We start from the raw sequence: 72,089 nt of genomic DNA, 5'->3' as shown, positions 1-72,089 counted from the left end.
AACCCAAGAGTGCAACTCAACACAATTTCCATTCAAGATGAGGAAAGGTTAGTGGCAAAACCAAGGCCAGAACCGGTGGTAAGCGAAGGTAAGAATGAGGTAGGCCAAAATGAACACAAATCGTAAGTACAGAATATAAACCTCGTGTGCCATACCTAATGTGACAAGGAAAGACCACTCAGATGAACAATTTGGTAAATTCCTTAAACTTTTAAAGAAACTACATATTAACCTATCATTTCTTGAAGCACTTTCGCAGATGCCGAACGCAGTCAAATTATTAAAGGAGCTTCAAGTAAATAAACCAAAGTTAGATGAAAGGTCACATGTGGAGCTGAATGCGTTTTGCTCAGCCATTCTCCAGAATAAGCTACCCAACAAACTAAAAGATCCAGGGAGTTTTACGATTCCTTGTTTAAGTGGTAGTTTAGAAGTTAATAATGCGCTGGCTGATCTAGGGGCTAGTATCAATGTTATGCCTTACAAATTGTTTAAGCAACTAGATCTAGGGAAACCCAAACAAACTAGGATGAGCATTCAATTAGCAGATAAAACTGTCAGATTTCCTAGGGGTATCATTGAAGACGTACTCGTTAAAATTGACAAATTTATATTCCAGTTGATTTTTTTGTTTTAGACATATAAGAGTACAGTAATGTTCCTTTAATTTTGGGATGCCCTTTTTAGCAACTGCTAGAACAATTATTGACGTTGGCACAGGTGAACTCACACTTCGTGTAGGAGACGAAACAAATAACCTTCAAGCTCGCAACCCGACCAACACATCAAAAATTTAAGTTGATTGCACAAATTGTTCTACTAAGACTGATCATACGGTGCAACCTATTTTGCAGGAAATAAGTTCGAAGGACACACATGAGCCATGTTCAATCCACAACAAAGAATCTACCCATGAAGAACGAAGGTTACGAATAGAGTAGTTAGATGAATGGCTGACATTTAAACTGAGAAAACACGAAAAACCAAAACTACGCCAGAACGAGCTTAATGCCTCACCAAATCAACTTAAGGTTGGAGATGAAGTTTCATTAGATGCCACAGATCCTCACATTGACACTGCCAAACCGAATGAAGAAATTCCTCTTATGGTACTTAGCATTTTACCATTTGGTACAGTCAAGGTAAGTCATCCCAAATTCGGCACCTTTAAGGTAAACAATATCCCCCTAAAACCTTATTCTGATGGGATTCATAGCAGGATTGAGGAGTATAAACTCCTCGAACCACCATGGCCATTCACCAGAGAGGTAAGTTGAGCTTAGACTATAAATAAGCGCTTCTCGGGAGGCAACCCGAGCACTAACGTTATTAACTTCTTTAAATTTTAAGTGTTTAAACACCTAACTTACCAACAGAGCTCTTGAATACAGGTTTACCACACTCACACGACCAAGCACACGGGCGTGCCTTAGGCCGTGTGAAAACAGGGTGAAATTTTCCCCAACACTGGATGCGATAAGTGGCCACGGCCGTGCGTTAGGACCGTTGCCGAATCTGCGAAAACAACACGGGCGTTTGACATGCCCTTCTCGTAGAACCGTGGTTGAACCTGAGAACATAGCACGGGCATTTGCCACGCCCGTGTCTAGAACCTATGGTCGAACCTGTTAGATTAACACAGGCATGGGCCTACATACACGAGCGTGGGAGAAGTGAACGAATATAGACATAGCCATTCGACACGGGCGTCAGCAAAATGTCAGATGCTCCCAAATTCAAAATTCGCGAATCACACGGGCAAAAATTGGGGAACATAGGTGTGTCCCCTGGCCGTGTGTCCCAAAATCTATTAATACCCTTCACTATTCATCATCTTCTTCACCCAAAATCCCTAACCCTAGTCACTACAAGTCCACACGACCTCCCTGCCACGCCCGTGCGCTGCCTCCAACTCCATTTTCGACACCCATTCTCATCTTTTTAGCGTTTGTTTACTCTTTTCTCTCTATTTTCTTCATCCCTTTTACTAATTTTATGATTCTTATGGTTTTATTTGGCAGATTTTTTTTTATATTCATAGTTCTCACTATAGTCATGCTTATACGTTTATTCTTTGCCATTTTAGTCAATACTTTCTGATACATTCATTCTTTTCGTGTGTTCCCATAAGATTCTAGTTCAGTCATTTTATGTTAAAAATAATCATGCTTTTATTATGTCAATTTCTATATAAACTTCTATCATTTAGATTAAACTACTGAGTATTTTTGGTTGGACTGGTTAGTTTAACTATATCCATGATTACTTCTTGAGTTAGTTAGTTATGTTATATTCTTTGTTCTTCTTACAGGTATACCATGTCAAGCTTACATGGCAAGAAAACTGTCATTCCCGCTTCAAAAAAGCGGAAAGGGGCATCTTCCTCGGGCCCTATCGCAGAAATTCACTACCCATACCTCCAATTTCCACTCGGTAATCAGGAGGAACTATTCCAAATCCTACGAACCCGACCTTTAGGTGTGGACCCTTGCGTTGACTGGATAGTGCTTGAGCAAGTCTAGTTGGCTGACGATGTACGAGCACTCCTGACAACCGATCCATGGGACATCTTCTTTCCGATCATTGAGCCGATGTACCTTGAGCTCACACTTGAACTTTGCTCTGCATTCCATGTTCAAGACTTCATGACCAACTTTAATGATCCTAGAATAGTCCAGTTCCATCTCGGCGGTTTAGTTCGCCAGTTGAGTGTGCCCTGTAAGAGTATGCCCAAAGATCAATCACGAGATGGTTGTAATAACATACTTGGTTTATCATGTTTATTAATATAAGGCGTTGCCATTATTATTTTAGTTTCTTTTCTGTGTGCATAAATAAACTGTTTTATAATAATGTCCTGAGAATAATATGATTATTCTTAAAAGATCCTTAGTCAAGTATTATTGTTGGCTAGGACAATAATAATGCATTAAGACTAACATGTAGTTGATTGATGATAAAGAGTTGTCATTGATATGGAGTGTCACAATCAATGCATGAATATATGTGTTAGAGAACAACATATTGGACTGACCCGCTATGAGTATGTTTCTTGGATTATTATGTAATTGTCACAACATTACTCATAGTGATTAATATGTATATAATCCTCATACTTGAGATCATCTTTATCCCAACATCGTGAGTTGTATATTTTGATATAGTCAAACAAACATCGTAACTGGTTGTTCTATAAAGATTGATGTTGGATATACCACAATCTATGTTGAGGGATATAGTTGATCAATATAGGATAAGTCCCTCTTACATAATGGGAGTAATATCTCAGGCCACTTGATTGAGTGAGGCTAGAAATGCATGGCCATGCTCAAATAAGTTGATATGAGATGTCATACTTATTTGTGTATCATAGTCTACTCTAGGTATCAAGAAACATGGGATGGACTATGCAAGTGTGACTATTCCATGACTTGTGTCCATTCCAAAGATATAGGACTTAAGGATTAATGCATGAAAGGTTAATCACAAAAGGTTATGTCGAATCATGACTTCTTGTAACTTAGGTATCATTGATGCATTGCTAGATGCCACTCATTGTTTGTAACATTAGATTCGTTCTAATATTATTGCTAACGTTACAAGAACCTATAGGTTCACACCCTATGGTTGAAATGAACGAGGTAAAACATAGTTGGTATATTGCTTGGTTGTCACATGAATTAAATTAATTAATTTAATTGGGCAATCAAATTATTGAACATACTATATGTACAAGGATGTTGTACACATAATCAGAACATAATTTTATTGATATATGAATTTAGTTCATATATAAGTTTAAATAAATATAGTTTACTGAAATCTTTATTATAATTAATGTAATTATAATTTTTCGGTTAAACATTATTATATTTATTTGAATGATAATTATTATGTTCGGATTAATTTTAATGAATTAAAATTCGTTATAAATATATACCAATTAAGAGGGAGTTATATATAGAAAGGGTAAAAACCCTAAAAAGGATATATATAAACTAGCTCGAAAATATGCAATGTGGTCTTGCAGCCGTTTAGCAAAATACTCTATGAAAATAGTTTTCTGGGATTTCTACCGTTCATTGTCAATCGGGTAGACTACGTAGAGGCCGACATCGGAAAAGGTTGCTGCTTGGTTCGATAGTGGTTCAGCATTCCTGTTGCCTAGGCATCGCTGTAACACCCCGAACCCGAGATCGTCGCCGGAGTCGAACACGAGGTGTTAACAGACTTCAAACCACTTATTAAAAATTTCTCAGACAAGCTGTCACTCTGCGTACTAGTCGCTTTAAAAATCATATCTTGAGTTCTGAAACTCGAAATCCAGTTCCGTGAATTTTCCCTGAAACTAGACTCATATTCCCATCTACATATTTTTTTATAGAATTTTTGGTCGGGCCAATTAGTACATTTTATTAGTCAAAGTCTCCCATGTTACAGGGATCGACTACACTGACCTTTGCGCATTACGACTTGGATATCTCCCTGTACAGTGCTTCAATACTGATTTCGTTTGTTTCTATAGAAACTAGACTCAAAGGATAATCTATGCACATATAGCATGACTTCTAATTATCTCTGGTTAATTTATAATGAATTTCCAAATTCGGATCAGGGAATCCAGAAATCACTCTGGCCCTGTTTCACAAGAGTTTAATTATCTCCTAACCTACAGCTCATATGGTCGTTTCGTATCTTCTATATGAAAATAGACTCATCGAGCTTCGATTACATAATTTATTCATTAATTAATTCCTCTCCTACTATTTTTAGTGATTTTTCAATCTCACGTCACTGCTGCTGCCAGCATCTGTTACTAAAGCAACTATGCCTATTTCGTGATTTCTCCTTGATCTAACTAGTAATTCGTCATACATATCACAAATTATGATCATGACTAGCCATGCCAAAGGCTAATCATTGTCAAACATCTCTCTACTACACTATTGCCATATCATGAATTTTAACACCAAAAATAATCAACCATGACATATGGCATAAAAATCGAATTTCCAAGACTTACGACCTAACATTATAGAACCAAATCCAACCGAACATTTATGCTATTTTCGCATGGCTAAAAGTTTACATACCAAATTTCAACAAAACATATTAGCCTATACATGCCGAAATGTTCTCCTAGACCCACTAAAAAGAAGATACCAAAAGTTGCTAGCCGGTGTGATGACTTCGATGACGGCCCGATCACGCAAAAAGAGACGAGTCCAAGAAACCTAGAATAGGTGACAAGGAAACACCGAGTGAGTATATAACTCAGTAAGTCATAAGCAATGCTCTACCATCCATTAATAACATTATCACAAGAGGAAACAAAATGGAACGAGGCTAGTTACTCCATCCATACCGAACCATGCCATAGTTCCTCAGACCTATCGGTTCAATCTCATACCAAATCATGCATTCACATTCCATATACTAATCGATAGGATATTTGAGGCATTTTCATACATCATTTTATTTTCGTTACAATCATACAACTAAACGACCTTTCACCTATTCCACGATAAATCTTATGTACGTGACTTCAAGTATAATTGTCACATAGGTTCAAACTTACCAAGCTCAACTCTAAATATAAACATAGCGCCTATTAGCCATGAACTCAAGGTACTTACCCGATCCGCTGTCCGTGATCAACTCAATAATGTCGCACACTTAGTGCCCATAGTGATTCAAAAAATATAGATTAAGTCCGCACACTCAGTGCTATATAATCAACTCGCACACTTAGTGCTATATAATCAAACTCGCACACTTAGTGCTGTACAATTTAAACCCGCACACTTAGTGCCAATCTCATGATCATAAATGTTTATACCCGCACACTTAGTGCCGAGATCAACAACTCAATATATCTCACCTCTTTTCTTTTCATTCAACACTTTCATCACCACATGCATACATGTATATAAATTTATCATTCCATTCGGCATAATTACATAGACATTATGTCTATTTAGATCAATACAAAATATATGCTTAATGACTTACCTTGTGTTGGGTAAGACGGTTCCAACTCGGTTACTCGATGATCTTTTCTTTGCCCTTGCTTGCCTCTCCACCTTTAGCTTCTTGAGCTAAATCGATAAATTAACTAGTTTAACCATCTTGCTAAACATTCATACTTCAATTACACATGCATATGTATGTTTGTATATTCGGCAATGACAATGGTAATATAGCAAACCTTAATTTAACTTATAATTGTTCATAACACATTTAAAGCATCCACTCCATTCCATCATTTTAAAGCACATACATTACTCAATATTATCCAAGTTCACATTCGGCATTTTCACAAATACACATGCCGATTTCGTTCACTCATCTCTAATGTTAATTAAGAAATGCCGAATGTCACCAACTAAATGGCATACACACACTCACATGCATAAAAGTCATCCACACCTCCTATAGCTCATTCGGCATTCACAAAATCATACCATTAGAATTCATGTACAATACCGAACCTTTAGACATTCAAACATCTACTCTATTCTTTTCAAATCATCTAAACGGCAACACTCACATTCTAGCATTTAAATACAAAACATTTATTCAAGTAACTAAGCAAGTCCAAGTTCGGCTATTACACATATAAATACTATCAAATTAAATTTTTAACTAGATCAAACATCTCTCATCAACATTTATTCATCAAAACATAAAGAAAATAATCAAATCTCTTCATTAACAACCATGGCCGAATGCTCCATTCACCACCCAAATCCAAATTTTTAACATGGGCAAAGTAAGGAACTTAGTAACTAACTCAAAATAAGCTTTCAAAATCTAACATGAATTACTAACCTTGTTTTAAGCTTAAGATGGCCGAATGCTATATCCCTTTTCTTCTTTAAAGTTCGGCTACTAAGGAAGAAGATGAAACCAACATTTTGTCTTTCTTTTGTTTTTCTATTATCCTTTCTTATTTTACTTAATTACTAACCCTTTATTTATTCTTTCTAACATAACACACTAAGCCAACATGTTCCCAACATGTTTCCACCCATAGCATGGCCAACCACTAGCTCAAATTTTGGGTAATTTGACATGCAAACCCATCATTTTCATAACATGCATTAATAGGCCACTTCACATTTGCCTAGCACATTTCTAAATTTTCTCACATAAGTCCTATTTAGTAAAATTCACTTACAATTAATAAAATTCAAACATGAAATTTTCACACATGCATATATACATATAATAAGTATCAAATATGATGGCTAATTATTAGTATGACTCGGTTTTGTGGTCCCGAAACCACTTCCCGACTAGGGTCAATTTTGGGTTGTCACACATCCCACCTCGCAAACCACCTAGCGATGAAGATGTTTAAAAACTTTTATTTATTATTTTATGTTTTTATTTTTATTCTATTTTAAGACTACTTTTTATTTTTTCCTTTAAGCTTATTTCTATTATATTTTATAATTTTCATTTTTAGAATTATCAATTTCAGCTATTCCATTACAAGTAATTATGATTCCTTATATTTTCTAAAAATTTCCTGATTCTGTCACAGTTATAAGGAGCTCCTCAACTTATCATCACATAGGAACTAAAAACTCCACCGGGAAAGGTTCTCTACGACTGCGATGTCCTGCTCGACCACGACCATAGCTACCACCAGATATAATATTTTTTTGGCGCAGGACTTATGGACTAATGAACCTCTACCACCACCGGAGTATCCTCCTCCACTCTCACGCCGATTACTCTCCAAAACTCTAGTTCGAGGAATTCATTCATCATTTAGGAAGTTTCACTTCTCTCCCTATCTTATGATTATATATCTGTCTTTTTCAAATATCTATCTTTGTACATTGAGGGCAATGTACATATTAAGTGTGGGGGGTCTTTTATATCACTATTAGGAACCCCTGAATATTGTCTTATTCTCACGTGAATTACTATATCACTATTAGAATGAATTTTAAATAATTTATGATTTTTGTTGATATGTCTTGAATTAAAACATAGGCATTTATACATTGATTGTTTAAACTTTAAGACATTAGAGAATCAAGCATGATAAGTTGTTTTTTGACGAATTAAAAACTTTTAGGTTGTTTCCCTAAGTTTAGGTATTATCTTGAGTTGGAATTCACAAGTTTAAACATCAAAAAGCCATAATTTTTGTGAGATCTTGAGCCTTTAGAGCATCTATTATTTCTTTCATGCTCACTTTCATTATGAGTGCATCAGTTGAATTTTTATTCTAGAACTTGCTTGATTATGCATGTCAAGACCACACCATTTGATTTGATATGTTAAAATGATAAAGGCATTTAGGTTTAATCCACTCACTCCATAAAAGCCTACCTTCACAATTAACCCTTAGTGAACCCCCTTGAGCCTAACAACTCATTCATTAATTTACCCTCGATATTAACCCATAACTTATTATTGGTAGAATCCCCTAAATTAATTTGATCCCTATTTTTGTCAAGATTTGAGTTGGGATAGTTTCTTAGCTATGTTTTATTCTATTTTGTAATTTCACTTGTTCTTAAATATATATATATATACATGTATACATATTAGTAGTAGTGATCTTCTGAGCTAATGAAGTTAAATTCCATTTTTTGAGAAAAAGCTCTGTTGTACTCAATTGATGACTAGTCATTTTTCTACTTAGGCAATTTTTCAATTTAGTCTCGATTCTAACCCATTCTTTCAGCTTGTGACCACACCCTTTAACCAAAGCCACATTACAACCCTCTAAAGACCTTTTGATTGATGTTTCATCTCAATTTATAGTGGTGGAGATTTGATTTTCATGCAAGCCTATGGTAATGACTTTTCATTATTGACTATTGAGTGCTTCATTTATTGTCCTTAAACACCTCGAGTGATTTGAGTGAATCTTTAGTGAGGATGTGACACTCTATGATATTTTGAATCAAAGGTAATTACTTAGATGAGGGCAACACCTACGTTTTAATGATAAAATGCTCAACTTGGAATGTTTGAAACTTTGATGTTCTTTTAGTCAAATTTAGAATGTTTGATTACTTATGGATTAGTTTGAGATATTATTGATAAGAATTATAAAGTTAAGAAGAATTTATTTTGATTGTGAGCTGAGGGTTTTGCTTGAAGACAAGCAAATGCTTAATCGTGGTGGTATTTGATAAACCGTAATTTATACATATTTTTACCCCATGCTTAACACATTTTATGGATGATTTTTCCTTAGATTTGGTGAATTCGAAGCTCCTAATGCCTTAATTTCATGTTTCATACTTAGGAGAGCATGGAAGAGTGAAAGGAACGAGAAACGGACCTAAAATGGAGCAAATGGGCTAACGTACAAAATAAACACGGCCTGGACTTCCTCACACGGATAGACCACACGGTCGTGTCAACTTGGCAGAATCGAAGCACGACACACACGAGTAGACCACACGCCCCTGCCTATTTACCAGGATTGACCACGGCCTAAAGTAATCGCACCCGGGCATGTCCTTGTCGAGCCCAATCAGAGTCCTATTCGAAAAAGGCCACTTTTGAGGGCTCTTAGGCATTCCAAAGCCTATAAATACACCCTATAAGAGGAGAAGAGGGGGACGCAGAGGAGGAAGCAAGGAATTGCTCAAGGAAAGCCGATCGATCCATCTCAGAAGCCGGATTCACCATCAAGATTGAAGATCTCCCTTCAAATTACCTCAGGTGTTTTGGGTTTTCTGATGTTTTGTTATTTTTATTCTTTTGAGATGTTTTCTTTCATTAGTATGAACTAAAACCTCTAAATACCTAAGGGGAATGAAACCTAAGACGGATCTTGTTATTATTTTTTGAATTGTATGATAAATATTTAACTTGTTCTTAATTATGTGTTCTTAATTCTTGTTTTGATATTCCAGGATATTGATTCAAGTTAAGCTCTTATTCAGAGGAGGAATAGACCCTGTCTAAGAGTAAATTTGACATAATTAAGCGGAGTTGATTGCGCGCCTAGAGATAGGTTGACAAGATTTTGCCAGATTAGGGTGAAACCTAGTAAGGGGATCCATAGATAGAGTTAATGCAACCCTATGGCGTTAATTAGAAAGAGATTTCAATTATTCAATATTAAAGATTTAGCATACAATTATTTAATGCTTATTAACATACAAACTTACCTCGAATTAGTTTGGAGAAATTCTACCGATCAATCCACTACTTTATCTTTGCCTTGATCTAAATCCGAACGTGGCTTGTCTTGACCTATATAATCAAATTTAACTACTTTAAGCCTCATTCTATTCAATTCAATCCCAAAATTCATGTTATGGCAAAAATACTATTTTGTCCCTAAACATTTAACTTCTTTACAATTTAGTCCCTAACTTATAAAAATGCAAATTCATGCAATTCAATCCACACCCATGCTTGCCGAATTCTATAAAGACCCATAGTATTATTTTGCACATTTCACCACATAATTTTCACATTTTACAAATAAATCCCTATTTGACATTTTCAACAAAAATCACTTTACAAAACTTGTTTATATAACAACAACCATTCATTTTCTATCATCAAACATCAAAATGCATACACATTCATCAATGGTAAAACCCTAATACCTTCACAATTTTGCAATTTAGCCTATGGGCTAGTTAGAAGACTCCAAAAACATAGAAATCATTAAAAACGAGTTGAAAATGCACTTCCATGCAATGAGATTATGGCCGAACCTTCAAAAGCATAACAATGGAGTTTTTGCTTCTTTATTTTCAATTGAAGATAGGTTACAAAGATGATACATTTTTGTTTTCATTATTTTACTATGTTTAATTTATTAAATTACAACTTTAAACTCAATTAATAACCTTTAAAACACTTAATAATGTGTCCATATATGTCCACTCACATTATGAACGATTTAATTACAACATAAACCCTTCAACCTTTTATTAACAAAGCTATTTAATCCATTTTATCAAATTAAGAATGCAAACAATAAAATTTCTTAACGAAATTTTCATATGACTCTATTAACATGCTATAGACATTAAAATAATAATAAAATAGAAATTTCAACTTCATATTTGTGGTCCCAAAACCACTATTTAGATTTCACTAAAAATGGGCTATTACAGAATCCACAAAGTTTGATTGTCTCCACAAATTATATCTCTCGAGATAAAACAAAGAACAAACTGAAAGTAAATCTAAAAACCTAAGAAAATAGAAAAGCTAAACTAAATTTAAAAGAGAATTTCTAAGCTATGTAATTGGTGTCCATAATGTGTGACAAATGAGCCTATTTATCGATTTCAAGTGGTAGTCGTCCTCAACCCTAGGTTAGCTAACGTTCCTAAGCTTTAAGTTTGATTGAACAAACCAAAATTCCCCTTGGCTCATTTTAATTCTTATCCAGATTTGATGTCACGACACATCAGGACCTGTGTCGTGACAAAGGAGTCAATATACTCCTCTTGAAGATGTCTTTAAGGGTATGTCCTGACACCCTTTAGCTGTAACGCCTCAAATTTTGGGCTTAGAAGAAATGGGCCTTGGGTTTGGGGAGCTTTTGGAAGTCGGCATGTGAATAATTGCTGTCCAAGAAGTGACATAAATGAAAGCTTGCTTCAGTGGTTAAGGGTATTGAGAAGTGTTGGAGAAGTCCTGGGTTCAAACCTGGGTTTTAGCAAAATATTTGGTTTTAAGTGAATTAAACCCTGAATGTTAGGTAGTAAGCCTTTTAATTAATTAAGTTTAGAAGGTGACACAAAGAAGCATGTGGTCAAGTGGCAAGGAGGCAATAGGAGTGTGCATGTGGTTAGAGGTTCGAGTGTTGCCATAGTTTTGAGATGGATATTTATTTTGCTATATGGACGGCTAGTATTGGAGTTGGTTTTGGACTCTGAGTTGAAATGGTCATGGAGGAGTGGTTAGAGTGATTTGTGGAGTGATAAGGGGAGAGATTCAAGGAGAAGAATGGGGATGGTTTTCTGGAGAAAAGTTAGGAGTTTGATGAGTTGAGGGAAATGTGCCGAAATGGGGATTAGGGGTGTGGAAATTCGGCTAAGCTAGTTTTTCCACTCTCCTTTGTTCAGTTTTGGTCACTTTTGTTTTGGGGGAATCCTTCATTTTCTGCCGATTTTGTTATGAACTGAAGTACCGAAAGTAGTCTCTTATTTTGGTTTCAATTTTGGTTGCTGGCATTGTCTAGTTGACCATTTGGGTAAAGTCATGTGTATTGCCGAATACCTCTCTTAACCTCTGTCGATTGCTCTCCTTCTTTCACCTTTCTTACCTTTCATTTTCTTGACCGATTTTAGTCTCTTTTCTCCCCATCTTTTTCTCCATTTTCTATTCTCCTTTCCTCTCAATATTTCGATTTCTTCTTGTTCTGAGTTGGCCGAACATTCCTTGTCCCATCTCTCCCTCCTTATTCAAGTTTTACAAGAGTTCTTGACAAGATATGATTGTGGGGTTTTATGTATTCCTGAGGAGTGGTGAAGTGCAAAAGTACTCAAGTCATCAAACCCCTTTCTTCCATTATTCTATTAAGGTAAGAGCATTACCTTTTTTATTATTTGAGCATAGGCCAAATGCCCCTATATCTCTGTGAGATTTATGTCGTGATCCTAGGCAATCTCACCTAGTAAGACCTTTTAATATCGCAGATTATTGGCAAGTAAAGTGGGATCAGTTTTAGTCTACTACAATTTAGTAAAATAGGCCATGGTTTGTTCAATTGAGGTAGATATTATTATTGGTTTGGGGATTAAGAGCCTATGAACCCTAATAAGTGAATGATTGATTGAATGTTTGGGATGAATCTAGGTTGGAGTACTCGCGGATTGTTCGCACGTTTTTGTAAGCAGGTGCGTAATCATATGGCTTGTTTTGATAACCGGCTGAAAAGCTAAAAATGTGTGTTGTTTACTCTTCTATGACTATAGATCGGCAAAATGCTGAAAAGCTAGAAATATGCCGTACGACACCACACGAGCGTGCAATCGCGTGTGTGGTGAACCGAGCTCACGGAACGTGGGCGTACGACGAGAAAGGCCACCATGAACGAATTCGTGGGCTTAGGCCATAGTGGGCAACTTGAGCCACAAAATGGGCTGAATAGGCCCAATGGGCCCATAGGCCCACGTGGGTAAATTTCACTATTAAGCGGGAAGTAGTTGGACTTGTCATGTCGCGCACATGACTGATAAACCGTAATTTATACATATTTTTATCCCATGCTTAGTACAATTTATGGATGATTTTTCCTTGAAATTGGTGAATTCGATGCTCCTAATCCCTTAATTTCATGTTTTATACTTAGGTGAGCATAGGAGAGTGAAAGGAACGAGAAACGGGTAAAAAATGGAGAAAACAGGCCAACATACAAAATCAACACAACCTGGACTTCCTCAGACGGGCAAACCACACGGCCGTGTCCCTTTGGCAAGGTCAAAGCATAATTTACACGGGTAGATCACACGTCCGTGCCCATTTAACAGCCTTAACCACGGCCTCAAGCAATCGCCCATGGTCGTGTCCCTACCAAGCCAAGTTTAGTTCAATTCGAAAAAGGCCAATTTTGAGGGCTCTTAGGCATTCCAAAGCCTATTTAAACACCTGATGAGGCACTTAGACAGGGGGACATACAGGAGGAAGCAAGGAATTGCTCAAGGAAAGCTTATCGATCCATCTTAGAAGCCAGATTCACCATCAAGACTGAAGATCTCCCTTCAAATTCCCTCAGGAGTTTTTGGGTTTTCTTATGTTTTGTTATTTGTATTCTTTTGAGATGTTTTCTTTCATTAATATGAACTAAAACCCTAAGGGGAATGAACCCTAAGACGGATCCTGTTATTATTATTTGAATTGCATGATAAATATTTGACTTGTTCTTAATTATGTGTTCTTAATTCTTTTTTTGATATTCCAGGATATTGATTCAAGTTAAGCTCTTATTCAGAGGAGGAATAGACCCTGTTTAAGAGTAAATTTGTCACAATTAAGTGGAGTTGGTTGCGTGCCTAGAGATAGGGTGACAGGATTTTGCCGAATTCGGGTGAAACCTAATAAGGGGATCTATTGATCGAGTTAATCCAACCCTAGGGCGTTAATTAGAAAGAGATTTCAATTATTCAATCTAGGGTTATATGTTGTTAGTCTCAAGAGAGATAATAATATAACTTAGGAATCTCTACGGAACAAGTTGAATGAATAAATCGTCCGATTCAGAGTCAAATAATAGGTGAAGTCTAGGTGGATTTTTCCTTAGGTATTGTCTTAATTAATCGAGTTTTCCAAAAAGTATTTTCCCCAAATTTCTCTTCTGTGATTTCTTAGTTTAATTAATCAGTTAGATAAACAAAACCCTTTTATTTTTCAGGCTAGATAATAAAATGAAAGTTGACACTAGTACTTTTAGTTCCTTTGGGTTCGATAATCCGGTCTTGCTAAAGCTATACTACTGTTCGATAGGTACACTTGCCTTTATCGTGATAATAGTTAGTTTCAAAAATGATTCATTATAAATATTTAAAACCTGTCATGAACATCACGTATCAAGTTTTTGGCGCCGTTGCCAGGGAACTATGATATTAAGAACACTCGATTTTTATTACTCTAGCCATTTACTTTTACTGCAATTTAAATTTTATTCCAATTTTTTCTTACAATTCTTCTTTTTCCCTTTTTTCTGGCAGGTTCTTATAGTTTATGACTTGAAGAAACCTGTCAGGACCATTACTTTTTGACAGTGAGATTGATCACACAATTCATAGAAACCAAAGAGAAATAAGGCAAAGCTTAAGATACACAGAGAACGAGTAAGAGGACGATATTCAAACCACAACTGAGGAGATAGCTGAAAACCAAGAAAATCCACTACCTCCTACGATTGATGTAAATTAGAATCCTACTCCACGCACTATGTATGATTATGCTAAACCTTCTTTAACAGGAACTGAGTCAAGTATAGTTAGGCCTGCTATTACTGCAATTAATTTTGATCTGAAACCTAACACAATTCAAATGACACAATAGTTTGTTCAGTTTGATGGTTTGCAGGATGGTTTGCAGGACAAGGATCCCAATGCTCACTTGGCAAATTTCCTAGAATTTTGCGATACCTTTAAAATTAATAGTGTTTCTTTTGACGCAATCTGCCTTCGGTTGTCTCCCTTTTTGTTGAGGAATAAGGCTAAAAAATGGTTGAACTCGTTACCATGAGGGTCAATCACTACTTGGGAACAAATGACCGAAAAGTTTTTACTAAAATATTTTTCGCCGGCTAAAATGGCTAAACTATGTAAGATATCTCTTCTTTTGTAAAGATGGATTTAGAAACACTCTACGATGCATAGGAGAGATATAAGGACCTTTTGCGAAGATGCCCTTACTATGGGTTACCACTCTAGCTACAGGTTCAAACTTTTCATAATGGCCTGAATCCGTCTGCTCGAGAGATGATTGATGCAGCCGCTGGAGGAACCATCAATAATAAGACACCTGAAGATGCCTATGAATTTATAGAGGAGATGTCACTGAATAACTATCGGTGGCAAGTCATGAGGACAAAGCCAACGAACACAGCCGGCATTTATAACGTCGATTCGGTCACCATGCTCTCTAATCAGGTAGACCTCTTAAATAAGAAAATTGATGGTTTTCTTAGTTCTTCACAGGTTCACCCAGTAATGTAGTGCGAAGCAAATGGAGGTGGATCGAGCAATTCAGAATACCCACCTTATGGCCACAACATGGAGAACGACCAGTTAAATTACAAAGGTAATAATCCTCGATCTCAAAACAATCCTTATAGCAATACTTACAATGCAGGTTGGAGGAATCACCTAAATTTTTCGTGGGGAGGCCAAGGAAATTAGAAACCACCACCCCCTCTAGGCTTTCAGCAACCACCATACCAGCAAGAGAAAAAGCTGAACCTTGAGGAGATGCTAACCAAATTCAACTCGGTGTTAGAGACTCGTTTTCAGAATACTAAGACGGCACTCAAAAATCAACAAGCATCAATCCAGGGGCTCGAAACTCAGATCGAACAGCTCACTAAGTTGGTTTCCGAATGACCACAGGGTAGCATGCCAAGCAACACTGAATCTAACCCAAGGGATCAACTCAATGCAATTTCTATTCAAGATGAGGAAGGGTTAGTGGAAAAACCAAGGTTAGAACTGGTGGTAAGCGAAGGTAAGAATGAGGTAGGCCAAAACAAACAAAAATCGGTAAGTCCAGAATATAAACCTCGTGTGCCATACCCCAATGCGACAAGGAAAGACTGCTTAGACGAACAATTTGGTAAATTCCTTAAACTTTTAAAGAAACTACATATTAACTTACCGTTTATTGAAGCACTTTCGCAGATGCCAAACGCAGTCAAATTTTTAAAGGAGTTTCTAGCAAATAAACGAAAGTTAGATGAAAGATCGCATGTAGAGCTGAATATGGTTTGCTCAGCCATTCTGCAGAATAAGCTGGCCAACAAATTGAAAGATCCAAGGAGTTTTACAATTCCTTATTTAATTGGTAGCTTAGATGTTAATAATGTGATGGCCGATCTAGGGGCTGGTATCAATGTTATGCCTTACAAATTGTTTAAAGAACTAGGTCGAGGGAAACCCAAACAAACTAGGATGAGCATTCAATTAGTAGATAAAACTGACAGATTTCCTAGGGGTATTATTGAAGACGTACTTGTTAAAATTGACAAATTTATATTCCTACTTGATTTTGTTGTTTTAGACATAGAAGAAGATATTAATCTCCCTTTAATTTTGGGAAGGACCTTTTTAGGAACTACTAGAACAATTATTGACGTTGGCACAGGTGAACTCACACTTCGTGTAGGAGACGAAACAATCACCCTTCAAGCTCGCAACCCGAACAACACATCGAGAATTGAAGGTGATTGTACAAATTGTTCTACTAAGACTGATTGTACAGTGCAACCTATTTTGTAGGAAATAAGTTTGAAGGACACACATAGGCCATGTTCAATCCACAACAGAGGATCTACACATGAAGAACGAAGGTTACAAATTGAGGAGTTAGATGAATGGCTAACATTTAAACTAAGAAAACACGATAAACCAAAACTACGCCAGAACGAGCTCAATGCCTCACCAAATCAACTTAAGGTTGGAGATAAAGTTTCATTAGATGCCGCAGATCCTCACATTGACACTGCCAAACCGAATGAAGAAATTCCTCTTACGGTACTTAGCATTTTTCCATTTGGTAGAATCGAGGTAAGTCATCCCAAATTCGGCACGTTTAAGGTAAACAATACCCGCCTAAAACCTTATTTTGATAGGATTAATAGCAGGAATGAGGAGTATAAACTCCTCAAACCACCATGACCATTCACCAGAGAGGTAAGTCGAGTTTAGACTATAAATAAGCACTTCTCAGGAGGCAACCTGTGCACTAACAATATTAATTTCTTTAAATTATAGTTTTAACATCTAACATACTAACTAACTCCTGGAACGCAGGCTTTCTAAAGCACACACGGCTAGGCACATAGACGTGCCTTAAGCCGTGTGAAAACCAGGCAAAATTTCCCCCAACGCAGGAAGCGATAAGTCACCATGGCAGTGCGTTAGGACCGTGGGTGAATCTGCCAAAACAACACGGGCGTGCAATACGATTGTGTCATAGAACCGTTGTTGAACCTGAGAAAATAGCACAGGCATTCGCTACGCCCGTGTCTAGAACCCATGGTCGAACCTATCAGATTAACACGGGCGTGGGCCTACATACACGCGCATGGGAGAAGCAGACAAAGACAGACACATCCATGCACCATGGTCGTGTGCACCCACATGCCAAGGAAAACGGGCATGGACCAAAAGTCAGACGCGCCCAAATTCAAAATTCACGGATCACACGGGAAAAAATTAGGGAACACAAGCGTGTCCCCTGGCCGTATGTCCCAAAATCTATAAATACCCTTCACTATTCATCATCTTCTTCACCCAAAATCCCTAACCCTAGCCGCTGCAAGTCCACACGGCCTCCCTGCCATGCCCGTGCGTCGCCTCGAACTCTATTTTCAACGCCCATTCTCATCTTTTTAGCGTTTGTTTACTCTTTTCTCTTTTATTTTACTTAGTTCTAATGCTAATTATCATGTTAATCTTCATTTATCCCACACTATTTCCATTTTTCTATCATTCAAGTTCCATTGTTAGATTAGCTACCATTTATTTCATGTGACATCTTTCTTTATTACTTCATGATTTCTCAGGCCCCATTTACGTATTCTAAGTCAATATTCACTTGCTTATTATTCTTTTCCATTATGATCCATGCATTGTGATACATTCATGCTTTTTACATTTCCATCAAGCTCTTTGCCATTTTGATTTTCATACTAATACCACGACATTATGCCATAAAATTTATTGTTTTGGTTAGGTCTGTTAGTGTTAGTAGTTGTGCCTAAAATTATTTATGACCTTTTCCTTGTTGAATTTGTTTACATTTTACCTTATCCAATCATCAAAATGGAATGATGGTTATGCTTGCTGGTATACCATGTCAAGCTCACATAGGAAGAGAACCGCCGCCCCTACTTCGAAAATACGGAAGGGGGCATCATCTTCTTCAGGCTACACTTCAGAAATCTGACACCTCTTCCTCCAATTTTCACTAGGTAATCAAGAGGAATTGTTTCAGATTCTACGGGCCCGACCTTTAGGTGTGGGCTACTGCATTGACTGGATCGTGCTTGAAAAAGTCCAGTTGGCTGACGATGTAAGAGCACTCCTGACAACCAATCCATGGGACCTCTTCTTTGTGATTATCGAACCGACGTACCTTGAGCTCTCACTTGAACTTTGCTCGACATTTCATGTTCAAGATGTCATGACCAACTTCGATGATCCTGGAATAGTCTGTCTCGGTGGCTTAGCTCGCTAGTTGTGCATTCTCGAGTTTGGTATTGCTTTGGGTCTATATACAAAGGAGTTTAGGGATGAGAACGACCTCGACACTCTCCACCACCACATCCACTACTCTCCCTCGAAGTGCTAGGATGCCTTGGTCCCCAGTTTGGCCACCTACGATCCTAGCCACTCCAAGGCATCGGCACTTTCTCCATCCTTAAGGTACTTACATGCCATCTTGGCCCACACATTGACAGGCCGGCGAGAGAGCACTGGCATCATCAACACTCACGATGCCTACTTTCTATGGAGCATGGTGAATGGGCACTTCTTCGACCTCGCCTACTTTATTGGCCTCGCTATTCGCCACCAGACAGAGTGGCATCAGAGGAGGGTCATCTCCATTGGCACTTATGTGACTCGACTAGCACGACACTTCGGGCTCTTCAACACAGCGTCCTAATCATCCTCCCTCACTCTCATTGGCCAGATGTCTCCATAAGGCATCTCGAACATGTTACATATGAGGATGATCGAGAAGCACCGAGGAACCCACCCTCTTCAGTATCGCCTTGCCAAATCAGCCGAGGAGGGAGACCTTGAGGACATTACTGATGATGTCCCTCTACGTCACGAGAACCCACAATCTCAGCCACCACCTCCTTCTCGTCCAGTTCATGCGGCGGCTTCATATGCTGACATCTCTGAGCGCCTTACCTGATTCGAGCAACAGTGTTTTTAGCACTTCGATAACATTAATTCTACTCTACAGCAGATTTGTCAGCACTTCCACATCTCATCGCCAAACCCACCTCGCGAACTATCTAGCGATGAAGATGTTTAAAAACTTTTATTTATTATTTTATTTTTTTAATTTTATTCTATTTTAAGACTACTTTTTATTTTTCTTTAACCTTATTTTTATTAGATTTTATCATTTTTATTTTACAATTATCAATTTCAGCTACTCCATTACGAGTAATTATGCTTCCTTATATTTCCTAAAAAAGTTCCCGACTCTATCACAATTATAAAGAGCTCCTCAAGCTCATCATCACATAGGAACTAAAAACTCCACCGGGAAAGGTTCTTCACAACTGCCATGTCCTGCTTGACCATGACCATAGCTACCACCAGATATAATATTCTTTTGGCGCAGGACTTATGGATTAATGAACCTCTAACACCACCGGAGTATCCTCCTCCACTCTCACGCTGATTATTCTCCAAAACTCCAATTCAAGGAATTCATTCATCATTCAAGAAGTTTCAATTCTCTCCTTATCTTATGATTATAGATCTATCTTTTTCAAAATATCTACCTTCGTAAATTGAGGCCAATGTACATATTAAGTGTGGGGGCGTCTTTTATATCAGAAAAATCCCTGAATTTTATTTTATTCTCATACGATCTTCTCATATCATTATTAGAATGAATTCCAATTAGTCTATAATGTTTATTGATATATCATGAATTAAAACATAGGCATTTATGCATTGATTATTTAAACTTTAAGACATTAGGGAATCAAGCATCATAAGTCAATTTTTGAATAATTAAAAACTTTTAGGTTGTTTCCCCAATTTTAGGTATTACCTTGAGTTGGAATTCACAAGTTTAAACATCAAAAAGCCATAAATTTTGTGAGATTTTTAGCCTTCAGAGCATCTATTATTTCTTTCATGCTCATTTTCATTATGAGTGTGTCAGTATTGAATTGTTATTCTTGAACTTCTTGATTATGCATGTCAAGACCATACCATTTGATTTGATATGTCAAAATGATAAAGGCACTTAGGTTTAACCCACTTACTCCATAAAAGCCTACCTTCACAATTAACCCTTAGTGAAACACCCTTGAGCTTAACAACCCATTCATTGACTTACCCTCAATATTAATGTAACGCCCCCACGCCCGAGACCGTCGTCGGAGTCGAGTATGAGGTGTTACTAAGCTTAATTTAACATATTTAGAACTTTGGATTATTTATTTCTACATTCGCAGCTTTTAAGCTACTTGCATCACAGTCACAAGAAAAATCATATCTCGAGTTACAAAACTCGAAATCAAGATCTGTAAATTTTCCCTGAATCTAGACTCATATACCTATCTACTAATTTTTTTCTAGAATTTTTAGTTGGGCCATTTAGTACATTTTATTAGTTAAAGTTACCCCTATTTCAGGACTTGACTGGTCTGACCTCTGTTTACTACGAACCGCATTTCTCTCTGTAAAACATTCATATGAATATGAGATTTATTTCTCCTGAAACTAGACTCAATAAGGATTCTGAGAATATAAAATAAACTACCTAATTATATCTTTACAATTTATGGTGAATTTCTAAAGTTTGAACAGGGGATTCAGAAACTACTATGACCCTGTTTCACTAAAATTCTAATATCTTATAACATATAATTCCTTTTCTTGTTTCATTTATTTGATGTGAAACTAGACATAATAAGATTCAATTTTATATGTAGTCCATCACCAAATTCAATTTCTATGATTTTTAGTAAATTTTCAAACTCACGTCAGTGTTGCTGCAGTATCCTATTTATGGCAAATTTCATCCCTTTTGATGAGTTTTTATACACTAAGTATCTTATTAATTTTCCTTATCATCAAACATAATCTAAACTAACCATTTTCATAATTTATCATTATCAAACATTTCCTCAACCATTCCATTACCATACCATAAGATCATTTACACAAAATAGATATATTGCTATACATGCCATACTTAAATTTACAAGCCTTTACCAAAAGTCTTCCGGATAGTGTGACTGAGCCTTCGACCTATCCCGACTCCTGAGCTGGCTTGGCCAAAACTAAAATCAGTAAGAAGGAGGGAGTAAGCATAAATGCTTAGTAAGTTCATATGCAAATAATAAGTAACATAACAAACAGTCATACCAATCAACATTAGCATGCATCACTAAAACACATGTCACATTTCTAATCATTTTTTATCATCTTATTACCTTATCGTGGTTGTATCAATACTCAACCCGAGGGTTAAATACATACCTGTTCAAAATATCCATTTCACATCACTTACCAATATGTCTCTTTACATCTCAAATATTCTCCCTTTTTGAGTAGAGCTTTACCCGTCGAACACATCGGAATATAATTCGGATACATGGATAACTTGCACATAAGTGCCATATATGCAATCAAGCAATCATGTAACCCGCCCATAAGCGAACTCGGTCTCAACTCAACGAGCTGGGGCGTTCGCATCCATAAGTGAACTCGGACTCAACTCAACGAGCTCGGATGCCTAGTTACATCTCACGAACTCGGACTCAACTCAACGAGTTCGGACATTCGCATCCATAAGTGAACTCGGACTCAACTCAAGGAGTTCGGATGCTCAACCATCCTAGTGACATGTCACTTGTATCCTAATATATTCCTAAGGTTCAAACGGGCTTTTTCCTCTAACACTTATCCTTGCCGTCTTCCGTAGAATGCCGAAATCAATACTTGGTAACAATTATATTTAACAAGTAGTTCACATAATTTACATATTATTTGAAATTAACCACAAAGCATACATTTCATAATAAAATTCAGCATAACATATAATTAACATCAATAACTTAAAAATAACCATTATGCTACATTATTTACACATGAACTTACCTTGGCACCAAAATACAAGGATTTTGCAATCTAGTCCACAATCTTTTCTTTTCCTCGATTGAGGTCGATTCCACGTCTTTCTTGATCTAAAATAACACATTTAGCTTATTTAATACTCACATTATCAAATTAATCCTTAACTCAAATTTTGGCAAAATTACAATTTTACCCCTAAACTTTTGCATATTTACATTTTTGCCCCTAGGCTCGGGATTAAACTTTATTACTTATTCTTATGTTTTACAACATGCTGATCACTTTTCTCTTCTATGGCAACATCAAATTCTCACTCTAACATGTACTTGTGACTATTAGGTATTTTTACCGATTAAGCCCTTTTACTCGTTTTTCTTAAAATCGAGTAGTACAAGTTGTCTAACATAATTTAAAACTTCATATTCTATCATAAAACATCAAAATACACAAATTTCACCTATGGGTATTTTTCCAAATATAAACACTAGGTTAAATTATTGCTAACATAAGCTTTATTGAGTTACCGGGATCTCAAAAACGTAAAAATCATTAAAAACGAGGCTTGGAATCACTTGCTATGGAGCTTGGAAGCTTGAAACAAACCCTAGCTATGGAGAACCCTTGAAATTTCGGCCTAATGAAGAAGATGGACAAAAATTGGCTTTTAATTTTATTTTTAATTCATTTTAATAACTAAATGACCAAAATACCCTTACTACTAAACTTTCCAAAAATTCCTTCCATGTCCTAATTTTGTCCATGAACTTAAAATTGTTAAAATTTCTATTTAAGACCTCCTAATTAATATTTCAAAGTAATTTCATACTAAAAACTTCTAGAATGCAAATTTTGCAACTTATTCAATTTAGTCCCTAACTTTAAATTAAACTCGTTATGCCCAAAATTTCTTCACGAAATCTTCACACAATTATGCATTCATATCATAAACCTCAAAATAATTATAAAATAATTATTTCTATCTCGGATTTGTGGTCACGAAACCACTATTCTAATTAGGCCCTAATTCGGGATATTACAATTAACCCATAACTCATTATTGTTGAAATCCCCTAAATTAATTTGATCCCTATTTTTGTCGAGATCTGAGTTGGAATAGTTGCTTAGCTATGTTTTATTCCATTTTGTAATTTGACTTGTTCTTAAAAATATATATATATACATATGCATATATAATAGTAGTAGTGATCTTCTGAGCTAAAGAAGTTAAATTCCATATTCTGAGGAAAAGCTCTGTTGTACGCAATTGATGACTAGTCATTTTTCTAGTTAGATAATTTTTCAATTCAATCTCGATTCTAATCCTTTCTTTCAATTTCTGACCACACCCTCTAACCAAAGCCACGTTATAACCCTCTAAAGTCCTTTTGATTGATGTTTCATTTTAATTTATAGTGGTGGAGATTTGATTTTCATGCAAGCCTATGGTAAAGACTTTTCATTTTGACAATTGAGTGCTTCATTTATTGTCCTTAAACACCTCGAGTGATTTAAGTGAATCTTTAGTGAGGATGTGAAACTTTGTGATATTTTGAATCAGAGGTAATTACTTGGATGAGGGGAGACACCTATGTTTTCATGATAAAATGCTCAACTTGGAATGTTTGAAACTTTGATGTACTTTCAGTTGAATTTTCAATGTATGATTACCTATGGATTATTTTGAGATATTATCAATAGAAATTATAAGTTGAAAAGAATTTATTTTGATTATGAGGTGAGGATTTTGCTTGAGGGCAAGCAAATGCTTATGTGTGGAGGTATTTGATAAACCGTAATTTATACATATTTTTATCCCATACATAGCACATTTTATGGATGATTTTTCCTTAAAATTGGTGAATTTGATGCTTCTTATGCCTTAATTTCATGTCTTATACTTAGGTGAGCATAGGAGAGTGAAAGGAACGAGAAACGGGCCAAAAATGGAGAAAACGAGCCAACGTACGAAATCAACACGGCCTGGACTTCCTCACACAGGCAAACTACACGGCCGTGTCCCTTTGGCAAGGTCAAAGCATGATTTACACGAGTAGATCACATGCCCATACCCATTTAACAACCTTGACCACGGCCTTAAGCAATCGCATACGGGCGTGTCCCTGCCGAGCCCAAGTTTAGTTCAATTTAGAAAAGGCCAATTTTGAGGGCTCTTAAGCATTCCAAGGCCTATTTAAATGCATGAGGAGGCACTTAGACAGGGGGACGCACAGGAGGAAGCAAGGAATTGCTCAAGGAAAGCCGATCGATCCATCTCAGAAGCCAGATTCACCATCAAGACTGAAGATTTCCCTTCAAATTCCCTCAGGAGTTTTTGGGTTTTCTTATGTTTTGTTATTTTTATTCTTTTGAGATGTTTTATTTCATTAGTATGAACTAAAACCCCTAAATACCTAAGGGGAATGAAACTTAAGATAGATCATGTTATAATTATCTGAATTGTATGATAAATATTTGACTTGTACTTAATTCTTATTTTGATATTCTAGGATATTGATTCAATTTAAGCTCTTATTCAGAGGAGGAATAGAACCTGTTTAAGAGTAAATTTGTCATAATTAAGCGGAGTTGGTGCGTGCCTAGGGATAGAGTCACAAGATTTTGCCAGATTAGGGTGAAACCTAGTAAAGGGATCCATAGATCGATTTAATGCAACCCTAGGGCATTAATTAGAAAGAGATTTCAATTATTCAATCTAGGGTTAGACGTTGTTAGTCTCGAGAGAGATAATAATATAACTTAGGGATCTCTACAGAACAAGTTGAATGAATAAATTGTCCGATTCAGAGTCAAATAGCAAGTGAAGTCTAGGTGGATTTTTCCTTAGGTATTGTCTTAATCAATTCAGTTTTCCAAAAAGTATTCTCCCCAAATTTCGCTTCTATGATTTCTTAGTTTGATTAATCAGTTAGATAAACAAAACCCTTTTATTTTTTAGGCTAGATAATAAAAAGAAAGTTGATACTAGTACTTTAAGTTCTTTTGGGTTCGATAATCCGGTCTTGCTAAAGCTATACTATTGTTTAATGTACACTTGCCTTCATCGTGATAATAATTAGTTTCAAGAATGATTCATTATAAATATTTAAAACCTGTCATGAATATCACGTATCAATGACTTAGGTTGTTTTGGGCCTCGATGGGCCAAAATGGGCCGTGTGGGACCAATGGGCTCGTGGGCCCATACAGATAAAATCTACGATAAGTAACAATTAATGAACCAGGCTATGGTGTACACATAGCCGTATCTAAATTTGGGCTAAATGGGCCACACGAGCATGTGGGCCCACTTGGGCCGAGTTTTGGGCCTTAGGCCAACTTGCACCGATATGATCATTTAGGTTGTCTGCGTCGCTCGAGGCTACTGTAGACCTTCGTAAAGGTCGTTAAATGACCGTAATGCCTCTGTAGAGTAAAATAACCGTAATGCTCCTGTAGGGTAAAATGACCGTGATGCCCTTGTAGGGTAAAATGACTGTAATGCCCCTATAGAGTAAAACGACCGTAATGCCCCTATAGGGTAAAATGACCGTAATGCCACTGTAGGGTAAAATGATCGTAATGCCCCTGTAGGGTAAAATGACCATAATGCCCCTGTAGGGTAAAATGACCGTAATACCCCTGTATGGTAAAATGTCGATTATGCCCTTATTTTTCGTATGACTGATGTGCTTATGATTTACATATATGATTGTACTAAGTATGACTTTGCATACACATAATATTTATGACATGACATACTGCATGGGGTTGGGATTTTGATATGGAGGAAGTTTTGTACTGGTGACTATGTCACATTCACTGTTACTGGTGGCTATGCCACAATTATTAATACTGGTGGCTTTGCCACATTTACTGTTTCTGGTAGCTATGTTGCATTATTATTACTGGCAGCTTTGCTGCGATATTGGTGTGCTCGCTAGGTGGGTCGATTTATATCCCCACATGGTGTGTTGGTTGGTACGGGTAGTGTGCTGGTTGGATTTGGGTGGGATGCATAATTGCATTACAATGTACTGTATTGTTACTGCATTGGGCTTAGGCCCACACTATTACCGTATAAGGCTAGGGCCCAGATTGTACAGATACTGAATAGGGCTTAGGCCTAGATTGTACTAATACTGAATAGGGCTTAGGCCCAGATTGTACTAATACTGAATAGGGCTTAGGCCCAGACTATGTTATTCACTATTTGTTCACTGTTTGTTTGTTATTAGGACTACACACTAAGTTTTTCGTAAACTCACCCATTTGTTTTAACTGTTCAGGTAATCCTTTGGCGGATCGGAGATGGCCACACTACTTTTTCTTATTCTTTTATTTGCTATTAGATTTCATTTTGGGTTTTAATTTATGTAATAAGGCTGGTTGTGGGTTTTAAGTTTTAATTGGGATTTTGATTTCTTATATAAAACTGCTAGTCTATGAAAACACGAGTTTTCAAAATAGTCACGATTTTTTAAAGAACACGAGCTTTCAACAACAAAGTTTTCAAAACGCTTCCGTGATTTAAATTGAGGTAATATACCAAAGGAAAACAAATTGGTAAACATTTTGATGAGAACTTTTGTTAAATAATAATAAAACGATTTAGATTCAGTAACAGATTTTTACCGAAAAATCAATTTTTGAAAAACACTTCAATGTGACATGTCAGATTTGACCATAACGTCTAGGCCAGGTTTGGGGTGTTACATCAGCTGTGTTGCAACATCGAAGGTAGTTTTGGGATTTCTTTATTTTTCTCCTTATGTTGCGACATAGTGACCAGTATCAATTTACCATGCCTTCTAATGGTCTCCTACCCACTTGCAAAGTTCATTAGCTCACCCTTGGGCCTCACTTACCCCCTAAGTTCAATAAAAGACTCAACTTACACATTTTATTATCTTTAAGAAAACATACTAAAGTATAGTTAAAACCTGATGAAAATGTTTGCTTTCAAGCTTCTAAAGTGAAAAAATTAGTCTAATCGGCTACATTGAATTACGGTAGATCATTAAGGCATTACATTGTATCGACATGGTTTATGATGATGGATAACATAACTAAGTATTTATTCAGTTGAACTACTTTTAGGTTTGTCAGTTCTTTATCTAAGTGAACTACGTAGATTTGCTTTATTAGTATTTAAGTTAGCTAAACATCAATCGTAAGTTGCATGTGAGATGTTGTTGTATAAATTCAATATTTCATTGCCATGCTTCTACATGTTCAACATATTCCAAGGGTCATCTTATGCATTTTTTTTGTGTTAGCTTGAGGACAAGCAAAGACTTAAGTGTAATGGAGTTTTATCCATTGTATTTACATACATCAAATTAAGCTTTTTAACCGCTTAAAGAGTTCATTCTCGAGCACAAATATTTTTCTCACTTTATAGATTTCATATTTAATTTCAGTTTTTAGTACATTTTTAATTCTTTTCTAAATAAAATGTCAATTATATGCCAGCTGGGACTTAATGTTTGTGTTAAGATTGTTTCAAGCATCTAGTTAATGCAAGAATTTAGACAAAGAGCTAAAATAAAGCCAAAGTTGCAACATCAAGGTATTGGTGTTGCAACACCAATCCTTTTGTGATCAACTACAGAGCTAAACTTCACAAAATGGCATGATAAATGGGACTACTTCCAAGGTCATGAAACTAAGGTGGGGGTGTGTAACACCAACCTCTAAGGTTGCAACATTTGCCTAGTAATGTCACAATACCAGCCACATCCCTTAGAAGTGAAGAATTCAAGTGTCCAGAGACCATGTCGGAACACCAAAGGTTTGATGTCATGACATCAAAGACCAAAAGGACCCATTGGAGTGGACTATTATCAATCTCACGACAACAGCATGTTAGTGTCACAACATCGACATATGATGAGGCAAATTTGTTCAAGGGTATTTTGCAGTTAAACAAGCTTTAAATCACACTATAATTAAAGGCATATTTGTATTTTCTAGGTTAAAATAAAAAAAAGACTGTAAATATAACTTTATATATTATTTTGGGAGGACAAAAAATTAGGTTAGGCATTACACAATTTTTACTCTTCTTTTCGTAGTTTAGGTTTTCGTTTTCCTTTTCATTTTTCAATTCTTCTAGAATAGATTTTAATTTTTTTAAATTTTTCATTTCTTCTTCTCTTATGAAAGGCTTTACAAATAAAGATCATACAAACTTTGGAACTACCATGGATTTATGATCTACCACAATTTGTTGTGGCAAATTAGGGCCTTTTTGACACTTGATAAGCTTGTTTTCAAGTAAATTAGTGTCATTTAAGTTAGACTTCCATTTCAGTAATTTGTTAGTTAAAGTTAAAAAAATGACCAATTTTATGTGTTTTATGACCTTTTAGGCGAATCCAGGCCTAAAATAAGACTAACAAGTTAATTAAGTGTGCAGGACATCAATTTCAGCCAAGGACTCAGTGGCCTATTTTCAATGTCGCAACATCCAACTCCAACTAGGATGTAACGACAACTAACTTCGAAGTAAAATAGGAGCATCAGTGTGTCAATTTCACGACACTAGTATTTCAATGTTACGACATCTAACTTTGAAGCCAAAGAAGTTCAGTTTGGTGTTCAATGCCACGACACCAATTCGACGGGGACTAATTTACAGCTGAAGGTGTTTTAGTTTGCACAATCTTAATTAAACGTGATTAGTATAATTGACCTAATTCAGTCATATAACATTTATAACAACCCAAATTTCAGTGAAATCGAAACAGTGGTTTCGGGACCACAAATTCGAGCCAAAAATAAAATCTATTTTTATTTTATTATATGGTCCATAATATGATAGAAATGTCATGTGAAAATTTTGATAAAAAAATTTTATCGATTAAGTGTTTAATTACGAGAAGGACCAAATCGCATAAAATGCAGAAGTTGAATTCTAGTAGCTATAAGGATTAAATATCTATGGAATTCAAAACTAGAGGTCCTATACGGTAATTAGACCATTAAACAAAATTATATTGATTTTTGGTGACTGATCCATGGAAATTTAGAAAAAGGGCAAGGACTCAATTAGAAAGTGAAATAATTTAATTAATTAAAAGATGATAAAAAGAAATATCATCTTATTTTTCTCATCTTCTTCCCCAAAAATACATGGAAACCCTAGGAGAGAGAGAAGAAACTTTCATGGCCGAATTGGGTAAGTTTCCTTGGCTCGTTTTTAGTAATTTTGATATTTTTGAAACTGGGATAGCTTAATCTATCTATTTGGGGATCAATTTGAGAAGTTATCAAAGTATGGAAAATGGGTCATGGATGTATTTGCTAAAAATTAGAAATTTATGGTAGAAAATGAAAGGTTGTTGATAGATAAACAACTTTTACAAAGTGATTTTTGATGAAAACATGATTTAGGGACTAAAATGTAAAGTTGTGAAATTGAAGAAAAATGTTGAACTTTTATGAACACATGTGCTGAAAATTTTGCAATGGGATTTCGGTTAGGCTTGGTATAGGGAGTAATTTGTACAAATTTTATTTTCCGATCCTAGGGACGAAATGGGAATTTATGGAAAAGTTAGGGGCAAAATGGTAATTTTACATTAAGTCTAAATGAGTATGAAATATAAGAAATTGATGTAAAATTTACTCATTTAGATCTGGATAGACCAAATTCAGAGCTAGAACAAGAAAAGAGGAAAATGTCAAATTAGTAGATTTTACGCACACGAACATTGTCGAGGTAAGTTCGTGTAACTAAATTGTATTTATTTACATGCTTGCATTGATTGTGTTTATGTAAATTGTATAGATGCGATAGATATGTGAAATGATCACATACTCGTTAAATCCTGATAAGTGAAAGTGCCCGATCAATTATAGTGCCCGACAAATGATAAATGATAAAAATGTTAATTTTATGTTTGAGTTGAATGTGAACATTTGAATTGCATAAATGCATAAATATATGATATTGACCACATGCTTGATAATGCTTGAAAGATGCTAAATTCCATTTGAATAAATGGAAAATTCGATGTATATGTGATTTTCCGAAATGAATGAGGTCCTGCATTTGTTGCGGGTGGGATTTAGCTCGGACGAGTAATTCTATTGATCTCATGATAGAAAGGATTTAGCCTGGATGAGTAATCCTGATATAAGTCCTCTCGAGCATATGTCATAAAAAGGATTAGCCTGGACTAGTAATCCTGTTGTATACATGTGTGGCTGGAGAGTGTACTCTCTGATATAATACCTAATGGGTACCATTGGATATGATTTGACAGATCCTGATTCGTACACCTCGAGTGCATTTACCTGCGTATCCATTGATATTCCGAATAAACTCAATGGGTGACTGGAAACACAAAAATTTACACACTTTTCATACCCTTTTTAACTTAAATTCATACGAATTCGGTTAAATTCTTGTCAAAAAATAATTAATTTTTATAAAATAATTAAAGTGCACTTAAAATATGAACATCTTGAAATTTATTTAATTTTATAATTATTTTTGATGAATTTTGTGGCCTAAGACGGTCCAATTATGTGTATTAATTCATAATATAATTAATTTTAATTTACACCCAATTTAATTTGGGCTAAATAAATTATTATTAATTAATTATGGAAAAAGTGGTCCAGTTGAACCGAACCAATTGAACTAGACTGGCCAAGGATTTGGTAGCCCAAAACAGTCCATATGCTGACCCAAATCAGCTTATTAGCTGATTAATTCAGCTTACAAGGAAGCCCTTGAAGACTTGTCAAAGTTGCATTCAAGCCCCTCCACAATTAGTGGCTTTATGGATTTGCCCCAAGCCATATTTAGCAAAGTTGAAGCCATCAACTTTGCCACATAGATGGCCGGCCAAGGGGTGGCTCTTTGGCTGCTATTTTTAGCAAATTTTAGCTGCCACATTCAGCTATAAAAACCCTCTTTGGCTGATTATTCAAAGCATACCTCAATTCATTCACATCTCTTCTCTCCTCTCTCTCTTTCTCCTCTCATTTTTCCCTTTCAAGTCCCTTGCTCTTGTGTCAATTTATCCCTTTGGGAAAGGGTCATTCTTCAGCCATTTTGGAGCAACATTGAAGTGTTCATAGTAGTCTTGATCGGTGAGGACAACAAAGAGCGAAGACGGAGCAATCTAGTCAAGCCACGAAAAACTGCGGATTTGATTCTTGTTCCCTATCTCTTTAATTTTTGTTGTTATGATGAACATATCTATGGATATTTATGTTGTTAAAATGGTTAATTTAATCAATTTATCTTGATTTTAATTCATGTTGGTTTGATTGCATTTAATCTAATTAAATTATTAAAATTGTGTTTATGCTGTTATAGGCCTCAGTAAAATGCTTGATTAAGTAAAATCATGCCTAAGTTATTCTTGCATTACAATTGTGAGGTAGCTAATGAATTAATTATTTAAACAGATTGAAATTGTAATTAATGGATGAAATACTTAATCAGTGCATGTTTATTCTTCTAATGTAGCTGAAGGTTAAATTAGCAATGTATCTGGCGATACACTTGCCTTGCATAACTTGCATGATTATTGTGATTAAACTGTTTCAAGGTAGGAATACCTTGTTACCTCACATAGTCTTTTATGTGCTTATTAGATTTAATTAATCAGTTGAATTAACATAAGGATATGGAAGAGATTAGTTCAATTTAATGAGTATGTATGTGCCATAACATGCTTGCTTATTAAAATTATTTAATCATTTGAATTAACATAGGGATATGTTAAGAGATGAATGGATTTGTGTAGGTGAATATGTTCATAAGTTAGCAAATTACCGAGTTGCCGTGAATTTATTCGTAACAACATAAACACGAATTTAATAATTCTAAGTTAAAGAAATGTAATTAATCGAACACAATTATGTCATCTTAATTAAATCATATTCTGAAATCGTGCATTAGAAATTTTATTTTTACTTAGTTTAAAATCTTATTTTTCTTAATTACCCTTTTTAAAACAAAATATTTTTCTTCACCAAAGTTTTGTAAATTTCATTCATAAATAATACTTTTCACAGTCCCTGTGGATACGATAACTTGACATTTACTTGTCACTTTATTACTTGTTGCGATTGTGTACACTTGTACATTTCCATCGTTCCAAGTTTTTGGCGCCCTTGCCGGGGACAGTTTTAAAAAGTCATTATTTGTGAATTTGTTAGTTTTACATTTTGGTTTATTTTTCCTGTTTAATTTTTAATTTAATTAATTTTTCTGTGATTATTTCAGGTGTTTATGAGTATTGACCGAATTATTGACATACTCCCTGTAGACACTAAGATTGAACGAACTTTCCGATAGCAAAGAAGACAAGCAAATCAGAGAAGGACCAAAGATATGAACTTCGAAAATCCAATCCAAGGAAATGGAGCAAACCCTGCTCAAAATCCTATCCTTATTGCTGATGATATTGATAGAGCTTTACGACAATATGTCATGCTAGTATTTAATGACCTTAATCCAGGTATTAGGAGACCCAAAATTGAGGAACAATAGTTCGAGCTGAAGTTAGTCATGTTCCAAATGTTCAGACAGTGGGCCAATTTAGTGGAATGCCTACTGAAGATCCTCACCTACACTTAAGACTATTTATGGAGGTGAGCGATTCTTTCAAATTAGCCGAAATACCCGAAGATGCATTACGATTGAAGTTGTTCCCATATTCACTGAGGGACAAAGCTCGAGCCTGGTTGAACTCATTACTACCGAACTCAATTTCCACAGGGCAAGAGTTAGCAGAAAGATTCCTTATGAAGTATTTCCCGCCTAGCAAGAATGCTAAGTTGAGGAACGAGATCACTACCTTCCAACAAATGGATGATGAGTCTTTGTATGAGGCATGGGAAAAATAGAAAGAGTTATTATGAAAGTGCCCTCATCATGGAATCCCACGTTGCATCCAACTTGAGACATTTTATAACAGTCTCAATGCTCAGACAAGGATGGTAGTGGACGCTTCTACTAATGGTGCTCTCCTTTCTAAGTCTTATAACGAGGCTTATGAAATCATTGAGAGGATTACCAAAAAAAATTACTAATGGCCAACCAATCGAGTAGCGTCAGGAAGACGAGTTGTTGGAATACATAAAGTAGACACTCTTACTTCACTCGCATCTCAGGTATCATCAATATCCTCAATGTTAAAAAACCTTACTACTAATGGGTCTAACAGTTTTGCAGCACAACCACCAACCCAATTTGAAAGTATAGCCTGTGCTTACTATGGGGAACAACATTTGTTCGAAGAATGTCCATCAAACCCAGAATCCATGTACTACATAGGTAACCAAAACAAAAATTGAGGAAGGCAAGGACTGCAATCCAATTTTTATAACCCAACGTGGCGAAATCGCACTAACTTTTCCTGGAGTAACTGTAATATCCCGAATTAGGGCCTAATCGAAATAGTGGTTTCGTGACCACAAATCCGAGATAGAAATAATTATTTTATAATTATTTTGATGTTTATGATATGATTGCATGATTGCGTGAAAATTTCGTGATGAAATCCTATGCCTAAAGTGCTTAAATTGAAATTAGGAACTAAATCGAATAATTTGCAAAACTTGCATTCTAGGAGTTTTTAGTATGAAATTGTTTTGGAATATTAATGAGGTGATCTTAAATAGAAATTTGATCAATTTCTAAGTCTATGGACAAAAATTGGACATGGGTGGAATTTTTGGAAAGTTTAGTAGTAAGGGCATTTTGGTCATTTAGTTATTAAAATGAATTAAAAACAAAATTAAAAGCCAATTTTTGTCCATCTTCTTCATTAGGCCGAAATTTCAAGGGTTCTCCATAGTTAGGGTTTGTTTCAAGCTTCCAAGCTCCATAGTAAATGATTCCAAGTCCCGTTTTTAATGTTCTTTACGTTTTTGGAATCCTGGTAGCTCGATTAAGCTTATGCTAGCAATAATTCAACCTAGGGTTCATATTTGGAAAAATACCCATAGGTGAAATTTGTGTATTTTGGTGTTTTATGATAGAACATGAGGTTTTAAATTATGTTAGACAACTTGTACTACTCGGTTTTAAGCGAAAATGAGTAAAATGGCTTAATCGGTAAAAATACCTAATAGTCATAAGTACATGTTAAAGTGTGAATTTCATGTTGCCATAGAAGGGAAAAATGATCAGCATGTCATAAAACATAACAATAAGGGATGAAGTTTAATTCCCGAGCCTAGGGGCAAAAGTGTAATTATGCAAAAGTTTAGGGGCAAAAATGTAATTTTGCCAAAGTTCGTATTAAATGCTATTTTGATGAATGTATGTATTAAATAAGATAAATTTGGCATTATAGATCAAGAGAAACGAGATTCAAGTTGCGATCGAGGGAAAAACAAAGTTTACGAAGAATAGGCTCGATTGCTAATAATTTTGTACCGAGGTAAGTACATGTGTAAATGTAGTAACATAATTGTCTTTTTAAGCAATTTAATGTTGTTTATATGATATGATGCTTATTATTATCATGAAATGTTATGTTTTGTGGTTATTGTTGAATAATATGTAATTATGTGAATTACTTGATAAGTATGAACTATCATCGAAGTATCGATTTCGATATTCCGTGGAAGACGACAAAGATGTGTAATCAAGGAAAAAGCCCGTTTGAACCTTGGGAATAGATTAGAATACAAGTGACATGTCACTAGGATGGTTGAGTTCAGAACTCGTTGAGTTGAGTCCGAGTTCGTGAGATGTAACTAGGCATCCGAGCTCGTTGAGTTGAGTCCGAGTTCACTTATGGATGCGGACGCCCGAGCTCGTTGAGTTGAGTCTGAGTTCACTTATGGTCGGGTTACATGGTAGCTTGGCTACATAAGTTCCGCAGGCTATTGAGTTTGTCTAGCTGCGGGTATGGCTCTTATGTTCATGAGATTCGCGTATTCGAATTATATTCCGATGTGTTCAACGGGTGAATCTTACGTGAATAAGAAGAAGGCCTAAAATGAAGGTGACATGTTGGTAAGTGTGGTAAATGAGAAAATTTGACAGGTATGTGCTTAAAACCTCGGGTTGAAAACTTGGTATGATGAAATCGTAGAAAGATATTAAATGTAACTGAAACATGAATGTCTTGGTGTTGTTTATGAAAATGATGTTTTATGTGAGATTGTGTGATTATGTTACTTGCTATTTGCATGTGAACTTACTAAGCATTTGTGCTTACTCCCTCCTTTTCTTTCATTGTAGTTTTGACAAGCCGGCTTGAGAATCGGGATAGGTCGAAGACTCGTTCACACTATCCGGAGGCGTAAATTGGTAAAATGGCTTGTGTATTTTGAATGTGGCATGTATGGCAAAACACTCACTTTGTGTAATTGATCTTATGATATGGCTATGGTTTGGTAAGAAAAGGGTTTGTAAATGATTAGCCATTGGAATGGCCAATCTAAGTCATATTTGATATTATGTATGTTTAAAATGCTATTTAGTCCATGAAAATCCTTAGTAAAGTGAAATTTGCCATAAAATAGAATCTAACAGAAGCAGTGATGTAAATTTGAAAAATCAATAAAAATAGTAGAAATGGAATTAAATGATGAGTAAGTTATGAAATTGAATCTTAATTAGTCTATTTTCATATGGATTTAACAAAACAGGTATATAAATTATATTTTATGAGATATTTGAATTTTTGTGAAACAGGGCTAGAGTGATTTCTGAATCCCCTGTTCTGACTTTAAAAATTCATCATAAATTGTAAAAAACTAATTATAAGTCATTATTTATATTTAAAGATTCCTTATTGAGTCTAGTTTTAATATAAACAAACTTCATAGTCATTGAAATTCTGTACAGAGAGATATCTGATTGGTAATATACAGAGGTCAGAGTAGTCGAACCCTGAAACAGGGGCGTCTTTAACTAATAAACTGTACTAATTGGCTTGACCAAAAATTCTAGAAAACAATTATTAAATATATATATGAGTCTAGTTTCAGGAAAAATTTTCGGAATTGGATTTCGAGTTTCAGAACTCGAGATATGAGTTTTTAAGCGACTATGACGCAGATTGCTAGCTTGACTGGAAATTTTAAAAATAAATTGTTTGAGCTGTTTAAGTAATGAATTAAGTCTGTTAACACCTCGTGTTCGACTCTGGCAACGGTCTCGGGTACGGGACGTTGCATTTGGTGGTATCAGAGTAGGTTTATTTGGTTCTCGGTGTGACAACCCTAATTTGACCATAGTCGGGAAGTGGTCTTGGGACCACAAAACCGAGTCATAAAATATTTAGCCGTTATATTTTATGTTTATTATATGTGAATTTGAATATGTGAAAGTTTTAAACTTCGATTTAGTCGATTGCATGTGAATTTAGTTAATAGGACTTATGTGTGACACTTTTGAAATGTGATAGGTTAATCTATAAGGATCTATTAAAGCATGTATTGAAAACAATGGTTTTGCATGTCAAATACTCCTTTTTATAAATAGTGGCCGGCCATGATGATGACATATATTAAAATATGTATTAAATCTTAATTAAATGGTTATTATTTTATGTAAAAGAAAGGAAATAAATAAAAGAAATAATAAGGGTGAAAAAAAAAACAAAGTTAGAATTTGGTTCTTCTTGGCCGAATGTAAAGAGGAAGAAGGGAGGAAAGCGTTCGGTCATCTTAGGTTAATATTAAAGTAAGAAGTTTATATTAGTTCTCGAAATTTTGGTTAATCTTGGGTGAGATATCAAGTTATTTTTGTAACCCATGTTGAAATTTTGATTTTTTTGGAATGAATAGGGCTTTCGGCTATGGTAGTTAATAATAGTGAATTTTGTTGTTTCATGTTAAAGTTAGATGAATGATGATAGATGAGTGTTTGAACTATAAAAAAAGATCATAGGTGAGCATTAGATACTAAGGGAAAAGAATCGGCTATCTTGTTATGAACTAGGGCCGAATGTGAATTTGGTTGTGTTTGAATATTATATGCTTAGAATTGATGTAGTATAAGTTACCAATGTTCTTGCCGAATGTGTGTTTGATAACAGAGGAGTTTGTTATTGAATGTTTAAATAAATTGGATAATTAAAAATGGTAAGACAATTGAAGAAGCCATATTTTGTGTGCTTAAATTTCTTAGTGAATATTCGGCTATGTCCCTAGTGAATGGATGAATTGATAAAAATTGTTTATAGAGAATTGCTTTGCTATGCTTATGTTAATAATATGAGAAAGGAATTAATATTGTCCGCAGGCTATAAGCGAGAATTACATTCGGACTTCAAGTCCGCAGGCTATATGCGAGAATTATATCCGGACTTTAGGTCCGCAGGCTACGTGCTGGACATATATCTGAATTTAAAGTCTTGAAGGCTTTATGCTAGTGACTGGATTCGGGTTCTAACCTAGCAGGCTTAATGTTGATAATTCGAGTAAGGTTATGAATTGAATGTACTATACAATATGAAAAACAAGTACGCATTTCGTACACTTAAGCGAACCCACTTTTAGATTGAAGTTTCGGAATGGAATGTGCATATGTATGTATAGATATACGTATGGATGAATATTGCATCTATGAATATGAAAATAACTACTTCGGACGATGTCTTTATTTATATGAAGGTATACGATTAAATTATTTCTATAATTCATGTTTATGATCGAGGTTCAGGTTGTGATCTCTTTGTATGTTAGTGTATATATATATATACGTAATTTCGGGCAAAAAGGTATACAGCTGATTCGAGTTTAATATTTTGAATGTTGACTTATATGTCAAATTTTACCTGTTTAAAATTACTTAAGACTTACTAAGCATCATTTTGCTTACTCCGTTACCTTGTTTCCTTGTGTTATAGATTTTGTTCGTCAGCTATCGGACTCGGAAGTGTCAAAGTCGAAGTCATCCACACTATCTAAGCCACTTTTTGGTACTCTTCAGTTGAACTTGATAATGACATGTATAGGGCTGACCCTTGTTGTTAATTAAGTATCTTTTGGTAATGTATATTCGTATAGCCATGCGAAAATGGCTTGTATATTTTGAGTATAACATTATGATCATTTTGTATATATGGCCTTATGATATGGTTATTAAGTGGTGTGGAAATGTTTGGTAATGATTAGCCATTGGAATGGCCAATCATGGTCCTATTTGTGCTACGTATGTCATGGCTAATTGTGATTATACTTGGAAATAATGTATGTCAAATTACTAGTTGATTCATGGAAAACTATGAAATAGGTAAAATTTACCTTAAAATAGATGCTGATAGCAGCAGTGATGTGAATTTGAAAAATCACAAAAAATAGTAGAAATGGAATTAAATAATGAATAAATTATGTAATTGAATCCTGATGAGTCTATTTTCATATGAAAGAAACCAAACGACCATATGAGCCGTATTTTATGAGATGTTTAAGTTTTCATGAAATAGGGACAGAGCGATTCTGGATCCCCTGTTCTGAATTTGGAAATTCACCATAAATTAACTAGAGATAATTAGAAGTCATGCTTTATATGTACAGACTCCTTTTTGAGTTTAGTTTCATTAGAAACAAACGACATAAGTATTGAAGCCCTGTACAGGGAGATAATCTAAGTCGTAATGCATGAAGGTCAGAGTAGTCAAACCCTAAAACTGGGGAGACTTTAGCTAATAAACTGTACTAATTGGCCCGACCAAAAAATTCTAGAAAAACATTAGTAAATATATGTTTGAGTCTAGTTTCAGGAAAAATTTACGGAATTGGATTTCGAGTTTCAGAACTCGAGATATGATTGTTAGAGTGACTATGATGCAGTTAGCCATCTCGTCTGGAAATTTTAAAAATGAATTGTATGAGCTATTTAAGTAAGGAATTAAGTCCGTTAGCACCTCGTGTTCGACTCTGGAAACGGTCTCGGGTACGGGGTGTTACATTTAATTGGTATCAGAGCTACGGTTTAGTCGATTCTAGGACTACCGTAATACGTAGGGAATAGCTATACATGCCATTATGTGTTTATCTGATAGTGTGGTGATTTCTGACAGTTAAAAATGTGTTTATTTATAGTAATGGATCCTGATCCCAACCGAGCGGTAGCTGATGATGTTGAGAGTGTAGCGCCTGCTCTCGCACATGGGACGGCGCCGGTGGACTCTCAACCTATTGCTAGTAATTAGAGTGATGAAGCTAGGCAGGCTTTTTATAGCGTGATGAATGATTGGTTCCATCAGTATATTCGAACTAATACGGCTGTCCCACAACCCCCACCCCCAACTAATACAAACCCTACACCTGTAATATCTCCTGGAGTTGACCCGTCGAGGTTGAACAAGCCCTCGGTTGATAGGATTCGGAAGCATGGGGCTACTGAGTTCAAGGCTACTGACAGTGATGATGCTGAGCAGGCTGAGTTTTGGCTTGATAATACCGTTCGTGTGTTCGATGAATTATCGTGCACACCTGATGAATGTTTAAAATGTGCTATATCTCTGTTACGTGATTCTGCCTACTATTGGTGGAATACTTTGGTTTCTGTCGTACTGAGAGAACGGGTTAATTGGGAATTCTTTCAAACCGAGTTCCGCAAGAAATATATCAGTCAAAGATTCATCGATCAGAAACGGAAAGAATTTCTTGAGCTTAAGCAGGGTTCTATGTCAGTTACTGATTATGAGCGAAAGTTTGTCAGACTTAGTAGATACGCTTAGGAATGTGTTTCGTCCGAGGCTATCATGTGTAAACGCTTCGAGGACGGGTTGAACGAAGATATAAAACTGTATGTTGGCATTCTTGAAATTAGAGAATTTGTAGTACTTGTCGAACGAGCTTGCAAAGCCGAAGAGCTCAATAAGGAGAAAAGAAAAGCTGAAGTGGAAGCAAGAGAATTTCGTAAGAGGTCTTCGGGAAAGCCCTTTCAACGATCATCGAAGAAATTTAAAAGTGATCCAGGCCGATCTGAAGACACTTTAGGCTTTTCCAGATGAGATCGTGATCGACCCCCTGTGAGTACGCGAGTCACTTCGGTTGCTAGTGTTGGAAATGATCGTCGGGACAGGACGAAGTGCCAGTATTGTAGTAAATGGCATTCGGGGAGTTGTAGATTCCATGACCGCTCCTGTTATAAGTGCGGATCAGCTGACCACTTTATCAAGGATCGCCCGAGACTGCCTGAACAGAATGTAAATCAGAGTGGGAAATCGGGTGCTACTACTGCTCGAGGTAGACCATCTAAAAATGCAGGGAATGCTAGTGGCGGTCAGAGAGGATCTAGAGATGTTACCACCAGATCTGAGGCTCGTGCTCCTGCTAGAGCTTATGCTATACGTGCACGCGAGGATGCTTCTTCGCCTGATGTTATTACCGGTACATTCACTCTCTTTGATACTGATGTGATTGCTTTGATTGACCCTGGTTCTACTCATTCTTATATATGTGAGACTTTAGCATCCAGTAAGACTTTACCTGTTGAGTCTACTGAGTTCGTTATTATAGTGTTGAATACCTTGGGTCATTATGTGCTTGTTGATAAGGTGAGTAAGAAATGTCCCCTAGTGATTCGAGGTTCCTATTTTCCGGCCGATTTGATGCTTTTACCGTTTGAGGAATTTGATGTTATCCTCGGGATGGATTGGTTGACCCTACATGATGCAATTGTAAATTGCAAAAGTAAGACCATCGATTTGAGATGTGCAAATAATGAGATAATCCGAGTTGAGTCTACTAATTGGAACGGATTACCAACAATAATATCCTCGATGTTAGCTCAAAAATATGTGAGAAAGGGGTGTGAAGCGTATCTTGCATACGTACTTGATAATAAAGAATCTGAAAAGAAACTTGAATCGGTACCAGTGGTTTGTGAATATCCGGATGTTTTTCTCGAAGAATTACCGGAGTTACCACCTGTTCGGGAGGTAGAGCTTGGCATCGAACTTGTACCTGGGACTACACAGATTTCGATAGCACCGTATCGTATGGCACCGACGGAATTAAAGGATTGAAAGCTCAGTTGCAAGAGTTGATGGATAGAGGTTTCGCTCGACCGAGTTTCTCACCTTGAGGCGCACCAGTATTGTTTGTGAAAAAGAAGGACGGAACCATGAGGTTGTGCGTCGACTATCGTCAGCTGAATAAAGTGACAATAAAGAATAAATATCCGTTACCGCGTATTGATGATTTGTTTGATCAACTAAAGGGAGCCTCAGTGTTTTCAAAGATAGATTTGAGATCCGGTTATTATCAGTTGCGGGTTCGAAATTCAGATATACCCAAAATCGCTTTTAGAACGAGATACGGTCACTATGAGTTCTTAGTGATGCCGTTTAGACTCACTAATGCCCCTGCGGTATTTATGGATTTGATGAATCGGATCTTCAGACAGTATTTGGATCGGTTTGTAGTTGTGTTTATTGATGACATTTTGGTCTATTCGAGAGAAGAAACCGAACATACTGAGCACCTGAGATTAGTGTTGCAGATTTTACGGGATAAGCAGTTATATGCTAAGTTCAGTAAATGTGAGTTCTGGTTGAGAGAAGTTAGCTTTTTAGGTCATGTGGTATCTTCATCGGGTATTCGAGTTGATCCGAGCAAAAATTCAACCATACTTAACTGGAAGCCTCCGAGAAATATTACTGAGATTCGGAGCTTTTTGGGACTTGCTGGTTACTACAGACAATTTGTAAAGGGTTTCTCGATGATAGCCACACCAATGACGAAACTACTTTAGAAAGATGTTAAGTTTGAATGGACAGAAAAATGTCAGAAAAGTTTCAATCAACTAAAAACTTATTTGACTGAAGCTCCAGTACTAGTGCAGCCCGAATCAGGCAAAGAGTTTGTCATTTACAGTGATGCATCCTTACTTGGGTTGGGTTGTGTATTGATGCAAGAAGGTCGAGTTGTAGCTTATGCGTCGAGGCAATTGAAGCCACATGAGAAAAATTATCCAACCCATGATCTCGAATTAGCTGCCATTGTATTCGCTTTGAAAATATGGCGACATTACTTATTTGGTGAGAAGTGCCATGTATTTTCGGATCACAAAAGTCTCAAATATTTGATGACTCAAAGAGCTTTGAATCTGTGACAAAGACGTTGGCTTGAGTTGTTAAAAGATTATGAGCTTGTCATTGACTATCACCCGGGAAAGGCTAATGTGGTTGCGGATGCTTCGTAAATCACTGTTTGCTTTACAAGCGATGAATGTACACTTGTCCGTTCTATCCGATAATGTGTTAGTAGCAGAATTAAAGGCCAAACCATTGTTGATTCATCAAATTCATGAAGCTCAGAAAGTCGATGATGAATTGGTTGCAAAACGGGCTGAATGTGTTTCGAATATGGAATCAGAGTTTCAAATTGATGATGACGATTGTTTGAGGTTCAGAAGTCGTTTGTGTGTTCCAAGAAATTCAGAAGTTATCTTGATGATTCTGAACAAAGCTCATTGTAGCCGAATGTCAATTCACCCGGGGAGTACGAAAATGTACAACGATCTGAGACGTTAATTTTGGTGGCATGGTATGAAACGAGACATATCCAATTTTGTTTCGAAGTGTTTAATATGTCAACAAGTGAAAGTGGAACATCAAGTGCCTACAGGTTTACTTCAACCGATCATGATACCTGAATGGAAATGGGATCGAGTCACGATGGATTTTGTATCTGGGTTGCCATTGTCGGCAAGTAAGAAAGCTGCGATTTGGGTTGTTGTTGATAGACTGACTAAGTCGACTCATTTTATTCCCATACGTACGGATTATTCACTGGATAAACTAGCTAAATTGTATGTTTCTCAGATTGTAAGATTACACGGGGTACCTATTTCTATTGTGTCGGATAGAGATCCGAGGTTCACCTCGCGATTTTGGAAGAAATTGCAAGAAGCTTTGGGTACCAAGTTGCATTTTAGCACCGCTTTTCATCCCCAGACTGATGGTCAATCCGAGCGGATAATCCAGATACTCGAGGATATGTTGAGATATTGCATCCTTGAGTTTAGTGGCTCACGGGAACGGTATTTACCTTTGATTGAATTCTCTTACAACAATAGTTTTCAATCAAGTATTAAAATGGCACCTTACGAGGCTTTGTATGGTCGTAAATGCCGTACACCGTGCTTAGGGAAAGTAAAATCTTCGGGGTTGATTTGATTAAAGATGCTGAGCAGGAAGTAAAAGTAATCAGGGAAAGTCTGAAAGCAGCTGCAGATCATCAGAAGTTGTACGCGGATTTGAAACGAAAAGACATTGAATACCAGGTCGGAGATAAAGTGTTTCTTAAAGTTTCACCTTGGAAAAAAGTGCTCAGATTTGGCTGTAAAGGCAAATTGAGCCCGAGTTTTATCGGGCCATATAAGATATCCGAATGAATTGGGCCAGTCGCTTACAGATTGATTTTACCCCCTGAACTTGAAAAGATTCACAATGTTTTTCATGTCTCGATGCTTCGATGTTATAGATCTGACCCTTCGCACATAATTAGTCCATCAGAGGTTGAAATTCAATCTGATTTGAGTTATGAAGAAGAACCGATTCGTATCCTAACTCGTGAGGTGAAAGAGTTGCGAAACAAAAAGGTTCCTTTAGTAAAGGTGTGATGGCTCAAACACGGGATCGAAGAAGTTACTTGGGAAACTGAAAACTCTATGAAAGAAAGATACGCAAATTTATTCACCGGTAAGATTTTCGAAGAAGCCATACTTTGTGTGCTTAAATTTCTTAGTGAACATTCGGCTATGTCCCTAGTGAATGGATGAATTGATAAAAATTGTTTATAGAGAATTGCTTTGCTATGCTTATGTTAATAATATGAGAAATGAATTAATATGGTCTTAGTGTACCGATTAGGAGCTAAGAAGTTGAACTAAAGATAGAAGATTTTGAGTAAATGTTTCATAGACATTTTCTTTTGGCATTTAGTTCCTATGAATTCAAGCTTATTAAGTGGCCACCTATTCGGCTCTTAATGATTTTTATGTCATGAATAATGACTTGATGAAAAGGTTTAATATGACTAAACTTGTTTAATATTAAGCTCAAGAGCATAGAGGGGCAACATCGGATAGAGGAAAAGCTAAAGTCACGGAATAGCCAAACCGAGACTTGTTTAGAAGGATATAAGGTAAGTTTTGAGTAATCGCCTTTAGTATAAGATTTACGATGCCTTGATATGTATATGCTAGATGAACATTATCTTTTAGTCCTATTTGATCTAAGATGTGTGGTAAATAATTTAATTATATGACATTTTGTTGAATGGTTATTTCGGGTTAAATTGGATTGATGAAAGGTAGATGTGATTTGTTTGTATGATCTTCAAACCGAAATGAAAATGATGGTGTATATTTTGCCCTTATATACGAATGGAGCAATTGAATTACCAATGTGATAGGCTACGTGAAATGTGTTAGCATGTGAATATATATACGCAAGAATTATATCCGGACTTCAGGTCCACAGGCTATAAGCGAGAATTATATCCGGACGTCATGTCCGCAGGCTATATGTGAGAATTATATCCAGACTTTAGGTCCGCAGGCTACGTGCTGGACATATATCTAAATTTAAAGTTTTGAAGGCTTTACGCTAGTGACTGGATTCGGGTTCTAACCTAGCAGGCTTAATGTCGATAATTCGAGTAAGGTTATGAATTGAATGTACTATACAGTATGAAAAACAGGTACACATTTCGTACACTTAAGCGAACCCACTTTTAGATTGAAGTTTCATATATAAGGAATGCAATGTGCATATGTATGTATATATATATATACGTATGGATGAATATCGCATCTATGAATAAGAAAATAACTACTTCGGAGGATGTCTTTATTTATATGAAGGTATACGATTAAATTATTTCTATAATTCATGTTTATGATCGAGGTTCAGGTTGTGATCTCTTTGTATGTTAGTGTATATATTTACGTAATTTCGGGCAAAAAGGTATACAGCTGATTCGAGTTTAATATTTTGAATGTTGACTTATATGTCAAATTTTACCTGTTTAAAATTACTTAAAACTTACTAAGCATCATTTTGCTTACTCCGATACCTTGTTTCCTTGTGTTATAGATTTTGTTTGTCAGCTATCGGACTCGGAAGTGTCAAAGTCGAAGTCATCCACACTATCTAAGCCACTTTTTGGTACTCTTCAGTTGAACTTGATAATGGCATGTATAGGGCTGACCCTTGTTGTTAATTAAGTATCTTTTGGTAATGTATATTCGTATAGCCATGCGAAAATGGCTTGTATATTTTGAGTATAACATTATGATCATTTTGTATATATGGTCTTATGATATGGTAATTAAGTGGTGTGGAAATGTTTGGTAATGATTAGCCATTGGAATGGCCAATCATGGTCCTATTGGTGCTACGTACGTCATGGCTAATCGTGATTATACTTGTAAATAATGTATGTCAAATTACTAGTTGATTCATGGAAAACTATGAAATAGGTAAAATTTACCTTAAATTAGATGCTCACAGCAATAGTGATGTGAATTTGGAAAATAAAAAAAAGTAGAAATGGAATTAAATAATTAATAAATTATGTAATCGAATCTTGATGAGTCTATTTTCATATGAAAGAAACGAAACGACCATATGAGCCGTATTTTATGAGATGTTTAAGTTTTCGTGAAACAGGGCTAGAGCGATTTCTAGATCCCCTGTTCTGACTTTGGAAATTCACCATAAATTAACCAGAGATAATTAGAAGTCATGCTTTATATGTACAGACTCCTTTTTGAGTCTAGTTTCATTAGAAACAAATGGAATAAGTATTGAAACCCTGTACAGTGAGATATCTAAGTCGTAATGCATGAAGGTCAGAGTAGTCAAACCCTGAAATAGGGGAGACTTTAGCTAATAAACTGTACTAATTGGCCCAACCAAAAATTCTAGAAAAAAATTAGTAAATATATGTATGAGTATAGTTTCTGGAAAAATTTACGGAATTGGATTTTGAGTTTTGGAACTCGAGATATGATTTTTAGAGTGACTGTGATGCAGTTAGCTAGCTCGTCTGGAAATTTTAAAAATGAATTGTATGAGCTGTTTAAGTAAGGAATTAAGTCTGTTAGCACCTCGTGTTCGACTCCGGCAACGGTCTCAGGTACGTGGTGTTACACTCGGACTAATGTGTTGTATGTACGGGTTTTGCTATACATGCCATATATATTGTGATAGTGTGACGACTTCTGACCTTTTAAATGATTTTTTTATAGTAAATGGATCCCGATCTAGTTGCAGCTGATGATGTAGAGAGTAATGTGCCAGCTCCGGCTAAAGGGGCGGTGCCAACTGAAAATCCACCTCTTACTGTTGGTCAAGGAGGAGGAGAAGGGGCTCGGGAAGCCTTTCTCCAGATGGTGAGTGCCTGGTATACTGAGTTTGTTCATACGAACCCGAATGCACAACCTCCCCCACCTCCCCCGATTCCTCAACCTGTACCCCCGATGCCTCAAGGTGTAGATCTAATGAAATTTCACAAAACTCCAGTTGACAGAATTCGTAAACAAGGGGCAGAAGAATTTAGGGCAAATATTGATGATGATGCCGAGAAAGCAGAGTTTTGGCTCGAGAATTCTATTCGAGTATTTGATGAATTATCTTGTACACCTGAGGAATGCTTGAAATGTGCTATATCATTGTTGAGGGATTCAGCTTATCATTGGTGGAAGACATTGATTTTAGTAGTATCGAAAGAGAAAATAAGTTGGGAGTTCTTTCAAGAAGAATTTCGGAAGAAATATATCGGTGAAAGATTTATTGATCAGAAGCGTAAAGAGTTTCTCGAATTAAAGAAGGGGAACATGACAGTTACTGAATACAAAAGGGAGTTTGTCAGGTTGAGTAAGTATGCTAGAGAATATATTCCTACAGAAGCTAAAATGTGCAAACGATTTGAAGACGGACTCAATGAAGACATCAAAGTATTTGTTGGGATTCTTGAATTAAAAGAAATGGTAGTACTGGTTGATCGAGCCTGCAAGGCTGAAGAACTACTTAAAGAGAAGAAAAAGGTAGAGACTGAGACTAGAAATTGGAAGAAAAGACCGACGAGCAGTTCATTCTCACAGCAATCCAGAAAATCTAGAAATATGAATCCTCGTTCACAGGTTTCGGCTAGACAATCATATGGAAATTCTAAGAAGCAAAATGTGGTTCCTAAATCTCAGACTACTTCTACGGCTAGTGTGGGAAATACGAGATTTGTTAAGCCTGAGTGCCAGCGGTGTGGCAGAAATCATTTTGGCCCATGTAGAGCAAATGAATGTTTTCAGTGTGGTTCTCCGGATCATTTTATTAGAGACTACCCAGAGAGAGCTGAGAAAGAAAATTTTTGGAATGTAAAAGCTAGTGGTGCAGACTCGAGGGGATGATATTCGGGAAAAGCTGGAAATGAAGCAAGCAGCAAAAATGTAGCCAGAGTTCAGCAGCTAAATCTGAAGCCAGGGCTCCAGCTAGAACTTATGCTATAAAGGCACGTGAAGATGCTTCATCACCCGATGTGATTACTGGTATATTTTCTCTTTATGATGTTAATGTTATTGCTTTGATTGATCTCGGTTCTACTCATTCATATATATGCATGAAACTGGTGTCTAGTATGAATATACCTGTTGAGAACACAGAATTTATGATTAGAGTGTCAAATCCGTTAGGCAAATGTGTGATAGTTGATAAAGTATGCAAGAAATGCCCTTTAATGATTCGGGGTCAATACATTCTGGTTGACTTGATGTTGTTGCCGTTTGATGAATTTGATGTTATTTTGGGTATGGATTGGTTGACATTGCATGATGCTATAATAAATTGCAAAGAAAATGTTATAGAATTAAAGTGTGAAAGTGCTGAAATTCTGCGAGTTGAACCAGACACATCAGAGGCATTATCTAGTATGATTTCTTCGATGTCGGCTCAGAGATATTTGAGAAAGGGTTATGAAGCTTATTTGGCTTATGTAATTAATACAAAAGAAGTTGAAAAGAAATTTGAATCAGTGCTGGTTGTGTGTGAATTTGCAGTCGTATTTCCAAAAGAATTGTCGGGTTTGCCTCCAGTCAGGGAAGTAGAATTTGGTATTGATTTGATACCGGGAACAACTCTGATCTTGATTATTTCATGTAGAATGGCACCAGTAGAGTTGAAAGAATTAAAGTCATAGTTGCAAGAGTTGACTGATAAAGGCTTTTTGAGACCCAGTTTTTCACCTTGGGGTGCTCCCGTGTTATTTGTGAAAAAGAATGATGGTTCTATGAGATTGTGTGTTGACTATCGGCAGTTAAACAAGGTGACAATCAAAAACAAGTATCCATTGCCAAGGATTGATGATTTGTTTGATCAGCTAAAAGGAGCGACATGGTTTTCAAAGATTGACTTGAGATCTGGGTATTACCAGCTGCGAGTAAAAGAGTCAGATGTGCTTAAAACTGCTTTTAGAACAAGGTACGGTCATTATGAATTTTTAGTTATGCCATTTGGGTTGACAAATGCTCCTGCTGTGGTTATGGATTTAATGAATCGCATATTTCGGCCATACTTGGACAAATTTGTTGTGGTGTTTATAGATGATATTTTAATTTATTCAAAAGATGAGACAGAGCATGCTGAGCATTTGAGGATAGTTTTGCAAACTTTGAAAGACAATCAGTTGTATGCTAAGTTTAGTAAAAGTGAATTTTGGCTCCGGGAAGTTGGATTTTTGGGTCATATTGTTTTAGGTGATGTTATACGGGTTGATCCTAGTAAGATTTCAGCCATTGTTGATTGGAAACCAAGGTTAGAAGTTTCTTGGGGCTAGCTGGGTATTATTGGCAGTTTGTAAATGGATTTTCTATAATTGCTGCTCCTATGACTAGACTACTCCGAAAGAATGTTAAATTTGAATGGACGGAAGAATGTCAATAGAGTTCTAAAGAATTGAAAAAGTTATTAATTGAAGCACCAGTGTTGGTACAACCCGAATCAGGTAAAGAATTTGTGGTGTATAGTGATGCTTCTCGAAATGGCTTAGGATGTGTACTTATGCAAGAAGGAAAAGTGGTGGCTTATGCTTCGAGGCAGTTAAAATCTCACGAAAGAAATTATCCGACTCATGATTTGGAATTGGCTGCTATAGTGTTTGCTTTGAAGATTTGGCGACATTATTTGTATGGTGAAAAGTGCCGAGTATATACCGACCACAAAAGTCTTAAGTAATTGATGTCACAAAAAGACTTGAATTTGAGACAGCAAAGATGGTTGGAGTTATTGAAAGATACGAGCTTGTTATTGATTACCATCCGGGAAAAGCGAATGTGGTTGTCGATGCTTTAAGCAGAAAATTGCTATTTGCTTTGAGAACTATGAACACTCGGTTAAAGATATCAAATGATGGTTCGATTCTAGTAGAGTTAAGAGCAAGACCGATGTTTTTACAAGAGATTTCTGAAGCTCAGAAAAATGATCAAGATTTGCAATCCAAGAGAAAGCAAAGTGAAGCTGATACGGGATCAGATTTCAGAATCGGTTCTGATGGTTGCTTGATGTTTAAAAATCAGATTTGTGTACCGAAAAATGATGAGTTGATTCAAAAGATTTTACATGAAGCACATAATAGTTGTTTGGCGGTTCATCCAGCCAGTACGAAAATGTATAATGACTTGAAAAAAATGTACTGGTGGAGTGGAATGAAAAGAGATATTTCCGAGGTTGAATCAAAGTGCTTAGTTTGTCAACAAGTGAAAGCTGAACACCAAGTACCTTCGGGATTACTCCAGCCTATCATGGTTCCTGAATGGAAATGGGATCGGATTACTATGGATTTTATATCAGGGTTGCCGTTAACTCTGGGGAAGAAAAATGCCATCTGGGTAATAGTTGACAGACTGACTAAATCGGCTCATTTTATTCCGGTACGTACGGATTATTCTCTTAATAAGTTGGCTGAATTGTATATCTGTGAGATTGTTAGACTTCATGGAATACCTTTGTCAATCATTTCGGATAGAAATCCGAGATTTACTTCACAGATTTGGCAAAAGTTGCAAGAGGCATTAGGTACAAAGTTAAATTTCAGCACTGCCTTTCATCCACAAACTGATGGAAATCAGAGAGAGTAATTCAGATTCTTGAAGACATGATCAGATGTTGTGTATTGGAATTTCAAGGTACTTGGGAAAGGTACTTACCGTTGGTAGAATTTGCTTATAATAATAGTTATCAGACGAGTTTGAAGATGGCACTTTATGAAGCATTGTATGGTCGTAAATGTCGGACGCCATTGTATTGGACTGAACTCAAGGAAAATTAGATTTATGGAGTTGATATAATAAAAGAAACCAAAGAAAAGGTGAAAGTGATTCGAGATTGTTTGAAAGCTGCTTCAGATAGACAGAAATCTTATGCGGATTTGAAACGAAGGGAAATCGAGTTTCAAGTTGGTGATAAGGTATTTTTGAAAGTGTCTCCATGGAAGAAAGTCCTTAGATTTGGACGGAAAGGCAAGTTAAGTCTGCATTTTATTGGACCATATGAAATAATTGAAAAAGTTGGACCGGTAGCATATAGGCTAGCATTACCACCTGAATTAGAGAAGATTCATGATGTGTTCCATGTATCTATGTTATGTCGGTATTGTTCGGATCTTTTACATATAATTTCACCGACAGAAATTGAACTATGACTGGATATGACTTACGAAGAAGAACCGATTAAGATTTTAGCTCGAGAAGTCAAACAATTAAGAAATAAAAGTGTCACTCTCGTGAAAGTATTGCGGAAAAAGCATAGGGTAGAAGAGACTACACGGGAACCTGAAGAAACTATGAGAAACCAATACCCACACCTGTTTACCGGTAATATTTCGAGGATGAAAATTCTTAATGGGGGGAGAGTTGTAATATCCCGAATCAAGGCCTAATCAGAATAGTGGTTTCATGACCACAAATCTGAGATAGAAATAATTATTTTATAATTACTTTGATGTTTATGATATGATTGCATGATTGTGTGAATTTCGTGATGAAATCCTATGCCTAAAGTGCTTAAATTGAAATTAGGAACTAAATCGAATAATTTCCAAAACTTGCATTCTAGGAGTTTTTAGTATGAAATTGTTTTGGAATATTAATGAGGAGGTCTTAAATAGCAATTTGACCAATTTCTAAATCTATGGACAAAAATTGGACATGGATGGATTTTTGGAAAGTTTAGTAGTAAGGGTATTTTGGTCATTTAGTTATTAAAATGAATTAAAAACAAAATTAAAAGCTAATTTTTGTCCATCTTCTTCATTAGGCTGAAATTTCAAGGGTTCTCCATAGTTAGGGTTTGTTTCAAGCTTCCAAGCTCCATAGTAAGTGATTCCAAGCCTCGTTTTTAATGTTCTTTACGTTTTTGGAATCCCGGTAGCTCGATTAAGCTTATGCTAGCAATAATTCAACCTAGGGTCCATATTTGGAAAAATATCCATATGTGAAATTTTTGTATTTTGGTGTTTTATGATAGAATATGAGGTTTTAAATTATGTTAGACAACTTGTACTACTCGGTTTTAAGCGAAAACGAGTAAAAGGGCTTAATCGATAAAAATACCTAATAGTCATAAGTACATGTTAGAGTGTGAATTTGATGTTACCATATAAGGGAAAAATGATCAGCATGTCATAAAACATAAGAATAAGGGATGAAGTTTAATTCTCGAGCCTAGGGGTAAAAGTGTAATTATGCAAAAGTTTAGGGGCAAAAATGTAATTTTTCCAAAATTCTTATTAAATGCTGTTTTGATGAATGTATGTATTAAATAAGATTAATTTGGCATTATAGATCAAGAGAAACGAGATTCAATTCGCAATCGAGGGAAAAACAAAGTTTACGAAGAATAGGCTCGATTGCTAATAATTTTGTACCGAGGTAAGTTCATGTGTAAATGTAGTAACATAATTGTCTTTTTAAGCAATTTAATGTTGTTTATATGATATGATGCTTATTATTATCATGAAATGTTATGTTTTGTGGTTATTGTTGAATAATATGTAATTATGTGAATTACTTGATAAGTATGAACTATCATCGAAGTATCTATTTCGATATTCCGTGGAAGACGAAAAAGATGTGTAATCAAGGAAAAAGCCCGTTTGAACCTTGGGAATAGATTAGAATACAAGTGACATGTCACTAGGATGGTTGAGTTCCGAACTCGTTGAGTTGAGTCCGAGTTCGTGAGATGTAACTAGGCATCTGAGTTCGTTGAGTTGAGTCCGAGTTCACTTATGGATGCGAATGTCAAAGCTCATTGAGTTGAGTCTGAGTTCACTTATGGGCAGGTTACATCGTAGCTTGGCTACATAAGTTTTGCAGGCTATTGAGTTTGTCTAGCTGCGGGTATGGCTCTTATGTTCATGAGATCCGCGTATTCGAATTATATTCCGATGTGTTCAACGGGTGAATCTTACGTGAAAAAGAAGAAGGCCTAAAACGAAGGTGACATATTGGTAAGTGTGGTAAATGAGAAAATTTGACAAGTATGTGCTTAAACCCTCGGGTTGAGAACTTGGTATGATGAAATCGTAGAAAGATATTAAATGTAAATGAAGCATGAATGTCTTGGTGTTGTTTATGCAAATGATGTTTTATGTGAGATTGTGTGATTATGTTACTTGCTATTTGCATGTGAACTTACTAAGCATTTGTGCTTACTCCCTCCTTTTCTTTCATTGTAGTTTTGACAAGTCGGCTTGAGAATCGAGATAGGTCGAAGACTCGTTCACACTATTCGAAGGCTTAAATTGGTAAAATGGCTTGTGTATTTTGAATGTGGCATGTATGGCAAAACACTCACTTTGTATAATTGATCTTATGATATGGCTATGGTTTGGTAAGAAAAGGGTTTGTAAATGATTAGCCATTGGAATGGCCAATCTAAGTCATATTTGATATTATGTATGTTTAAAATGCTATTTAGTCCATGAAAATCCTTAGTAAAGTGAAATTTGCCATAAAACAGAATCTGACAGCAGCAATGATGTAAATTTGAAAAATCACTAAAGATAGTAGAAATGGAATTAAATGATGAGTAAGTTATGAAATTTAAGCTTAATTAGTCTATTTTCATATGGATTTAACAAAACAGGTATATAAATTATATTTTATGAGATATTTGAATTTTTGTGAAACAGGGCCAGAGTAATTTCTGGATCCCCTGTTCTGAATTTAAAAATTCATCATAAATTGTAAAAAATAATTAGAAGTCATTATTTATATTTAAATATTACTTATTGAGTCTAATTTTAATAGAAACAAACTTCATGTCATTGAAATTCTGTACAGAGAGATATCTGATTGGTAATATACAGAGGTCAGAGTAGTCGAACCCTGTAACAGGGGAGTTTTTAACTAATAAACTGTACTAATTGGCTTGACCAAAAATTCTACAAAAAAAATTATTAAATATATATATGAGTCTAGTTTCAGGGAAAATTTTAGAATTGGATTTCGAGTTTCAGAACTCGAGATATGAATTTTTAAGTGACTGTGACGCAGATTGCTAGCTTGACTGGAAATTTTAAAAATAAATTGTTTGAGCTGTTTAAGTAATGAATTAAGTCTGTTAACACCTCGCGTTCGACTCCGGTGACGGTCTCGGGTACTGGAAGTTACAGTAACCAAGAGGCTGGAACCAGTAACACTTACGCCCAACCTAGACCCACCCAGCTACCTAGGTTTCCCTAACAAGTTCAGAAACCAACCCAAGTTGAACCATCCAATAGCCTAGAAAATCTGTTGAAGGCGTACATGGCCAAGAATGATGCCTTAATCCAAAGCCAAGTATCTACATTGAAAAACTTGGAAAACAATGGGCCAGCTTGCAACTGAACTCAGGAACCGATCACCAGGTGCTTTACCTAGTGATACGGAGAATCCAAGGAATCTGGGGAATGAGGATTGCAAAGCGTTGACATTGAGGAGTGAAAAAACAGTAGAGCCCAACGCCATCGAAGCTGAAAAGGAGCAAGATGACACTCAAGATTAGAGGAAGTTCAACCGAGTGTTGAAATTCCAGTTTCACAAGAACCAAAATCTGCAAAACCCGACAAGGTAATTTCAGAACCAGCTAATTCTGATCAACTAACAACTCTGTTAGATGCAGAATTGCTACAAAAGACGAATCAAGTAGTTCCAGCAAAGAAACCACCACCACCACCCTACCCTCAAAGACTTCAAAAGCATAAATGGGAGATTCAATTCAAGAAGTTCCTAGACGTACTCAAGCAAATTCATATCAACATCCCGTTGGTTGAAGCACTTGAGTAAATGCCGAACTACGTCAAATTCATGAAGGATATCCTGTCCAAAAAATGAAGACTTAGAGAATTTGAGACAGTGGCTCTGACAAAGGAATGTAGTACATATCTTCAAGACAAATTATCCCCAAAGTTGAAGGATCCTAGACATTTTACCATACCTTGCAACATTGGAGCAACATATTGTGGTAAGGCATTTTGTGACTTAGGTGCGAGTATTAACTTGATGCCTATGTCAATGTTTAGGAAGTTGGAGATAGGCGAAGTTAGACCAACTAGGTTACACTTCAATTAGCAGGTTGATCTTTAGCACATCCAGAATGAAAAATCGAGGATGTATTGGTACGTGTAGATAAATTTATCTTCCCTACTGATTTTTTTATCCTAGACTTTGAAGCAAACAAAAAACTGCCAATTATCTTAGAAAGACCGCTCTTAGAAACCAGAAGGACCCTTATTGATCTGTAAAAGGGCGAGCTTACTATGCGTGTTCAGGATGATCAGGTAATATTTAACGTTTTTAAGTCGATGCGATTTTCTGACACAATTGATGACTGTTCTGTAGTGTCCGATTTAGAGGATTTAATAGTAAAGAAGGAGCTCTACTATGTTGAGGATCCATTGGAACAAATTTTGACATCAGATCCTCCGAATGATGAAAAGGAGGATGAATACTTAGCGTTGTTAGAAGCTAATCAAAAGGGATTTAATCTGCAATCTCATTTTGAATCTATGGAATTAGAGAAAAGGGATTATACCCAACCAAAAGCGTCAATCGAGGAGCCACCTAAATTAGAACTAAAGGTACTACCCTCACATCTAAAATATGTTTATTTAGGTAACGCTTCTACTCTGCCTTTGATTGTTTCAATAGAATTAACTAGTGAGCAAGAAGAGAAACTCATACTGGTGTTGAAACAATTCAAAAAGGCTATTAGATAGACCATAGCCAATATTCGCGGAATCAGTCCATTTGTATGCATGCACAAGATTATCCTGGAAGATGACGAAAAAGGGATGATTGATGGGCAACGAAGACTGAACCCTATCATGAAGGATGTAGTCAAGAAAGAAATCATCAAGTGGTTAGATGCGGGTATAATCTACCTTATCTCAGACAGTTCATGGGTAAGTCGATTCAGTGCGTGCTAAAGAAAAGAGGTATCACGGTCATTGAAAACAAAAATAACGAGTTGATACCAACTAGAACGATTACAGGATGGAGAATTTACATCGACTATCAGAAGCTGAACAAGGCGACTAGGAAAGATCACTTTCCTTTGCCATTTTTCGACCAGATGCTAGATAGACTCATGGGGCGAGACTATTATTGTTTTCTTGATGGATGCTCAGGGTATAATCAGATTATAGTAGCACCAAAAGATCAACATAAGACAATATTCACCTGTCCGTACGGTACATTTGCATTTAGACGCATGCCATTTGGTTTATGTAATGCACCTGCTACATTTCAAAGATGTATGTTGTCTATTTTTGTTGATATAGTTGAGAAGTATTTGAAAGTTTTTATGGATGATTTTTCAGTATTTGGAGATACTTATGATGATTGCTTAGCCAATCTAGCGAAGGTACTAAGGCAATGCTAAGAAACAAACCTGGTACTCAACTGGGAAAAGTGTCATTTCATGGTACGAGAAGGTATTGTTCTAGAGCATCGGTAAACAAGACATGGAATAGAGGTTGATAAAACAAAGGTAGATGTTATTGAGACACTCCCACCTCCAACATCTGTAAAGGGTGTTAGGAGTTTTTTGGGCCACACCAGTTTCTATCAAATATTTATCAAGGACCTCTCCAAAATTGCTAAACCCTTATGTAAATTATTGGAGAAGGACTCGACGTTCAAGTTTGATGAGGAATGCTTCAATGCTTTCAAATATTTGAAGAGTCGGTTAGTTACGGCACCCATAATCATCACACCAGACTAGGATTTGCCATTTGAATTGATGTGTGATGCAAGTGACTTCACGATAGGAGCTGTTATGGGCCAGCGAAGGAACAAAGTTTTTCATCCCATCTACTACACAAGTCGAACTCTGACAAGAGCTCAAATGAATTATACGGTAACGGAAAAAGAGTTACTTGCTATTGTGTTTGCTTTTGACAAGTTTCGATCTTATCTTGTAGGTACCAAAGTGACTGTCTATATGGACCACTCGATAATTAAGTACTTACTTTCTAAGAAAGTTGTTAAGATGAGGTTGATCCGATGGGTACTTCTACTTCAAGAGTTCGATTTAGAAATTCAAGATCGAAAGGGAGTGGAAAATCAAGTAGCAGATCACTTTTCCAGATTGGAGCCGCAAGAAGGGAACTCTCCTCTTATACCAATTCGAGAGACGTTTCCGGATGAGCACATATTGAAGGTAAATCATGCCCATAATACCCCTTGGTTTGCTAATATTGCTAACTATTTAGCTTGTGGTTTGATGCCAATTGATAAGACATATCATCAAAGGAAAAATTTTCTTCACAACGTGAAGTACTATTTCTAGGAAGAACCATACTTGTTTAAAAAGTACGCAGATGAAATGATCAGGAGATGCGTGGCAGAAGATGAAGTACAAAAGATTCTATACCATTATCACTCAGCTCCAAGTGGGGGACACTTTAGAGGTACTCGTACTACGACCAAAGTATTGCAAGCTAAATTTGTTTGGCCAACATTGTTCAAGGATGCATATGCTTATGTAAAGAGTTGTGATCGATGTCAAAGGGTTGGAAATGTCACCAACAGAAATGAAATGCCTCGAACAATTATCATTGAGGTAGAATTGTTCGATGTATGGGGTATTGACTTTCTTGGTCCTTTTCTGCCGTCTTTTGGTCACAAGTACATATTAGTAACAGTAAACTATGTGTCTAAGTGGGTCGACCCTGAAGCTTATCTGACAAGTGATGCTAAGGTTGTAATTAATTAAGTTTTTGCAAAAACACATGTTCCCAAGGTTTGGAACGCCAAGAGCTATTATCAGTGATGAAGGGTCCCATTTTGTGAACAAGTGGTTGAAATGGTTATTAGATAAACATAGAGTGAAACACAAGGTCACTTTAGCTTACCATCTACAAACGAATGGGCAAGTTGAACTGGCGAACAAAGAGATCAAAGGCATAGTTGAGAAGGTAGTTTGCCCGAACCGATGAGATTGGTCCAAAAGATTTGATGATGCTTTATGGGCTTACAAAATAGCATACAAGACACCATTAGGGATGTCACCCTACAGGTTGGTCTTTGGGAAAGCCTGTCATCTACCCCTAGAGTTAGAGCACAAAGCTTACTAGGCCTTACGACAACTCAACTTGGATCCGAAGCTTGCTAAAGAGAAACAGATGCTCCAACTCTATGAGCTAGAGGAATTTTGAATGTTCTCGTATGAAAATGCCAAATTACTGAAGGAGAGATTTATTTCTTTAGTTATTTAGTTTAAAATCATATTTTTCTTAATCACCTTTTTCAAAACAAAATATTTTTCTTCACCAAAGTGTTTTAAATTTTATTCATAAATAATCCTTTTCACAGTCCCTGTAGGTACGATAACTTGACAATTACTTGTCACTTTATTACTTGTTGTGATTGTGTACACTTGCACATTTCCGTCGTTCCAAGTTTTTGGCGCCTTTTCTAGGGATTGAACCCGGGTCACCCACATGACAGGCGGGAATTTGAATGAGAGACTTGAGAAATGGCATGACAAGCACATTCGAGTTCAAGAATTTGAAGTAGGTCAGCGAGTCTTATTTAATTCCAGATTAAGGTTCTTTCTAGGTAAATTAAAATCACGTTGGTCCGGTCCATTTACAACTCATCACGTCTATCCATACAGAGTTGTTGAACTCTAAGGTAAGGAAGGTAATTTTCAAGTTAATGCTCAGCGTCTTAAAAATTACTAGGAAGATAAGACTGAACGGAATCAAATTTCATTCATTTTATCAGATGTTTGAATTTTCTTATTTTTCTTTTTAATAAATGATTTAGGGTATATTTTCGGGATTAGTATGTTTAAATAAATTCTGTCTAAGAGATTGAAACTTAAGAGCGCCCACTTGTGACCCCTCCAATCTTTCTTGGGAATTGATTTTAACATAATTTCCTGAGAAATTATTCCCTAAATAAAATTAAATTTTTGGTTTTCCAGATAAAAGGGTCGATTTTGATCCAACTTTTAAATTGCAACTCAATTTCAAATTTTCATTAAGTCTAGGGACTTAATTGAAGTATTTTTAAAATTTGGTTGCTCTTTTTATAAATAATAAAAATTAAATGCCTCTTTTTGTAAATATTTTCAAAAGGCTTCTAGAATAAATGTTTTTAATAAAAAAAAGATGATAATTATTAATATATAATTATATCCATTATAATATATATTAATTATTATCAACTTTATATAGAGTTAGGATTAGTGTTAATTTAATCATATTTTATTTGATAAGTTTTTTTTAAGATGATAATCTTTAATATATAATTATTGTTGTGAAATAATAAAGAAAGAATAAACTAAAATGTGATAGAAGAAAGAGTGTAGAGAGAATATAGAAGAGAGAGTGTATCTTCTTTTTATATATTTTTGATGAGTACATGAGCCCCATATATATAGGGGTTAAAAGTAACTCTCTAATCATTATAGGGCATGTAAAGGGTCATGAACTTTTGTCTCCCATATTAATGGGGTATAGGAAAAGTCTCATAATTTATGGGGTATAGGAAGAGTTTTATAACTTATGGGGTTGATAATGTCATCCACATAAATATTTCATAACACTCCCCCTTGGGTGTTCATTATCTAATTATGCCTCTTTAAAACCTTACTAAGAAAAACCCAGTAGGACAAAAACTTAGTGAAGGAAAAATAGTACATAATTATATGCTTGATATGCAGCCTCATTAAAAACCTTACCTGGAAAACCCAGTGGGATAAAACCAAGGTTAAGGGAAAAAGAGTACAGCGCGTATTAACTCCCCCTAATGGCTACATCACTTGAGATCTCGAAGGTGACGCATTCCAATGTAGTAAACAAGCTTCTGAAACACTAATGTAGGAAGCGCCTTACTGAATAAATCTGCTAAATTCTCACTTGAACTGATCTGCTTAACTTTTATCTCCTTAATCTTCTGGAAGTCATGAGTGAAGAAGAATTTTTGTGCAATGTGTTTTGTTCTGTCACCTTTGATGTATCCACTATCGAGCTGATCAATGCATGATATGTTGTCTTCAAGCAAGACATTTGTAGCTTTCTTTCCAGATGATAAACCACAATTATTCTTTATATGCTGGATCATAGATTTTAGCCATACACATTCACGACTTGCTTCATGGATTGCTAAGATTTCTGCATGATTAGACGAGGTTGCTGCAATTGTTTGTTTCATTGAGCGCCAAGAGATTGCATTACCTCCATATGTAAAAACATATCCAATTTGTGATTTTCCATTATGAGGATCTGACATAAATCCTGCATCTGCAAAACCAATCAACTTTGTCTTTGATTTATTAGGGAAAAATAGACCCATATTCTTTGTGCCTTGGAGATAACGAAATATATGTTTTACTCCAGTCCAATGTCTCTGAGTTGGGCATGAGCTAAATCTTGCTAGCAAATTTATAGAAAAAGATATATCAGGTCGGGTATGGCTAGCAAGATACATTAATGCCCCAATTGCACTGAGGTATGACACTTTAGGACCAAAAAAATCATCACTATCTTCCCGAGGACGGAAAGGGTCTTTACTTGAATCAAGTGATCTTACAACCATCAGGGTAGTTATTGGATGTGCCTTATCCAGATAAAATCTCTTTAGCACCTTTTCAATATATGTTGATTGATGCACAAGGATTCCTTCTTTTAGGTGCTCAATTTGTAACCCCAAACAAAATTCCGTTCTTCCAAGGTCTTTCATTTCAAATTCTTTCTTCAAACACTCAACAGTCTTTTGGATCTCTTCCGGAGTTCCAATGATATTCAAATCATCAACATATACTGCAATAATTACATATCCAGATCCAAACTTCTTAATGAAAATGCATGGGAAAATTGGATCATTCTTTTATCCTTCTTTCAACAAATACTCGCTTAGGCAATTATACCACATGCGTCTGGATTGTCTTAATACATAAAGGGATTTGTGCAATTTGATCGAATAATGTTCTCTAGAACCTGAACTCACTGCTTCAGGCAATTTAAATCCTTCAAGGAGTTTCATATAAATGTTAGTATCCAGTGGGCCATACAAATAAGCTGTTACTACATCCATTAGGCGTAAATCAAGCCCTTCTCTTATAGCCAGACTTATCAAAAATCTAAATGTAGTTGCATCCACCACAGGAGAATATGTCTCCTCATAATCAATTCCAGGTCTTTGTGAGAATCCTTGTGCAACTAAACATGCTTTATACCTTACAATTTTACTCTTTTCATTTCTTTTACGCACAAAAACCCATTTGTATCCCACTAGTTTCACACCTGTAGGTATACGGACTACAGGTCCAAACACTTCTCCTTTCGCTAGCGATTTCAATTCATTTTCAATTGCTTCTTTCCATTTTGGCCAATCATCTTCACGTATTCGTCAAGTTGCTGAAACCCTCAATTGGGAATTGTTTTGTGAGAAGAGACCTAGTGTAAATGAGGAACTAGTTCGCGAGTTCTATGCGAATTTAACCTCAAGCAAGTTGAGGGAAGTTCCAGTTCGCAGAATCAAGGTACCAATAACTTCAAATGCTATTAATGAGTTCTTTAAATTGGCTGATTTTGAAAATGATGATTATTCTTCCTTGATGAACAATATCAAGCCTAAAAATTTGCAAGAAATTCTTGAGGTTCTAAGTGGATTGTGTCAAAGCAAAGAATCCACACTTGTCGAAGAGAATATCTGACACCATTCGCAAAGGTATGGTTCTATTTCATCCGTTTTAGCCTTATGCCTAGCTCACATAAGACTACAATTTCATTAGAGTGAATGGTCTTACTATACTCGATCTTAACTGGAAAGACCATTGATGTAGGAAAAATTATCCTGAGAGAGATGCGGAATTGTGCCGTTAGACGTTCTATCCTAGCCTACTTTCCCTTTATGATAACAATTCTATGCTTGAAAGCTAAAATTCTTGCAAACGTAAAGAAGACAGGTTATAGCCAGGGCACAATCACAAATTGGGACCTTTACCGAATAGCTGGAGATTCTGTTTTATAGTAGGGAATTGAAGAAAGTGAGGATCCCGAAGAAGAGAGGCAAAGGATCCCACAGAGATCGAACTAATGCAATCAGCTGAAGTCTCTAATAAGGTGGAACCACTAGAACCAGAAGTTAAACCTGATGATGAAACCTCAATGTTTAGAGCTCAATTGCCTAGCCCAAATCTTTGAGATGAGCTGTCAAAATTGATGGACATAATGCAGCATATGCAATGGCAGCAACAAGCTTACTGGAGATACTAAAAAATAAGGGATAACTCGATAAGAAGTGCACTTAAGAAAATTTACAATGACCCATTTACTTTTGTGCCTGAATTTCCAGATTTTATTTTTAAACCATGGAGTCCATCATTGAAGAAGAAGCGAAGCGATTCATGCAAAGGCAATAATGATGGAGCAAAAGATGAGTCAAATTCGGAAGGGTCTGCAAATAAATAAAAGGGGGGATCTTAACCTTATTTTATTTCTATTCTTAGGTCATTTTAGGATTAGGTTTTATTAGGAATTTTTATTTTCGCAGAATAAGAGAGGAAAATCATAAATAAAAATTTAACAAGTCGCAAAGTATAAAGTGTGGCAATAGGTGTATATATGTCTAGGATTGGATATAGAGAGAGCTTGGTACTTAAGCAGTCAATTTGAGTCTCCTCCTCTTTTCTAGAATCTTACCTAGTGTATAGTATCTATTCACTTTACACAATGAGGACATTGTTCATCTTAAGTGGGGGGACAAAAAAATTGAATTTGAATTATTTCCACTCAGAATAAAATTTTCTTTTAATTATGATTAGGATATATTTTGTTCAATAATTTGAAATTTTGTTGAGTATGCTAAACTTCAGTATAAATAAAGTTATATTATTTCAATAAATTATTATGTTAGCTCAATAATGATATTAATATATTTCTAATAAAGCATGTAAATCGTACCATAAATTTTTAGTTCCTTACGAAAGTAAGGCGTGCATGAAAGTTTAAGTCTTTAGAATTGACTTAGTAGTTTCTTGAGGTGAAATCCTAGGAAGCATAGAACATTGAAAATGATTTAGGCAACTTTTGTTGGACCGTTTGAGTCTTTCAAGCCAACCATGATGAAATTTTTATCCTTTGAAACTCGACTTTGAAACTATATGGCTTGATTTTATTTGAACCCTTGCAAATTTAGCCATCACTTCTCTCTTAACTATCTTAAAATTGTCCCAAACACTAGACTCAGTACTATTCGAAGTATTCTTCAAAAATAAGTTTGGGGGAGTTGAAAAGAAGAAAAGAAGTATCAAATGCTCTAAAATTGTAGTACATTCAGCAAAATGCTCGATTTATAAAAAAAATGAGTTCTTAAAATAAGATGTACAAAAGAGCATGTGAAAGTAAAGAAAGTTGATGTATTAAAGGTAATTGTAACACCCCAGACCCATCCTAGAAGTTATGGTCGAATCTGGCAATGTCACATTGGGTGTTTTTTGTAATGTGTTGTGACACCCCTAAAGTGACCCTAGTCGGAAAGCGGTTTCGGGACCACTAAACCGAGTCATAAAAATAATTAACCGTCGTAGTTGATGCTTATTATATGTATATATGCATGTGTGAAAATTTCATGTTTGAATTTTGATAATTGTAAGTGAATTTTATTAAATAGGACTTATGTGAGAAAATTTAGAAATGTGCTAGGCAAATGTAAAGTGGCCTATTAATGCATGTTATGAAAATGACGGGTTTGCATGTCAAATTACCCAAAACTAGAGCTAGTGGCCGGCCATGCTATGGGGTGAAACATGTTGTAAACATGTTGTGTTAGTGTGTTATGTTAGAAAGAATAAAATAAAAGGTTAGTAATAAAGTAATGAAAAGAGAGGGGTGATGAAAACAAAGTTGTCTCATCCATGCCCCCCCCTCCATTGCCGTGAATGGAAGAAAGATAACAAAAGAAAAAAATTACATGCTAATCTTTCTTCTTGGTTGCCGAATTTGGGAAAAGGAATATTGAAGAGGAAAAACCAAGGTATTCGGCCATGGCTATCCTAGTTTAAGGTATGCATTGTGATTTTCTTTTTAATTGACTATGAGATTAGATTGATAAGTGCATAACTTATCTAACCCATGGTTTAATTTCATGCATCAATAGACAAGGGTCTATTCGGCAAGTGCTAAATTGGTGTCATTTTGATAAGTTTTTTTTTTGAAAGATGTTAGTTATTTGTTAAGTAGCTTAAATGATGTTTGAATGAGTAGAATTCATGGTTGAAAAGTATAAATTGAAAGTTGCCGTATGAGTGTATATACATTTTAGATAGAAAAATGTTGTTGTTTAGTTGAATTTTCATTTGATAAATGTTCATTCGGTCAAATGGGAGAAGAATAAGATGAATTTAAATGTTGTGGTTTATTATTTTAGTTGTTAAATGATTGGGTATGAGGTATTTGATTACCTAATTGAAAGTAAGTTAAGTTGTTATTTGATATTAAATGCAAATTCTATATATGATAATAATGTAAATGTAGGTGGATTCATGAAGTATTTCCGGTTATATGCTATGTATAAGTATGAGTTTTTAAAGTTGGATTTATGAGTATATGTATATTAGTCAAGGAACATTCGGTTATACGGTGTTAATATGCCTTTGAAATCAAATGATATTTTGAGTATATTTATATGTACATTCGGTTAAGATAAGGTTTATTATAAAAGTTAAGTTGTGTGGTTAGGGCCGAATGGGATATATAAGATATTAAAACATGTTATAATTATATATTGGTGTACATGGTTGTAATTAATCCTCTACTTGAATTCGATTAGATATGGTCATGGTATGAGTTTAGTAGGGTTAATACCTTAAAATTGAATGGAGTTTTAGTTAATCTTTTGTGTCATGTTCGTTAAAATAGTTGATGATTTGGGTGTTATTATACGCATTTAGGCTAAAGATTTTTCAGCTATGTTTTATATCTATGAAATAATTATAATGGATAATATGTAGGAGTAATTTCGGCTTGTTAAAAATGTGGTACGTGTATGGCAAATGGTATATACATAATGCATTGAAGTTACCCTATAAGGTTGAAATGAGTAATTAAATTATTGGTGTGTATGCATTTTTTTATTTTAACTTGGCATGTGAAATGGGTGTATAATAGTTAATATGTGTGCTTAAGGTGATGTGATAAAATAATTAGCTATATGGTTTGGTTCATTATTGAGTATAAGGGTTAAGTGCTTTAAAAGAGCTTTTAATGTTCGAAATGATTAAACAAATTCATTCGTTTAAATTAAGCCCAAGAGCAAAGAGGCTCAAAGTCGGATAGGGGAAAAGAGAAAGTAAACGAATAGCCGTGGATATCTAATCGTCGACCGCTTCCGATGTAAGTTTTAAGTGATTAAGCGTTGAGTAAATTCAATAATAATAGGACATAATGAGTTGATTTAATAAGATATGATGTGGCCATGATATGTCTTAAACTCAAATGGTAAGTTCATAAGTGTTTGGACTTGGAAATTTAAGAGCTAATTGTAATAATTTGCTTTGGACAGCAGCAGTAACGTGATTTTAGAAAATCATTATAATTTGTACAAAAATGGTTATAAGATAAAATTTATATGCTTAGACTCCTTAATGAGTCTAGTTTCAAATGAAATCAAATAGATCACATTTGGAATTCTGTATAATGAGAAATTTGATTCGTAGTGAAGAGTGGTCAGATTAGTCAAACAGTGAAACAGGGGAAAATTTAAGAAAAATCTGGTATTGATTGGCCAAACCTAAAATTCTGAAAATTTTATGGATGGAAGATATACGAGTCTATATTCAGGGAAAATTAACGGCAAGTGATTTGGAGTTTTGTAGCTCCAGTTATAAATAATTTAGTGACTATTGCTCAGGAAAACAGCCTGTGGTGAATATGTGATTTTGTTGTAAACATGGATAAAACTTGTTTTAGTTGCTCATAAGCTATTGATTAAACCCATACGTGAATTCTAAATCGTGATATTGTAAAATGATATATGAGTGTTAGATGGATCTTTGATATGAAAATTTGTGAACTTGTAAGTTTATGAGTATTCGAATATGAAATGATAGTATGGGGTGAAATTGAATTATTCATTGGAAAATGATAGATGTAGATTCGGCCAAGACAAAGTCTATACATGATAGTATATGTGGTATGTGAAGTATATTTGGATAATTGTGATGTGAATACATGAAAATTTATATTTTGATTTAGGATTTAAGGTGATGAATGTGAACCTGCATATATGTGATAAGGCCGAATGGCCAATGTGATGAATATGAACATGCATATATGAGATAAGGCCGAATGGCCAATGTGATGAATGTGAGCATGCATATGTGTGATAAAGCCGAATGGCCAATGTGATGAATGTGAATGTGCATATATGAGATAAGGCCGAATGGCCAATGTGATGAATGTGAGCATGCATATGTGTGATAAGGCCGAATGGCCAATGTGATGAATGTGAATGTGCATATATGAGATAAGGCAGAATGGCCAATGTGATGAACGTGAAAGTGTATATATGTGGCGAAGCCGAATGGCTAATGCGAAATGTGTATGAGACGGATATGTGGTAAAGCCAAATGGCTAATGTGAGATATGTATGAGATGTGTATATATATATACGTTGTGGCCAAATGACAGATGGCGGAAGGTGAGTTTTATTAGATATTTGATGAGGTAAATAAATTACAAGTCGATGTGAATGTTATAACATGTGAATAAAAATGCATGAAACTCTATGATGTAAACCCGGGATTAAAGACCAGATGACCATATGTGGTGACTATGTCTGGGTTAAGACCCGTTGACTTCGTGTGGAGATTTCATCTGAGCTAAAGGTCTCGCCGATAATCCGAGTAGAGGTTAAAGCTATAAGACTTCGCAATAAGAATTTCTTGTAGATATATTCAATGCGAAAGGTTAAACAGGTATGTACTTCCAGTTTATATGTGAGCTTGATTTGAACTAAATCATAAGGTAGTTATGTGATGCATACGTGAGCAATCTACGAGACTATTCCTATGATTATGTGACATCGGATCAGTGTGAGGGGTTATGTGAAATTATACAATATATCTATGTCACATGAGCTCACTTTTATGTGAAAGTTTATCCGCCTATTATATATGATGAGATGTGCATATTCGAAAAAGGGATGGTATGCCCGAAGGAAGAGTGAAATAAAAATACGAACAACTATGTTATAATTTGGTTGTTATCTGTTGACACTGCTTAAAACTTACGAAGCATTGTAATGCTTACTCCGTTTACTTTGTTTCCTCTGTTTTATAGATCTCATCTGGAAGCTACAGGCTCGGGGATCATCAGCAACTAGTCACACTAACACTATCCACTGCTTGGTACTGCTATGGTTTGGATTATCTTATGGCATGTATAGAATAGACTAGTGGCGGAAGAATATTTTTGGTTAATGTATATAAGCCATGCGAAAATGGCATCTTTTGAATGTTTACTTAGAGAAGTTTAAATTTTATCCCTGGCTGTGCTTAGTACTTGTTTAAATGAATGATCTTTATTTCAAGAAGAAGTTCAAAATTTTACTGTTCTGACATGAGTTACAAGTCCGGTAATGCCCCTTACCTATTCCGGCGACGGTCACGGGATAGGGGTGTTACATGTGTTATATCGATGAAAAACTCTTACTATATATTTGACCTCTTTGTGTGTTTTTTGAAAAACAGTTATCTTTTTGAAACTCACATTACTATCCAAAAAGATTTTACTTAAAAATCGTTGTTTATTTCCAAAAATATCATTCTATAGTGGAAGCTTTTTAAAAATGGTTGCATACTTGCATTTACTTTGTAAAAACATTGTTTCTTTAAAAACTCGAGTTTTCCTATCTCTAGCAGCTATAAGCCAAAGCAAATAAAAATCCCAAATTAAAGTTAAAATCTATAATGGCCTTACTACAGTAAAAATACCCAAAATAAAATTACTTATAAAAAAATAAAGTAAATATGATAGTAAATGCGGTTGAGTGGCCACTTTTGAGTCCCTCGCAGTACCGATCCCCCTAAGGATTACCTGCGCAGATAAGCAGAAGGGTGAGTTTACGAAAACTCAGTGTGTAATCCCTTAATAAACAAACAGTCAAACATACAATAAGCAAATACAGTCTGTGCCCAAGCCCTTTTTAGTAACACTGACAATATCAGTTTGGGCTTTAGCCTATCTCAATACAAAAACAGTCATATGTTAGGGCCTTGGCCTATTGCAGTAACAGTATACAGTGTAGTAACAGTAAACTGTATGCAAGTCTTACCCATCTAGCCTCTACACTCCATCTCCATCCAACCCTAAACTCCATGTGGGGATATAATCAACCCACCCATCCCTACACTCCATCTCCATCCAACCCTACACTCTATGTAGGGATATAATCAACCCACCCATCCCTACACTCCAGAATCAGCATCGCTTGCAGCACTAAACAGTAATTGCAGCAGAGCTGCCAGTATAATAGGCTTAGAGCCAACAGTGATTTGTAGCAGAACTGCCAGTACAGTACACTTCCTCCAATCATATAAAAACCCACCCCATCCAATGCATTATGCCACATGTTATGTCATATCATAATATTATACATGTACTCAACACAGTTACAATAGCATGCTAAAATATAAACATGTATCACATAGAGGCAAAATAGTCAATTTACCATGTAGGGGCATTTCAGTCATTTTACCACATAAGGGAAAAACACTCATTTTACCACCAATTAAAGGTCCAGGCACACTTACCAACCCAACAGTAGGTCCACAGTCATCTCAGGCGACCCGTGCATCCTTAACAGTCAAACAGAGAAAATGGGCCCAAGGCCTATATTGCAGGCCCATGTGGGCCTACACGCCCGTGTGGCCCAATATTCTCCATGCGTCTGTGTGATTTACCTTGTGGGGCCCACATGCCTGTAGGGCCCACATGGTCCATTTCAGCCTAACGTGGCCCAAAACGGTCTAAGCCCATGGAATCACTCATGGTGGCCTCTACGATCTAACACCCATGTTTATGCATCTTGGATGACCACACGAGCGAGTGCACGCTCGTGTAGTGTTAATGGTCACCTATTTTGACTTTTTTCGATTTACAATTATGGCAATGTTGTTACACGCATGATTACAGAAACACGCACGTAGCCCTTGAGCACTCCAAACCTTGATCCAATCCACAAACATTCAATTAGTCACGAGGAAAACAAATTAATACTACTCCTTTCCAAAACACTTATCCAAATATCAATTGTCACATACCTTGATTCGAACCCCCATGCCCTTACACACACCTAAACCGTTGCTCAAGAATGATTTTCCCCCTTCTTCGGCTATTATCTGCATAACAATTAGAACCTTTATTAAAAACTTTTCATAATCATAGTTTGATCTTTAAATGAAAATACACACTTACTAAAATCGCAGAATCACAGAGTAGGCATTGTACACAAGATTGGCAGAGAGAGAAAGAGCAGAAAAGAGAATCTGGCACGATAAGGGTGAAAGAAATAGCAGTATTCGATCAAATGGAAACTGATTGTGGGTGAGGGTGCTAAGGAAGGTTCGGTCAAGAAGGGACCAATTGAAAGAGAGGGAATAAGAGAAGAATCAGTCAGCAAAAGTTGAAAGGATTTGAGAGGTAGAATGGGGTGTATTCGGCTAACTGTACAAATGAAAATGGTGACTGATTAAAACCGATTGAGAGGGGAAGAATGGTATTCTGTTAAGGGTAAAAGGAAAACACGAGGGAGAACGATTTGCTAAAAGAATAAGGGAGAGGAGAAGTCGATCTAAAAAGAGACACTGCAAAGAAGAGAAAAATCGAGATATACCTGAAATGAATGATACCCGAGTGGTCATCAACAATATTTGATCTCAACAACAAAAGAAAGATGGGAAAAAGCAAAACTTCCAGTGTGACAGCCCTAAAGTGACCCTAGTCGGAAAGCGGTTTCGGGACCGCTAAACTGAGTCACCAAATTATTTGAATATGATATTTATTGTCTAAAATATGTGATTATGAATGTATGAAAGTTTTAAGCTTCGATTTAGTAAATTGCATGTGAATTTAGTCAATAGGACTTATGTGTGACACTTTTGAAATATGATAGGTTAATATATAAGGATCTATTAGTGCATGTATTCAAAGGGGTGGACTTGCATGTCAATTTCCCCCATTTAATTACTAGTGCCCGGCCATGACAAAGGGTGATGGGCAAAACATGTCATAAAACATGTTGTGTTAATGGTTTATGTTAGAAATGATAAAATAATAATGGTTAGTAGGATGATGAAAGAAAAAAAAAGAGATCATCATCCATGTTTCTTCCTAGCCGATTCTAAAGAAAAAAAAGAGAGAACAAGAGCATTCGGTGATGAAAACAAGTTGTGTTCTTTGATTATTCTTAGCCGAATTGAAAGGAGGAAGAAAGGAGTGAAGTAATCGGTCATCTTAGGTCAATATTAAGGTAAGGAAGTTGATACTAGTTCTTGAAATCCTAGTTGATATTGAGTGAGATATCAAGTTATTGTTGGTAACCCATGTTGAAATTGTGATTTTGGAATAAATAAGGTTTTCGGCTATGGAGATTAATAAGGGTGATGGTTGTGTTTCATGCTAAATCTAGATGAACAATGGTAGTTGCTTACATCTTGATATTTATGAGTTCCTTTCTTGGTTCTACCTTAGGTCCATAAGTATGATTTATGTTTGTTATGTTACTCATGGTTAAAATGATTTGGCTATGGTTCATGTAAAAATAAAATATACATGATTTGGTATTAAATGATATTAGGTTATATTCGAACATAGAAAGAGTTTAGTTTGGTATGCTTATTACATGGTAGGTAAGATTTGTGTTTTGGATATATGTTTATATTTGGTTAATGATTTGTTCTTGTGAAGTATAAATTTGTAACATGAATTGAGTTGGAAGTTATTATAATGTACTTGTGCATTCGGGTATATGATGAAAATATATGAGGTGGTTATAATCAACTTTGTGATTCGGCTCTTGCACATATATATATTTGCACATGATGTATTGGTATGACATATATATTATCTCAAGGTATATATTTATATATGATGGTGTTTCAGTTATGGAGTAAACGATGGATGCGTATTGAGTTATAATATGTAATGCATTAGTTAGTAAAATGTATGCCATTTATATGTGGTATTAAGTATATAATTGGCCTCAACATAGACTTGCATATTCGGCCACATGAGATGGATTGGTGTTGCATGTATTCGGTTAGAGGCAAGCATATTGATGCTTTTATCTTGGCTTAGATAAGCGGCTAAAAGAGAGCGTGGGCTAATATGTTGAGATTTCATACACATGCGACTCTAATGTCTAATGTATATATGGGTTAAGTACCTTGAGTTTCTCTTCTTGATGTTCAAGTGATTAAATCAATTTTTTGTTAAATTAAGCTCAAGAGCAAAGGGGAACTAAATCCGATAAAGGGAAGGAAAAAGTGGTCGAATAGCCATCGAAATCGTTTGACAACATCCGAAGTAAGTTTTCGAGTAACGAGACTTAGTTTACAATTTGATTAAGTCATGACGTATGAGCATAACAAATATACGGTGATATGATGATTCTACTTGAATTATATGTTGAGTTAATTAGTCTATATGTATGACGGGTAGCCGTATGTGCATAGAGATCGTGTCATAAAGTAAACTAAACCATGCTGTTTGTATGTGGCTAGTGAGCCGAAAATGGGATTGCTTAATACGTGACTTGTGTTTGAACTCTAATTATGAAAATGAAATATTGATGTGTCATGATTTATTGGTATGTGCATGAATATTTGGATGATAACCGGGCTAAGTCCCGAAGGCATTTGCGCTAGTGACTAGTTCCGGGCTAAGTCCCAAAGGCATTTGTGCGAGTTACCATATCCGGGCTAAGTCCCGAAGGCATTTGTGCGAGTTACTAGTTCCGGGCTAAGTCCCGAAGGCATTTGTGCGAGTTACTAGTTCCGGGCTATGTCCCGAAGGTATTCGAGCGAGTAGCTATATCCGGTTAAATCCCGAAGGTACTTGGCTTGGGAATGA

At 35.8% G+C, this 72,089-nt stretch overlaps 1 non-coding gene across 1 annotated transcript; it reads right to left on the bottom strand.

The window, feature by feature from the left end:
- Positions 1–33,314: 33,314 nt before the first annotated feature.
- Positions 33,315–33,421, bottom strand: LOC121210492 (small nucleolar RNA R71). The gene has a single exon (XR_005905610.1). It is a non-coding gene; the product is annotated as a small nucleolar RNA R71 (small nucleolar RNA).
- Between the last annotated feature and the right edge of the window lie 38,668 nt (positions 33,422–72,089).

Source organism: Gossypium hirsutum, chromosome A11, assembly GCF_007990345.1.
Source record: "Gossypium hirsutum isolate 1008001.06 chromosome A11, Gossypium_hirsutum_v2.1, whole genome shotgun sequence".
Classification (NCBI taxonomy): domain Eukaryota; kingdom Viridiplantae; phylum Streptophyta; class Magnoliopsida; order Malvales; family Malvaceae; genus Gossypium; species Gossypium hirsutum.
This window is presented reverse-complemented; position numbering and strand designations above follow the sequence as displayed.